We start from the raw sequence: 71389 nt of genomic DNA on the forward strand, positions 1-71389 counted from the left end.
CTCAGCTTAATCCATTTGTCCTAGTTAGCCAGCCAGTCTGTTAGCTAACCTGTTTCCCCTTTCCTTTTTTAATTTATCTTTTATCCATCTGCCCGCAGCCTGCAAGCGGAAGGAGCAGGAGCAGAGCAAGCTGGAGCGCAACCAGGGCCCGAAGCGCACCAGGCTGGTGTTCACGGACCTGCAGCGGCGCACGCTCCTGGCCATCTTCAGGGAGAACCACCGCCCGACCAAAGAGCTGCAGGTCACCATCTCCCAGCAGCTGGGCCTGGAGCTCTCCACTGTCAGCAACTTCTTCATGAACGCCCGCCGACGCAACCTCAACAAGTGGGCAGACGAGGGCCGTCCCTCCTCCACGGGTTCCTCGGGCTCCAGCGTTTCCTCCTCCGCAGTGTCCTGCAGCACGGCATGATGACGGACCGCCGAGGAGGTGTGGTGGGGAGGGCACTGAGGGAGCAAGGGGGCACATAGACTGGTCTAGGCAGAGATCAGCCGTAATAAATGTCCTCCTCGTTATCAGAAGGAGCGACGGAGCCAGCTATTATAGATGATTTTATGAAGATGAAGCATTTTCCCAAACCAAAGTTGATCGCTCCCTTGAAATAGAAGGGGGCGATACCCAGAGTGATATGACCGCAGGACGTGAGGTCCTGCTTGTACAGTCAAGGGTGCAAAGATGATTTGACTCAAAGAAGAGTCACACCCTTACATAGACACCATCTCATTGCATTATTTTGATTATCTAGATTAGAGATAATGAGGGTATTACAAATCAGGAGAAAGCATATTTTGGTGTACCTTCAAATCTATAGTCATCTCTCCAAACGTGACGAATCAAGAGGTGCCATTTGCTCACATCTGGAGAGCTCCATTGTGTATCTTCTTAATCAAAAGTGTTCACCATCATCCAAAGACGTTAACCCTCTCCCAGTGTTCTTACGGTCCTGTTTTTCCTCAAGAATCAAGGTGAAAGAGGAAGAAAAGGCATTTTTTTAACTTCCCATTTTCTTTCCGACGAACCTAATACCCCTTTCTTAGCATGTGTTTTCATGGTGATAGTTCCCAGGACTGTATGGCGTTGTTCCAAGTTCGGAGCCTGGAATCATCAGGAGGGTTCTGTAGCGTCCGTGACTCCCAGCTGTCAATCATTTACCATCAACAGGAGCCTTTCCTGTGTTTCGTGAAGATGGCCCCGCCTTGAATGAATCAGAGTTTTCGAGGGGGAACCGCAGTGCATCTCGCCGTACGCCAGGACAGAATCAATAAACACAAGCAGGCCGCAGAAACAGACTCGTCGGTGCAACTGTCTAGCTTTAAGACTCTCACTGAGCTTCCAAACGAAAGCTCCACAGCCATTTTCTGACTCCAAATCAAGCCAAAAAAAGAAAGAAAAATTAAAAACACAAAGGCGCCATGGGGAAGAGATACACCCGACACAATGTATAGTGACATTGTAGTATTTTTTTTCCACTCATTTCCAAACAACTGTACACACCTCTGCTCCATTATGAAATCTTTTTTTTACAGATGTCTAGAAAATGGAGGAATGTGATTCTTTCAGCCCTTTTTGTACAGATTTCAAGCACATCGCTCTATTTATAGAAACACGTTGGAAGTGCGGGGCAGTTTGTTTCAGCCCTGCTGACGTACAAGGTCATTTTTTTGGTCCACAAAGGAAAGGCTTTAACATGCCTCCTTATAGCCAATAGTTAAATCAAACCAAGAACGTTTCAAATGCAATTGCTGATCTGATCAATGTATTTATTACTGCATTTGTGTATTTATTGTTTTCTCTTTTTCTTTTCTCTCTATTTATTTGGTTATTTATTTATGCTATCTATATACTGTAAGTATTTATTTAACAATGCTCTGTATGTCTGTGTGAAACTGAAGACTTTTTCTGATGGGCACTTTTAGCTGTAGAATCCCATCGTAATACCAAAGATTAACATTGCCTCCCTGAATGTACGGCCTGAATCCCTAAACCCAGTACCTGATCCCAACCTGATCCCAACCCGATCCAGCCCGACGCACCCAGTGATGTTACGTATCTCTCTCTATCTTTAAGGCCTGGCCTTTGTTTTTGTTGTTTTGTAGAATAATGGGGATTTCTTTACTCTTGCAAATGTCTCTGCAGTCAGCTCTTAACGCCAAGGCCAAAGCTTGTTTGAATGTTGTGATAATATTTATTATTAATAATACTATGAATAATAACAATAATAATAATAACGATTATGATGTGGCATCCCATAGGTTCACAGGTTGCTTGTAAAGTTGTGTTCAGACCAACGCCATCTGGCGGAGTGTGTAAAGTGTCTGGGGACCCACTTAAAGCGCCGTCTGAAGGCTCCGTAGAGTGCGAGTCCTTCAGGGTCACATGCAAACATGCATACTGTGTGTCTGCCTGGGGAAATGCATGGTTGTGACCCCCCCCCCCCCATCTCCCTCTCTTGCCCCGTCCCCAGTGCAGTGCAGACACTCCTGTCTATGTCCAACTCAGTGTGATCTCACCATCCTCCACATGCCAAACTCTTCTGCCAGTTCTCTCAGTTCCAAGAGGATTTCTTAGGGTTCGTTCTGGACCTTTGGGGTTCTTAAGATGTGTTCCTCATCTTCTGGGGATCTTGGGTCTTTGTTCCATGGGCTCTGAAGGTCTTCCTTGGGTTGTTAAGGTATATTCCTCGTCTTCTGGGGATCTTGGGTTTATGTACCCAGGGTTCTGAAAGTTGCAGGATCTGATCCTGGCTTTTAGGGTCTTAGGGTTTGTCCCTGACCTTCTGGGGTTCTTCTGGGTCATTCCTCATCTTCCAAGGATCTCTGATTTTGTTGCAAGGCCTCTTGTAGGCTTTGTCCCTGACCTTTCTAAAGGCCTATGAGTTCATTCCTCATCTTGCAGGAATGCGTGATTTTGTTGCAAGGCTTCTGGGGTTTGTGGGTTTGTCCTGGGCCCTCTAAGACCATTGGGGTCCATTCTTGATCATAAAGGGTTCTTGGAGTTAGTTCCAGATTCTTGATGATTCTTAGGGTTCCCCCAGCAACTTGCACAGACACAAGCGATTTGATTTGCCAGCGTTTTGCAGTGTGGATGCCTAAATCAGGAGAAAATCACCGAAGATCTGATTTTCTGACCTGTGTTTAAATGCTGCCAAAGAGTGGCGAGGCTCACTTGGCCGTTTTCCACCCTCGTTCTCTCTATACTATATATATATCTCTTTTTCTCTCTCTTTCTCTGTCTTTAACGTTGGAAGGGGCGGATTGCCGGGGCCCCCTTCACAGCGTGCACTTGAAAGACGGGCGGTCATGAAAGAGGCCATCGACTTTTTCACGGACTTCAAAGGGGAGGCTTTTTTCATCCCGTCTCCTCTCTGGGTATCTGGTCTGGGGTCCGCTCTTGGCCAGACCTGTGGGCTTTAGGGGGCATTCAAAGGGGGCGGGGGGAGATCAGAGAGGAGGCTGAATCATCCAGAATGAGGATGGTGGTAGTGGTGTGTGTGTAGGAAAGGTGGGAGGGGGGTTGCTTGAGGAATAGGAGGTGTTGGAGTACTGGGGCATGGAGCTGAATTAAACTTTAATGAGCAACAATTGTAAGCATGCTGAGAGCGAAGGGGGGCGGTGGTGGGGGTGTGCGGTTGAGTCTGTACAGGGGGGAAAAATGAAAAAATAAAAGAGCTCAGAGGCTCCTCTGCCGACCCCTACTCTCTACAGTCATTGTATCAAAGCTGAGGTGACACCTTTCAGGTTTCTCTTTGTCTCTCTGACTGAGAGCCGAAAATGGAGACAGAGCTTTTTGTATTGAGCCACCTTCTGCTCCTGTCAAGCAGGGGAGCTCTTCCCTTTCTGTGGAGGGGAGGCAGGAAGGAGGGAGGGGGGAGTGGATCCAGTTGGCTGCTGCAGGTGTTCTGCATTGCCATCTTAGCCTGCGGCACCCCCTAGTGGCTTTTGTAGAAGCTTGACCCTGAAATAAGTGTGGCAGGCGAGGCCCATTGCAGAGCAATTCTGAGGAGTGGAAATAAGGAAACAGCAGAAGTGAAGGCTGAGATATACTTTCAGAATTAAAAAAAGGGGGAAAAAAAAGTCCACAAAAAATTGCATTTTTGATAATGTTGAAACCAAAAAAACAACCAAAGATTGATGGGTAACTGCTGAATCATTATGTATCATGGGTAGTTTTAGCAGTTCCCTATCAGAGCTACCGTAGCACTCAGAGGATTCAAAAAAGCACCAGTGGGATTCCGCGTGCTGAATATTTATGTTGCATAAAACAGTATTATGTTGAGCTGGAACTGAGAAACTGACATGAGGCAGTGTCTTCAGATGGAAGTCTTTTGACTCTGTAAACCCAGTGTCCCCCTGTCTGTCCCTGCCCTCTCCCCTGTGTGTACATGAAGACTTTACCCATCTACCTCAACTGTGTGAGATGTTGTGTGGCAAAGATATTCCTTAACCAAAGAATCCATCCTGTCAGGGTGTCTGTCTATCTATCTATCTTGTCTGTCCATCCGTCTCTTCTTCATGCCTTTTACTCCAAACCAAATGTGCTGGAATCAATCCATAACAGGAGCCGAACGAGGCCCCCGTCCAGCCAAAGCTTAAATCCAGTATGCTAGAGTGTCCCATTGATCCATGTTCTGTATATAAATAAAAATCATTCTCAAGACCAAAAAAGAAGGAGGTGACAATCCAAGCAAGGAGGATCTTGCTGTAATCAACGTTGCCTATTCCTTGTTTTCCGAAATCTAGAATCATGTGACTTGCTGTAACAGAAAAGCTCAAGAATCAAGCACTCATCCCAAAATAAAAAAGGTCGGAGGAGACAGAAGCTATTTTTCCACATTTGTAAGCCACCCCTCCCACCCCCGTTTTTTCCAAAATGTTTAGTGTAGTTCAAATACTGTTCGATCCCACTGTTGTAAGTAGGAATTAATGAAATCCATACAAAAAGCTTTAAACGAGGAAGAGCTGAGGGAAATATTATATTTGACTGAGTCTGAGTTTCCTCAGCTCGGACTCGACCCACCATGCTTTATCGTGCCATTCTTGTCCATGTGTTAGACTTACTAATGAATGTGGCTAACCAACCAAAGGCTTTAAAAAAAAGATACACAACACTTTAAACGTCAATCATGGTGGGACATTTTGTATCAACAACTAAAGAAAATCCCTTTGAATACCTCATGTGAAAATTGTTTGTTGTGATGTTGCACTAAAAAAATAAAAATGACTCATTTGTAACCCAACACTGTGCTCGGTTGACTTTGTTCTGACCTTGTTGGAGGTGTTAGCGAGGAAGCCATGTGGGTTTTAAAGGCCAACACTGACACCAATATTTCTTGAAAATGCTGTTATCCAGTACATAGACAGCTGTGAACTGTGCTCTTAAATTGGATTATTTTTCAACAAAAATGCAAGAATTACCCTCATGAACTCTGGTATTCACCCAAAGTTGTTTATTTGTCATGCAAAAAAGAATTTTCTCTACGAAAATATTGAAATCCTTGACATGCTTATATTTTTCTAATTTCTTCAACATCAAATGCAAATGTTCCAGATCCTGTGCTCAAGACTTTCTACCAATTTTTCCCAAATTCAGCCCGAAACATTTGGTATTTTGGGAGGGTTTTGGACGTCCACTATGATTTAAGATGAAGTTTTTAAGGTTTAAACAATGCTTATCCACACATCGTGGCTTTCTGATGATGGATCAATGGTGGAACTGGCAGCGTTTGAGAGATTAAAATAATTCAATATTTTACTCCTTCCAGGATCAAGAAGCCTTTAGCATTCAATCAATATACAGATTGACAGATATATATACCCATACCACTGTCATTCTCTGGTTTGCAGCTTTTACAGAAATAGGTCAAAATACGCATATTTACCCTCTTGTTGAGAAACCCTGTCGGCTTAAAATGAACTCATAGCCAGCAGCCAGTGAGCTGAGGGAACCTGGCTGCTCCAAAGGCACAGAACACCTCTGAAGCTGCACATAAACCATCTGTAAAACTACCATTTGTCTTTTTTTTACAGTGAGATGTTGATTAGTGAGCCTCAGAGCCCACTGCTTCCTGTATCAATGCTAACCTTAGCTAACTAGCAGCTGGCTGTAGCTTCACATTCAATGGGAGTGGTATCTATTCCTTTTAAGGACTCCAAGTGACTTTTTGGAAAAGTGACTCGATGTTTGAGGGTCAATAGAAAACAAAAACACCAAAAGGCTTTTCTTCTTGCTCAAGAGGAGGCTAATGGCCTGCAGGCCGCTCGTACAGGACACGCTATCACATCAGCATGTGCACAGGACAGAGATATTACCAGAGACACACGTATTGATTCTGGCGTTCCTTCTGTCGTGACATGTAGAAGCTAAATTGACCAACAAGCCAATTTCCCAACGAGTCAGTGGAATCCTTTCAGGCAGTTTTCATGGCAGATTGAACAGACTGACAAAGCTGAAGATGCTGTAAAATCAGATCTTCACCTTCATCGCATACACAGAACACAGATCTGATATTTACTGAAAGGCCGACATCGGATTGATCGAGAAGCTGATAAATCGATCCACACCTGGCATGTCTCACTGTGGCTGAGGCTCAGCGAGGACTACACCTGTCTCTTTATTATAGATTTAAACACACACACACACAGTCAAGACACAAACAAGCACACAGTCTTACACGATCAATGATGTAAAAACATAGTATTTAAAGATTTGCCATTTTGGCTTCCCTCATAAGGTGCATTAGAAGAAAACAGGTAGAAAAATGATGAAATCAAAGTGAAATTAAACTTTAAAAACAATGTATGTATAAAAAAGAGAAGAGGATTCATTTCAGTTCCCTCTGCAGCTACATGATGGGGTAGCAGCCGTACAGAGCGATGCCACACTGGTCGTTCTTGTTGCGTGCCATCCGGATGTAGCCCCCGTCTCCAAATGTGCTTCCCCAGCTGGAAAAATCAAATCAAATCACCAAATCATTCATCATCAGGAAACATCGTTACTAAGTGATAAGAGGATGAAGTCAATCGATCACTAGCACCTCATGCTAATAGTTTAGCATACACCATTTTCAGTGTAGCAGTTAGCTTTAGCCTGAAGGTGAGATTGAGGTGAATCATCAAAAGCTGGAGTAACTATTGTTTGAAATGACACATAGGACACATCATGAAGTCTTATACTTACTAGAAAAATAAAATGTCAGTACAGAGCAGCAAAAAGCTAACAGGAAGTAGCTGCAGCATTTCCCTACTTCTCTATGAAGTGAAGGAGGTGAGTGAAGGAAGATGGAACCCTCACAAACTAGTTCAAAACCTCCAAATGCTTCATTTTTGGGGCTAAGCAAGCAGAGATGTGAGTCTTCTATCATGTTCTGACTCCACCTGTCTGTATTTATATGGCTGACCCCACCCACCATTTCACAGCTGCATGCCCTCAGTCGTTAAGCGATATATAAAAAAAGTCCAAGTTAAGATTCCCTTAAAGTAAAGAAATTATTTTAAGAAGTAATTCTACTAAACAGCGTCCCTTTAAATGATTAAAAATCTGTTAAAAACATCTACTGACTTTAAAAACCGATTCATCTTAAAAGAAAAGCAGAGCAGCAGAGTCAATGATCCATCGTTAACACCTGGATGTTTCAGGTGTGTTACGCTGCCTCTCAGTTAAAGCCAGTCTCCCTGTTTTCTAACAAACAGAAGAAAATGATAAATACAGAAAGAGGAACGGGCATGATGGGTCAGCAGGAGAAGACTGGGAAGTTTTTTTTAATCAAGAAGTGATGAGAAATGAAAGTTCTTCTTCTCTATAACACACACATGCTTTCGTTTACTTCACTCAGCAAAACACCAAACCGTGAACAGCTGGCCTGTTGTGTGTTGACACAGTAGACCTTCTCGCAGAGCTCTGACTTCCCTGTTTCACTTCTGCTGTCGCTTCCGGGGCAGCACACAGGCGACCCACCCCACGAGCCCAGCATAGAAGTCTGTGTGACGGGGAGCTCAGGGAGGTGAGGGCAGTGATAAGGTCTCACCTGTTCTTTATCAGCCAGTAGTCTTGTCCGTTCAGCGTGCCGTAGCCCACAGCTAACACGCCATGGTTGACCTTCTGGGTGCAGCTCGAGTCATCATACACTCCTGAAAAAAGAGTCAAAATAACAACAAATTAATCTATATTGTGTTTCTTTTATCAGACACATTCAACTTTGGAATTTAGGGAATATTTTTTATCAATTTTATACACATACATATATATGGTGCACATCTATAATCAATCAATCAGCAACGTGTTCAGTTCCTTGTGTTGCAATAATTATTCTTGCAGGTTAGACATTCACTGTCCTGCCAGGAGTAACCTAATACCAGGCTGAAAAGCAGTGTTTTGCTGCCCTCTCTGGTTAAAACTCTCTCGCACCTTTAATGACACTCAGCAGTGATGTCACGGCGTCCTGGAGTACACCTGTGCATCACTGCAGCGAGGTGAGACAAACCACTGAAAGTCAGCAGAGACTCGATTTTCAGGGTGTGTCAAGAAGAGCTTTTTGTTTAAATAAATCCAAATATTTAACTCCTCCTGCAACCTTTTCGCAACCACTTGACGTCCTTCCCCGACCCTTCTCAGAAAATGTCTACATGTGCAGATTGCGCAGCTGATGATGTGTGACGCACCGCTTCTGTAGAAAGTGAATCTGGGCCGTGTGGCGTCAATCGCCACTGAAATGGGTCCGATGGTGGCGAGCGCCTCCTTCAGAGCCCCCTCGTTCCCCTCTGGCAGGAAGCTGTACTGGGAGCAGTTGGCGGCGCGGTACATGGGGTTGTAGTGACACTGTTGATCCTGAAGCAAGAGGACGAAGAGAGGATTTACACATAAACTGATGGTATTAAAGAAAGCACATAGTACGAAAAGCAGAAAGACATTTATTCTGTTTTTCTCGTGTTCATGACGTTGGCCCGAGGCACCTTAACCAGCCAATCAGGAGTGGCGTCCATGTATGATGAAGCTAACAGTTGATTTGTACACTTTGCCGCTCTCGGACGATGAGCCAGAGCGACTTTCAGACACACACTCCAGTCACTGCTCTTATTAAGAGAATATTTCACTTCACAGAAAGAGTTTTGATTTCTTTTGTGGGTGAATTAGAGCCACAACACCTCCACGAGGCTGGAGCAGTCTGTCAGATCCGCTCAGAACTGCCCTCCTCCTCCACACCAACGCCGACAACAGCGAACCAGATGAAGCCTGGAGGACAAACACGTTGTCCGCTCCGATTAATTTATTGTTGCTCCAAAGAGACATTAACAGCCGACCACAGACAAGTGAGGAGAGTGTTGCTGTCTGCAGCCCGAAGGGTTGGACTTAACTTCTTGTACACCCACATTGTTGTCTCAAGCAGGAATTTCTAAGTGCAAACCTGAGTTTGCACTGAATTTTCTATATGTTTCCACTTCAAAAACACTGTGTTTTAATGGTCTGGCAAACTGGGATAACAACGCTCAGTAAAAATCAGTTCCCTGTCCTCAACTTCCTGTTTTATTAGTGGGATGAAGCCCAAAAGAATCAGACCTTTCTGGGTTGTATTGACTCACAATGACCAATCACATTATGCACAACAGTCACTCTGAAGCAACATGACGTCATCTTATGCTGCAGCTGACAATGATTTTCCTGATGGATCAATCGACTGATAGTTTTCTCAATCATTTGTTCTTTAAATGTCAGCAAATAGTGACAAATGTCCATCACAAGTCCTGAGAAGGTGATGTCTTCAAATGTCTTTTTTTGTCGTTTTGTATGACCAACAGTTCCAAACTCAAAGTTTACTGAAGCCTGCACACGTGAACTTTGCCATTTTTGCTTAAAAAAATGGATGAAATGATTCATGGAACATATTGACCTGTGCATGATGTCTCAGATAAGCTAAAATCAGCTGATAATATTGGGCATGTGTTACTCAAACTTCAACCAAACAGACACATTGAATCCAATGTGGAACTTGGAAAAACAGGAAATTAAAATAAGGTATTTATAGCGTGCAACACAAAAATGATGTTATGGAAACAGCAAACAAAGTGCATTTAGTCAGAAGGTGTTAAAGTGGTCAGAAAACATCTACATTTCAATGACAACTGTGCAGAAGCTCCAGAGCAGCTGCTCAATTGTTTTATTTCCACAGAGGTCCTGACTGTCCACAATCCAGCAACACAGACTGAACTTCACATTTTCATCCGTTTACACCATCGAGTGCTAAAATACTGCGTGTGTTCAGCTCTGCCTCCTTAAATTAAAAGCTTTTACAACTTTTAAAAATGGATTCAGAGCATCTGACATCCTGCTCAGCCTTATTCTGGTCCTTTGTTTGAAAAGACCAAACATGTGAAGGATCACATCCCTGCTGCTCTCAAACACCTGTGAACACCTGCCAGTCGTTGCTCGTCAGCACCCTGCCGACACACCTGGAGCTGGTTGCTTCATCAGAGGAGGAGGATTTCTCTCTGTGGTGCTGTGACGTGGCTCGATTGATCAAACGTGTTCAAAAGAAATGAAATGGGGAACTGAGACCAGAGAATGAGCTTTTGCGTTATCGTTTCTTTGCAGGCTGAGAGATTATTTTAGCAAACGTCATGTGACAGAACACACACGTTTGTATGTTACAGATATATAAAAATGTATATACAGCATCACGGCTGACCTTTTGCTATTGTTTTAATGACTTTTCATTTTTTTTTTTTGCCCAGCTACAAGCTCAAAGTCATCAAATTCCTTTCCCACATGTCCTCCACAGACTCCCTCGAGTCCTGGTTTAATGGATTTTCCTTCTCCCTCCCTGTGATGCACGTTTGAGCAGCAGGATTAAACCAGTTACTCACCCGTCCTTTGTAGGGGTACGACGCGTCAGAGTCGATGCCCTGGTTGTCGATGACGTACTGGAAGGCGTTGGTCATGAAGCCGCCGTTGCAGCCGTGGTTGCCGTATTTGGATGAACAGTCCACCAGGTTTTGGGGGCTCAGGTCCACCAGCTTCCCCGTCTTCTTGGCTAACTGGCCCTCCAAGGCGCCTGCAGCACTGAAGGCCCAGCAGGAGCCACAAGAGCCCTGGATTCAAACGAGAGGTGTTACTGTGATCACATCCACGATGCAAAGATGCATTTATGAGCTTCAAAGTTCGATGAAACACTTCTTCACATTTCCATGTTTGGCAGCGCAACATGAGTCTGGAAAGACGGAGCAAGAGGAGGCCCGCGGAGTTGAAGAGGTTAAAGAACTCCACTGACTCTTTGGGAATTTTCCTTGTTTGTCAATTATATTTAACATGTTGCACCGAACAGAAGAAAGTCCAAAATCAATACATGTGTGTCTCTGGTTGAATGATGCTCATCTGCACAACACGAGTTTGTAATAAATTGAATATCAGTTTTTTTCTCAAAAGTCTTTTTCACTTCTTCACGCTGTAAATCAACTTCTGTGAAGAGTTTGAAAAGAGAGCATTTTAGAATACGACACTTGTCCTGTTACCGATGACAAGATCCCAAGACGTTAAGAGGTTTGACTTTTATTGCTTGTTATTTTATTGGAATTGTTTTGTAGATATACATGAAGACAAACACATGAATCAAGTGAAAGGTTGCATCAAAACATGTGCAATTAAAGTCCAGTGCATTCAAATAATGTGCATATAAACATACTGTACACATATGTTTGAGGGGTTTTATGTGTGTGTGTGTGTGTGTGTGTGTGTGCGCACGCGCGTGTGCTACACTATGTAGTGAGTTGAGTGTTAGCTTAGAAAAAGTGATTTTCAACATTCAGACACCAAAAACGAGCTCCTGTGAATAAGGAAGAGGCGGGCGGGATGAGGACAGAGTTGACTTCACCTCTGTGAGGCACCACGTTTCTGCTTTTCACCGGCAGCATCAGCATTAATCAGTCCTGCTGACCGTGCTCTGCTGCTGACTTACATGATGGAAACAGATTCAGTGTTTTCTAACCTGCATCTTGACGCTGGTGACACAGCCCTTCTCCCTCCAGTCCATGGTGTCCGGCACATCAGCGCCTGACGTCCCAGCAAAGGCAGATGGTGCCCTCTGGATGTCAGTGGGAGGACTGAGGGTGGCGAAGGACTGCTGGATCTCCTCTGGCGTCTATAAGGAAGTAGGTAGGAAACGAGCAGCACTGAGGTCAGTTTCAAAAGGCCTGTTTTCATTTAGCAGTACTGTAAATGAACCTTTTTAGACTGAAATCCATCATTTAATGCTGTAAATGTGTGAACTGTGGCTGTGGCTATTGATTAATCTGCCTATTATTGTCTTCAGTACTTAAAGAGGTGACATCTTCAAACGTGTTCTTGCATGTTTTTATTCATTTCGTGACAGCATTTGTCACATTTTTAGTTAAGCTGCATTAAACAACATCTTTTTTAACAATTTATCAAATAAAAGACTTCTAATAAATCAAACGTGCACTGAGGCCACACTGAATTATCAACATGTCTGCAGAGCGTTTTAGCGTCTTTCAGCTCATTGCTGTGGTTTCACAGGCCTGAACTTACTGCTCTCGTTAGCATCATTTCTGACTGCAGCTCTTGTAAACCGGCTTCCTGGCCGACACCAAAAGCCAATCAAATTTAGCAACTAGCTGGTGAAGAAAGGGGAACATGTAACACCTGAAGCGCCAGCAGCTGGAGACCAAACCAGAGCTGAAAGCAGAGTGAATACTGGACTTACATTCGTCGGGTGCACTACAAATCAATGCTAATGCAGCTAACAGGCAACAGTTTGCTAACACATTCACCATAATGACTTCTTAAGGTGGTAATACGTCAATAATATGTCAGTTTGAAGCTTGTTATGTTGTCCCCCAGTGGCCAAAAATCAATTAACGAAGGCTTAAATTCAGTTTTAATGTACTTGTTCTTTATCCTAGAATAAGAGTATTATAAAAATGATGAGTTCATGTATGATAATCCCTCCTGGGCAACAAGAACCTTGTAACAGGAAGAACAGGAAAAATAAACTTTTATGAGCACATTTAGTTGCCAAAGATAATGTTCCTGTCAGCTGACCAGATAAGACAGTTTCATCCCGCGCTGTACTTAACTATCAGCTTTCTTTCCTCTGAGCTGAGGTCAGTTTACTTTCACTTTAGGAATCAGCCATGTTCCTGGTGGCGTAAATAAAGATCAATAACCTGGTCTGAATGTTTCCAAAGAATCCCCGACACAGATTGAGGAGGTTCAGGTTAAAGTTAATATTCCAGCATGTAGTCAGAGGCCTTTAGTCGCTCATTAAGTTAGAAACAGAATGCACTGAAGGGCACCTGGCGAATGCATCCTTTATAATTTCAGCGAAGTCTCAAAGTCGTGAGCCACAAAGCTATAGATTCTCCAGCCAAGGACGGTTCAACCAGTGGAAGAGGCAAAGGGTGAAAAAATAAAGCTCTGAGCTCGGCGGCTAAATGTACTGATTTACATTCTGCACGAGGTGAAAGCAAACTCACTGTAATTCATCTGATTATCTGAAGCTTCTGATGAGTGTAGAGCTCTTTCTGACAGTTTAACAGTTGTTTCGCTGCCCGGCCACAACTTCACTGTTCAGATTCACTCACACTGCAGACAGAGACGCAGATATTTCAGCAAATAGACAACAAATAGAGCTAAACGAGAGAAAATTGGACTTAAATTCACCAGACGGACACGAGCACGACTCTAAAAGTGTGTGTGATGTCTGTGATGGGACTTGTTGTTCTCTTATTACACTGCCGACACTAAAAGATGACTTGATTAATCAAAACTCAGACACAGCTGGACTTACTAATCACTGGAAAGTGTGATTATCTGTGCGGAGCCGTTCTTCCACCAGCAGCCGAACATGCTGTTGCTAGTAGAAACCACTACTGGCATAGCAATTACTGTTTAACTGACATTGCACCTCCACGCACAGCGAGGGCAGAAGAGAAGTAAAAGGTTATCAGTCAAGAAACCGCCAACATCAATAAATAATGTTGATAGTCCAGTAATTAAAATACAGAGTCGAAAGAAATATAAAGCTTTATTCTTCTCCTTTTGACCTTAGGTTGTAGAAAAAGCAAAAAACTTTCCCTTTACTATCAAATCAGTCTATAAAATGTGTGTGTGTGAGAGAGTGTGTGACTGGACTGTGTGCCCAGCTATCTTAACTGGAAGGACTGGTGGCTAAACACACTGCAGGCCAGCCTTTCCAACTGGCTGCCACCTCTGCAGCAAATGTACCTTTACAGGACGACACCAGATGCTAACCGTCCACATGCTGTACCGCACACCGCTGTAACACGACCGGACCGTGTGACAGCGGCCAAATAATTTGAGCTGACCAGCAAATGCTAACGATGCCGAAGACAGTTTCTTAACGGAGGAAAGAGCACATTTCTGTGGGACTATTTTCAGATGGTGATTGAAACACGCACGGTGCTCCAGTGAGAATTAATGCAAACCTTGGTCCACATTTTTTAAGTTAACGCTGTCCCTTAATGTTTCGTATCTCCAAACAAATTTCCATCTAATTCAACTGCCGCGAACCTGCTGACAGAAAGCGAACACGGAGCCTTTGGGGCCTCTTGGGGGCCAGATGCCCGCAACCTTGTCAGTACTCCAGCATATATAAAAAAATATCCAAATATACTTCATTATAAGGACTAGCTGTTGAGCTTAAAAGTTCAAACTGGTCCATCAGTATCTAGTCTGTATCCTTCCACCATCATCAATACCCTGTTCATTAATGAATAAAACTGATAATCATAAATCAATAATAAAAAAACCCTTTTTTCCTTCAGTATAAAAGCGTCTCACCATGTCTCCCATGTGGTTCATGCTCAGTTCGTAGGTGTGAAGTCCCATCGAGGCCTCCAGGTTGTGCATGGTAATGAGCATCAGGTTCTTCTCCCACAATTCCCTGCGGCTCTCATCCTCCACCTGAAAACATACAGCGAGAGTGTAGAAGGTCAAATAGCGTATAAGTTAATGATAAATCTTACATATAGCTTTCGCAGCCACAAACAGAAAACTCCTCCATATTTACCTCCACCCTTTTCTATCACGTACCTCATTCCGGTACGTCTTCTTGTGCGTCTTCTTCCACAGATCCCAGTGGACGTCCAGCCTGCTGTCAAACATGGCCGCCGCCCTGACACACAGGGAGAAGAGCAGCAGGCTCCCCAACATCAGGCCTGTACACACACACACGGATATGGACCACATGAGAAGTCAGGATGTCGTCTGACCTTTGACGAGACGGCTGCTAGCAGCGAGACAACAGACCGCCGGGCAGAGATCAAGCCTCGAGTCAGAAACGTACGAATGGTTTTCACCTCATAAAAACCACAAACAGAGAATCAGCGTGTCAGATGCTGGAGGGCTGGTTGTGACAAAAGGTTCTCAGGTTGTGCTAAATTAAAATGTCAAAAGAAAAAGAGAAGACGAATCTCAACTTATTGTTTGTCCATTCAAGACTTTGACATTAAGGCATTTTGGACGGTCTTCATAAGCAAAATTCAACATTCACTCCAGCAGAAAACCAACGTTCGTTCTTGAGGTCTCACTTTAATGGACACATTAAATTACAGCTTCACGCAACAAAGTCACAGTAATTCCATTTATTTTATAATCTTTGAGGATGAATGCAATGCATTTCAAGGAACTGCACATGTTAGCTTTTCGGCTAAGTGGCACATTTGCAGAAATTTTAAGTAAACCAATAAATACTTCATTTTTTCAACTCGACCGTTTTGCGTGTCATTTGAGAGTAAAAACCTGCCGCCATTTTAAAAATGTAGATCTGCCAGTTTGATTTTGTAGGTAGTTGTTAAAAACTAGCTAGCTTACTTTCTTACTTTGCATATGCTAGTGTGGTTTAAACTTGCCAGGCTAAAACGCTACACTAACTTTAGTTATCTGCGAGGCTAACCAGCTACAGTAACAGTTGAGTGCTAGGCTAACCAGCTAACCTAAATAACTGAAGTTGTATATGTTTTTGTTAGTGGCAGCACCATCAGTTTTCAAAGTTGTTATCCTGTCTCATAACTTTTTACCTGAACTTCTTTTTCAGAATAACTTACATAACTCAACCACATATTAATTTTTGCACCCGGAGCACTTCTGCCTCTAAGAAATGCTTGAAAAACAAAAAGGAACAAAACTACAAGAGTATCGAGTGATGCTGCGGGAAGTGGTTTTCAGTGGGTTGCAGCTCTGAGTTGCCTCTGCCCGTTAGTTCGGTAAGAAACACATCGATTCGTTTCACACCTTTCAACTTTAGTTTTTACACCCACAATTAGGTTAAAGTTTGTCTTCTGTGTGTGTGCGTGTGTGTGTACAGCTACAGTTCAGCAGATGCAAATTAAATTAAAGATGAACAAACAAACAAACAAACAAAAATATCACCTGTAATTAAGATATTATTTTTATTTGCATTTGAATTTGCATTTAATTTACTTTTATGGTTAAACTTGGTCTTTTCGGTGCATTCTCAGTGAACCACAGGACTTTAACGGCGTGGGCCATTCTGTGCGTTGGTTGCGTGGGTTTGCTGCAGCTTCCTCCCACAGTCCAAAGACATGCAGGTTAATTGGTGTCTCTAAATTGCCTGTAGGTGTAACTGTGAGAGTGAACGCCTGTTTGTCTCTGTGTGTTTGCCCTGTAATGAACCGGTGACCTGTCCAGGTGTACCTCTCGCTCAGCGTCGGCTGGGATCGGCTCCAGCCCCGAGCAACCCTCCACACGATAAGCAGTTACAGATAATGAATGGATGGGAATAAAAGTTAATGATAAATATTGAAGAATATGACACAGTAGAAGATGTTGGCATCACACTGCCAGTTGTAAAATAAAATAACAGCCAGTTGTAAAACAGCCAATAGGGCACCAATGAGAGCAAACATGCACCAACGAAACTGCTGTAAAGGCACAAGGTTGCTTCTAAAAGATACAAGTACACATCTGCACTGATCCAATCCTCCACTGACGTGAAGTACTTCAGGGTACTGTGACTAAGTTAGGTCAGGTGAGATCATGAGCATCGAGCAGACGCTGGACTCAACCTGAACATTACATGATGTATCTCTAAATGTTTTCAGCAGAGGAAGAAGTTGAGTGTTTATCTCATAATACTGAATGCAAAGTTATTATTTTATAGATCAATACAGTTTTCACCAACCCAGAAGTCGTTATGGTTTGTGTTCGGGCGCCTCAAAGCGCTCAGCTACAGCTCGGTGAATGTTGGTGCAGTGTGGTTAGATTTAGCAGCTGGTTAAAAATCATAGTTTTAGTAAAATATACTTAAAAAATTGTGTTTTTCAACCTTGAATCTGGATCAGGTTCTTGAGCATTTCCTCCAGATTGTGTTTTGCTGATGAGTTGTATCTTAATGTCGTTCATTGATCAACTTTCTGATTGATCGTATTTTTTTTCAGTACAAATTTCTATTGACCAAATTAATAATTATCTTTTAATAGTTTCTGGAGTTTGAATAGTTTTGTCTGATGTATTTTTTGCCCAACACAGCTCAGTGATTATTCCACATGCTGTCGCTGTCCTCTGAAAACCTCATATCTTCAAAACTTTTCATCAGCCGGGAAAACTGACCTGTTTTCAGTTTTATGACAATGAATTTTCAGATAATTTAAATTTTCATTTTTCATTTAAGAAGTCAGATAATTCTGTCAACCCTTAACAGCATGTTTACAGGACTACAGGAAGCACTTCAGTCACATTTTTCAGTCGTCTGGCTGAACAAATCGCACCTTTAACACATAAACACAACGTAAAGTGTGTTTTTATGGTTTGAGTCCATAAATTACATTCAATGCTGTGTCTGAATGATGCTAAGCTGCTATTCTGCCAGCATCCTGCTCCTGCTAGTGTGAGGAAAACTTAATCCTTCAGCTTCTCTCATGTATTATCTATTTGCCATTTTTTGAGTATGCGTACGTATTGATAACGAGAAATGTGCTCATTAATATTCACTGATTTCAGCCACATCATCTGTCTTTGTGAAGCTCACAGGCCATCATGTCCAGCCCTGTTGACGCGGTCTCACAGCTTGTATTTGACGCTCTGGTTAGTGCTGGGGTTATTTTAGACTGTATTATACTGAAGGACGGTTACAAACACATCTTATACGTCTCAGACAACCTAACCGTGAGAATAAATGTTATGTTTCTTTACATTCAAAGGTTACATTTCTTTAGATTTAGACTTTTAATTGTGTGTTTATGTGATGTGTTTGAGGTCCTGTCAGGTTTAGGCACACAAACCACTCAGTTAGTGTTTGGGAAAGTTCATATTTTGACTTAAAATTCCCAGTTTGGTCGCCACAGAGCGTGGCTGTCACACCACCATCCTCCCTCATAGAGCATCACCTGCTGCATAAACACTCATTTGATTTGTATGAAACGTTCAAATTCAACGAGGTTTGCAGAAACGTACAATGTCGACGTCTTATTCTGGTCTGGACAGTGTGTTCAGTGTGTTCAAGATGTCTCAGCATCACTTCCACAAATTTCTATTGAACTGAACATAAATCCCCAAATGACGCAACTGTCACAAGACCAGAAGTGAAACTAAAGAAACAAGCGAACGCACCACAGCTGCCTGTCAGGAGTTATTGTTTTATCAAATAATTAAAAAAAGGCGTCGTTAAAACAGATTTAAACGGCCGGAAGTGATTCTGGTGCCAAAGAGAGACGAGCAGTATTAAATAATGATAAAAATTTGGCTTTGGTTCAGTTTGCAGATGTTCCAGCTTCACCTGATCAACCAGTTCAGAAATGATCTGAGAATAAAATCACGCTCCCGTGTCATCTGATACCTGTGCTCATTATCACCTGATACCTGTGATCAAACCTACAGGCCTGCCTTGAATACACCTCACTTATATGAACTTTGACTTTTCAGTGATTAACTGGAACAACAGCTGATGAGAAAATAGAAAACGGCTTTAACGGCTCACTTCAGGTAAACTAATCAGAAAACGGCAGAATCAGGTCTGTGTTCAATGTTTTAAAGCGTAAAATGTTGGCAAAGTATTTTTAAAAGCACTATAAAATGCTGAAACATGTAGACAGCTGTCTTCCTGTAGTGGCAGCTCAGCTCTCAGTCGCAGTCTTATTTTCCGTCTTTTATTATCTGCAGCCTGAACTCAAAACGAAACTAAAAGCACTGACGGACTTCAATAAACGAATTCACCTTTTTATCAACTTACTGTCGATAAGTTTGATGGAAGCTGTGAACGTGCTGATGGAAAGTGTTCACTCACCCTGAACTGTCGCACTCATCGTCGCTTTTTAGAGCCGCTGTGTTTTCCTGCCAGGTATTTATGAGGGAGGGTCACGTGACGTGTCGCTCCTCTTCCTCTTTCCAAACCTTGAACATGTTCGTCTGAAGCAATAGTGTGTACAGAGAAGTCAATGTGTGAGGAAATAAACGAGCCAAAGTCTTTTATTTAACTGTTTTCAGAGCCTGAAAGCCTCAAGACTGAAGCCGAGAATCATCATTAATTTACTAAGAATAGAAGAAGATGTGTTTTATCTTTTTTAGAGTCTAAACAAAGTAAAATTAAGTAAGAAATCAAATTTATACACATTATTCAATGAAGTCTAAAGTCCCACTAGCGTCTCCTAGAGGCTGTGACATGAATTACACATCACAATATGAAATTATTGGACGGAGCAAACTAGAAATGAAGTGTTTAACAGGATAAAATGATTCAAAATGAAAGGTCTGATAATTAAAGGTGCTTAAATACTTGTTAAATGTCGTGGCAGCAGACGCAGATTATGTGATATCCTGAGTGCAGAGCTGACAGTTTGTCCGGAGGGCAGAAAACATGGAGATGAGCAGCATTCCTCCACAGGGGAGAGTGAATATGTTCAGTAAATTTCATGGCAGGCTGCTTAATAAATTTCTATGTTTCTGGTGTGGAAGTGAAATTTTTGGTATGATGGTGCTGTAATAAGAAAGGTCGGGGAGGTCGCTCAAAATTTTAGGATTCGTCTCTGGGGAGCGTGACTGCAATCGTTCTGGAAATCCGGTCAGCCGTTGCAGGGATGTGCGGTTCTGGACCAAAGTGTGGGTCAACACACAGTTCTGACCTGTCACAGCGCGGCTGGATGAAAGGTCAGGAGGTCTCGGCTTTCATGGCCGTCTGCCAGATGCTGCTGAGGTCTGTGGACCAAAGTGCTGGATGGACGGCCGGATGAACTCGCTCTGCTGCCAGAGGAGCTTAAATCAATAAGAATCATATAAAATGCCAGATCTGTACATAAATGCACTGTGAATATGAACTTTCTCTGTATAACTGGTTACGGCCCCCGATAGTGTGTGTAATAATATATTTATACTAAATGCTGTATTTACACCACAGAGTGTCACAGTGATATGACAGCATGATACTGAAGCTACTGCATGATACCAAGATACAGAAAACATCAGCCCAGATGTCCCCCTGAGACAGAAAACTTTATTAGTTTTGAATATGTTGAACAAATGTTTTTAAGCTTTATATTATTATATTTGGTTCCAGTATTCAGTAACATTCAGTTTCACAGCGTGCTCAGCTCTTGAATGAATCCCTCCTCATCTCCGCTGAGTCAGTTCATGTGAAGCTCTGGGATTCATTTTGCATATCGTACACAAACTGTTTAAAAGTGCAGAGGTTTTGCAAAGTATTTCACGTGACTGTGGTCCAAGAGAAACATGACTGGAAACAATACAGCAGCGGTCAGCAAAGGATTCAAGTGTCAGCTTTGATCTTTTACAGACATCCTCATCTGCTTCTTATTCCTTTAAGATTAACTGTTTTAGCACCGAGGACAGACGTCTTAACTCCTGTTAGTCAGTGAGGACAAACAGGTTAAACCTCATTTTGAATCAGGAATGTGATCTGTTACGATCGACAGGCCAGAGTCTCATATTTATCTGTTAGTTACTTCCTGAGTTTATCAGGCGTCAGTGGTCAAACTGGGCCTCTCCTCAGTATTCAGGGGCTGCATTAGATGTCACAGGATTACATGAACGTGAAATTTATCTGCAGTAGATTTGTGAAAAGTCGTCTAAATGTTTTATTGTTAAGTATGAAAGGCAAGACTTCAGCTTTCCTCAGGGGGGCACAGAGGGCCAGACATGGGCCCGGGGCCACTATTTGAGTATCACTGTGATGTATCATACGTGCTGTATATCCTCAGGAATCAACTGATTCCTCTAAATGAGTCCTTGTTTGACAGAATTACAGCGCGTTGACAAACTGGACTCACCGCAGTATTTTTATGCTAAAGATCGAGAGAAAATACTTCATTACAAAATGTCGCTAAGTGCTAAACTTTACAGCAGTATCCCCCATTTCTTTGGTTTAGTACGAAGAATCCAAACGACGCATTCAACTTCAAAATTAAATCTTTATTTAATTTCTTAGAAAACATCAGTTTACAGTTTGATCATCAGAAAAGTGCGGAACAGAACAACAACAACAAAAGTCGACGTGATCAAGAGAAACACCATTTACGATTTTAGAGGAGCTGACTGCATCGACAGGAAAGGAAGAGCTCTCATTGGCCAGCAATGTTTCCTGACACTCGGAATTTACACCCTGTTAGTTTCCACACAAACTGTTCAAAGATTAAAGCTATGGACTGAAACCGTCGCCGACTACCTGCAGCATACTGCGACATGTTGGCCGTGCCTGGCGCACCGGCTCCAAACCAACCTGCGGTCTGGTTTAGCGTTATTTGCACCACGTCCTGGAGGCGCTCACACTGTTTCTGTATGGAGGAGACCACAGCAGGCGGCTGCTGGTTTGGAGATAAAACTGTAAAGAGTGAAGGCGTTCAAAGTGCTTCAAATAACTCAAGATGACCAAATGTCCTCAGACATTTTTAAAGACATCCATCAGACTCCATCTAGCCCTTTCGTCACTGGAAGAGGTTCTCTCCAAAAAAAAAAAAAAAACCTAAAGTCCAGGCTGCATTTCTTTGTATTTTATGGTAATTTAAAAACATGTTCGCTGCATAAACATAAAGTAGACTCTGTCATTTCTTGTAGTGGTCGCTGACATGCTGGAATGAACATTTTTGTTGGTAGTAGTCTAAGCAAAGCTCCTCCGTCCTCCCACGTCTTCCTCTGAGCCCCGCGCTCGTCTCCTCACATGATGGGGTAGCTGGCGAGGTTGGCGATGCCGCAGAGGTTGCCACGGTTACGTGCCATCAGGATGTAGCCGCCTTTGCCCCAGCCCTCGCCCCAGCTGTCAGGGAGAGAGAAAAGACGACGACAGAGGCGGAAGAAAGAGAGTTGTTGAGTCAAACAGTCTGTCAGGAGGCAAACAACCAGCCTTCTCGTTTTGGCGGCCTCGTGAGCACCTGCTGCCGTTCAGACAGGTGATGTGACCCACCTGTTCTTGACGATCCAGTACTTCTTCCCCTTCCCGCTCACTCCGTATCCCACTGCCAGCACGGCGTGATTGATGTCGTCTTTGTTGCAGTTGGGGTCGTAGTAAACACCTGGGAACATGATGGAAGAGCGTCAGAGTGATTCCAAACAGGCCTGAACGCTGTGACACGGAAATAAAACAAACTGTTCACCAGCAAAGAGGTGAACGTCGCTCCATCCTCTGTGAGCGACTGAGCCTTTCCAGGATGCTCCTTTCATACCCAATCATGATCCTCTCACCTGTTACCAATGAGCCTGTTTACCTGTGGAATGTTCCAAACAGGTGTTTTTGGAGCGTTCCACATCTTTCCCAGTCTGTGAAACGTGTTCGTATTCACAATAAGCAGATATTTACAAAAACCACCGAAGCTGATGAGGAAAAACATTGAATATATTGTCTTTGTGACTGTTTTCAGGTCAGTTTATGTCACAAAGGATCAGATCAGGTGATCACATTGTGTTTTATTCGTGTTTCACACAGCGAACATTTCACTGTTAAAGTCATTATCAGGTTAAAAATCTTTTTGGTGGTGTGTTCAGGGCAGGCCTGGATTTTTTCACGTTGTATTGATTCAGCTATCGTTTGCTGCCTTCACACCGTGTCAGAGCTGTATGAAATATGTCAGGGAGAAATGGAACGAGAGGGAGCAACAGCAGCGATCTGTTAGATGGAGAGCTGCAGGCGACAGGCTGCGACACCAAATCAGCTTCAGAAACTGCAACTTCAGAAATCAGAGTGCAAAAAGTCTCTGGAATCAGCATGTTTAACAGCCAGTTTTTTAAAATGTAGAATATAAACGCTCCACAAGTTACTAAAATCCTTCAAACCCCTGATTCAACAGTCAAGGTTTTAGATTTGACACAATGAGATCCGGGGTTCACTGACCTTTGCTGTAGAACTGGAAGCTGCTCAGGGTGGCGTCGATGCCCACAGACACCGGACCCACTTTGAACAGGGCGACAGCCAGCGCGTGCTCGTTGCCCACCGGGACCTCCTTGTAGCCTTTGCACTGGGCTGCCATGCCTGATGAATTGTAGCGGCACTCCTCGTCCTGCACACAACACGAAGGGGGAGTCTAATACCTGAAACATCTCTTTCCTGTTTTCTCTTCAGAGCAAACAAACTCAGGCTGAAAAAGCTGCTTTGTCTTACGCTGCATTAAATTGAATGTTTTGGAGGTTTTATCACAATGGAGTCTGATGTTTTAAACAGTCGATGGACAAACCATAAAGGAAAGAGTTATTCGTTGCAGCTGTGTGTGCTAACCCTGATGATTTTACTGTCACATGCACGCTTCATGTGACATGTCTGATCACAGCCTCGGTACATTCCTGGTGTACAAACCGTGTGCAGGCCGCAGCCTCTGATCATTAACATACCGTTCACTTCCTTCTCGAACTAAAGAGGAAGCTGTGTTTGCTTTGTGAGACAGTGACTTTCTGCCTCATCATTTCTGCTCAATCACCTCCATCCACTGACATGTTTGCTGCTTTCAGGGTCAAACAGAATAAAGCTTAGGATTCTTTTTTTCGTTGTGTGACATGTGATTGGCTGCCCAGTGAGGAACCACTGACCACTTGGTTTCAGTCTGTGTCTGCAGCCCTGCTGTTGTGGTAACCGGCTGATTTCTGGATTCTGGATTTATGCAAGACTGTGTTTAATGTCAGTATCAGTATCTCTCATGCTTACACACTGGAATCAGGGAAACGGCTGGCCTGGCTCCTGTTTTACACCTCGGTCTTTGTACCAGCTTAAACGAGGTTCTTTGTGTTAATTGGCAGAAGCTTTAAAGGTGCTGGTCGGCCGGTTTTGTTGCTTTTGGATAGCATCAAGTCTTTGGGGTGTGACTCCTGGTGCTAACAGTCAGGATTTTTGATCAAATTGTCTTTAAAAACCTGTTTCGCACACCCGGAGAGTACGATACTAAACGGCTGGAGGATAATTGATTACTCATTAGCAGGATGGTTCTACAGCTTCGGTTTGACGTGACAAACCTCCTTGAATATGTTTCCACTGGCCTGTTCTTGAAACATTCTGACGCATTAGAACGGGGGTCGCTGTGGTTTATGGCCACAGAACAGGATGTCACACCAGCACCAGAAAGGGAAGAAGCTTCGACACATGACAGGAAAAAAAAATGAAACGTGCAAAGATGTGGCAACCTCACTTCCTGTGGCCACTTCGCCTCCCAGGACACACGATGGTTTATGACTGAGAGCGAGGATTTGAACCACTGAGGAGAATGCACTTCGCCTCCTCACCTCTCCGATGTACGGGTACGCCTCCTCCGAGTCGATGCCTCCGTTTTCCTGCACGTACTTGAAGGCGTTGGTCATGTATCCTCCTCCGCAGCCGTCGTTCTCTTTGACGCAGTCCACCAGGTTCTGGGGACTGAGGTCCACCAGATTACCCGTCTTCTTGGCCAGCTGGCCCTCGAGGGCCCCGGCCGAGCTGAAGGCCCAACAGGAGCCACAGGAGCCCTGAGTGGATGAAGGAAAGGAGAGTGAGGGGTGTAGTTTGACTTTGGGCTAGAAGGTGCACATGGTTGGTTAGATGGTGTAAAAGAATAATTAATATGTAGATTCTCAGTAAAGCAGGTGATTATCTCAATCACAGAAAATCAGCAAATAGGACAAAAAAAAGGAAAAAAGCAATCTGAAGACGGTACGTTGTGAAAGATGTTTGATGAATGGAGGAAATAACTGGCGGATAAATGACTGATCAGAACAAATCTCAGCGCTTCATCAGCCTGAGGGAGTCAAACGTGTCTTCTGCTGTCTGTCCACTAGGAGGCAGACTTTGACAACGGTTCTGTCTGTCTCATCAAACAATGTCACTGCTCTGTCACACTGTGCGTGTGCAGAAATCTCAGATTAGTGACCCCCAGCCTGGGGCCAGGGCCCTCACACAGGGTCACAGGATAAACCTGAGGGGTCGTGAGAGGCTGAAGAGGACAGGAAGCTGTTGTCTTTTTTAGACTTTTCTGTAATATTTACATTTTCTCTCGTATAATATTGGATCATTTCACCCTCTGCACACAAACACGCTTTGGTTTGGTTACAACCAGCAGCCATAACAAACCAGCAATGACAGGTGACAAGCAGACATTCCCATTCCAGTTCCGTCCAGCACCTCTGGGATGACCTGGAACGTGGACTGTGAGTCAGACCTGATGACCAGCATCGGTGCTGGACCTCACTGATGCTCTTCAGCATCTGGTGGAAAACCTCAGGTTCACCTGTCGTGGTGCTCAGGTTTCCACAAACATTTAGCCACGTCGTGTCTTCAACGAACGTACATAAAAGCCAAAACAACCTGGTCTGAATCGATATTTCCAGTCTCAGTTAAGAGCGTCTGTTTGAGCTTCATAAAAAGGAGAACAGAGCTGCTGTGTTCAGTATTAATAAATATAAACTTATGGCTTTGAACACCTCTGCTGCTCCTCCTCAAGGAAAACAGGCCGACACTCTGCTGCTCTGAGCCGCTCCAATTAACGACTTTGTAAATGTGTAATCACGTCAGTCCCCCGGGGACCTTCTCAATGTGGCTTTGAGCTCTGCTATAACTGAAATTTGCCTCAGACAAACAAAACATCAAAATGCAGTTCAGTCATCATAAAAGGAGCTGGGGAGGAAGCTGTTAGTATGCAGAGAGTGCAGCCAGCCTGCTGCATAATTCATGAACAACAGGAAGCAGAGAGCAGCTCGAGTCCTGTTCGAGGCTGCAGTTTGATCTTCATCCACCAGAGGGCGACAACGGCCCCCACATAAACCGACTGCACTCACAGACGTTATTGTTATTGGTAGTAGTATTACTGGAAATTAATGTCTGATTCTGAAACCATCTGTTTGGGGCTTTTAAAGATAATTATGTTTAAACTACATTTAAGCCAGCTAAGTCACTTTTTTCAAAGAAGTTTTGATTATTATTTTTGTTTTTGATCAGAGTAAGAAATAAGACTGAATTTGTGGATTAATAGAAAGAATATCTGCTTTTAAATTTTTGGAAAAAACCAACAAAAATCTGTTTTTGTTTGCCAGAAACATTAACACTGGACCTCAGTGTCAATAAAACTAAACTAAAACAGACACTTTTTAATTAGCCAAACTAAACAACACATGAAGAATGAAGACCGAACATGAACTGTGCTTCAGTATCAGCTCAGATGTTCATTAGATAACATCAAATCACGCCGCTGCTCGTCTGCCTGTTGGCAGAAAGCACAGATGTCATATCTCAATCTATGCTCTTCCTGTTCTGCTCAAACCTTGTTTACATAAATAAGGCCGGGCCGTCCCATCCACTCCTAATGACTGATTACATTTCATAATCACAGCCATTCTTCAGTTTTAAAAGTCCATTAGCGGTGAGAAAGAGCCGTTTCCTCCGGCCGCTGACGTGGTCGCTCTCTAACCGTGTGGAGTGTGAGCGAAGGCTGGAAATGACGAGGGATGGAGGATGTTTTCATTCACTGGAAGCCTGTTTTCAACAATATTTGCCACATAATGAATGTGATTCAGCCTCTCTGAGGTGCTGCAGCTCTTTGGAGGAGGCCACCTCACCACTCACACATGCTGGAAGATGCTTTTCAAAACCTCGTATCTCCAGACAGAGTTATACAAAGTCTATGTTTTCCATCATGTTCAGGTATAAACACATAACATAGAAACTATTCTTCACATGTTTCTGATCTCATGTTTCAGCAGTTTGCTTTAATCGTGTTAAACACTTTGTTCCCAGCTGATGTCATTATTTTTGCGTCTGCCACGTTTCCCTCCAGAAATCAATGTTTTGTGTTTCCTTCCCAACAGTTTGCCTGAAAACAGCCTCGGGAACTTTTGCTCAGTTTTCCCCAAACCCTCAAATAAACACCATCACGTGCTGAAACACGACAGCGCTGCTCGCTTCTGTTTCACTTATGTCATAAATGATTGACGGGAACATGAGCACCAACAGGTTCTTCCACTTTTCTGCCCACAGATGAACTTTCATTGTAATTTCCTGGTGGGATTTCCTGCATGGCTGCATATTTGTGACTCCAAGTGTGCATTCACCCAATAAAGAAGTTTGTTTTCATCCGTGAAGCCTTTCCTCTTCGAAAACTACAACATGCTGTATGAATCACTTCTGATCATGCATTCATCTCACTGTATCGCACCTGTTTAAGTACAGCTTTGAGTGGCTCATGCTTCACCTCATCCAGGCTCATTTCTGCCCTCTGAGACCAGAATGAGTCCACTCCTCCCTCCAAGACAAGCCTGGACTTGTTCTTATGGAAGACGTTTTGACACGTCGCAGCTGAAAAGCATTGGTGCAAATAAAAGAAGAAGCATGGCACACTTCCATTTAGCTGCTTCACTTTCAGGAGAAAACACAAAAGTCATTTCATTTGGTATATTTTGGTTTTACGGAGAGAGGCTTTGAGGACGAGGACAAACTTTTCCCCAGAAAGCTGCTAAAGTAACCAAATCAGCCCTCATGAGCTGGATACACAGAAACAGGGATCGTTAACGGATGACCTCTGACCTGGTTCTTCACAGAAGTCACCATGCCCTTCTTGCGGTAGTCGACGTATTTGGGAAGCCCGGACACGTCGTCGTCCAGAGCCATGGTGAAGCTGCGCTCGTGCATCATCGGGATCTGCAGGCCGGTCATCTTCTCGGACACTTCCTCCGACGTCTGCACAAACACACACACAGTTGACTTTCACACCATGTTTCAGGTTGTGGGATGTTTCATTCAGGCTGCAGCAGCAGCAGGTTGAGCTTCTTCATCAAAAACAGAAGAAGTGAAGGGTTACAGGTTGTGCTGCACTGACAATACACGGGATGAAAGCTTCCTCGGTTCCTGGAATAATCTCGAGAGATAGAAATGTTTTGGGGCAGGAACAAGAGAAGAGAAGCAGAGGGGATTTATTTTTAGACTTAAGACAAGAAGAAGTAAAGGAAGATATGGCAGAGGGAGGATTTGATTCAGCAGGGTGACAGAGGATGAAAAGTATTTCATCAAGAGACGGCTTTAACACAGTTACTCCAAAGTGAAATGTCACTTTTCTGTACTGTACAAATGTCAAAAAAGTGACACCAGAAGTGCACAAAAGTGCACATGAAAAAGCTGCGAGGTTTACAAACAAAGGCAGAAAAGAAGAAGCAGGCGAGCAGCGTGCGGCGACCGAAAGAGGAAATGAAGAACGACTCCTGTGCTGTTTGCTGGCTGTCACAATGAAACTGCTGCTTAAACGACACACAGCAATTATTTTTAAAAACTCCTGCCATTTATTATTAATAGAGTCCCCCAGTGCTCTCATTACAGCTCAGTCTGCGAGCAGGAAGATCATTAACGGAAGAAATACAGACCATCTGTTAATGTCTTTCATTTCACTTAAGTGCTTCCAGTCAAAATGAAAATGGAAACACATCCTTCATTTCCCGCCACCTGTTCCTGCATAAACATCAAACTGGCACTTTATCCACGATCCGGATGTGCAAACATGTTCCTGTCACTAATAAATGAGCCGAGCGGCGGCGCGCTGCGATGGCGCACCTCGTTTCCCACCTCTGACGCACAGCTTGTTAAAGCCGGCGTCTCGATGCAGAAGCAGCCATCAGTCGTGACCCATGTTGACATACGTGTGACTGTCTGCAGCTGATTTAAGGGCAGCAAACCGCCATTTTGTTTCACCTCAATGAGCTGCAGCATTCATGAGTGGAGGGAAAAACAGAGCTGACAGGAGCTCAAAGGCAGAAGTGCAGAGGAAATGAATCTCTGACACTGAGACGCTGCTTTGAGCAGGTTTCGCTGCACACCTCATGACTTCCCTCTGGCCTCTCTGTCTTATAATGTGAGGCTCTGGTGGGGAAATGAAACGGGATTTTCAATGCTGAATGCACTTAGCAGACAAATCAATTAGCACTCGCTACATTTGCTAATGACAGCTGTATGTCAGCCTGTGCTCTGATGCACAGACTGTAGCTGGAAGTGGATCAAAGCTTATCGATTTCTGGACCTGCAACAATTAGTCGAATGACAGAAAACTAATACTATTTCATCAACAATCAAATCCTCATTTTAGTTATTCTTTAAGCAAAACTGCAAAACATTTTCTGGCTCCGGCTTCTCAAAAGTGAGGATTTGCTGCTTTTCTTTTTCATCCATTTGAAATACAGAGGAGCTACGAGGAGCTCGTCTCCCCTGAGACAGACACGAGCTTCCCAGAAAGCCTCATTTGACAAATTTCTGGTGCCATTTTTGTGTCAGTATGTATATTTTTCTGTAGAAATGGGCTCCTGAAATGAATAATAGCCTAGTAGCAAAGCACTTGTCAAGGTGTGTGTTTATTTGAGTATAACATCATTATGGGAAGCAACCTACTTCTGGTCTGTTTGACAAACTGTGCAAACCATCGTCTGCCCACTGTTGGCATTTTTATTCATCCTCAGCCAACGGCCATTAAAAACAATGAATAATTCCTCTGTTTTTTGTTGTCCCAGGCTAAATATTCTCCGAATAAACTGACATGTATTGAGTCGTGGACTGTTGGTCAGACAAAAGGAGACATTTGAAGACGTCACTTTGACGTCACATCAGCGAATCAATCGACAGTGAAAAGACTTGTTAGCTGCAGCTTGAATGTGTGATACAGAATCAGATCTTGAGGCATGTGAATGGCAGCGAGCTGGTGCCATGACAGCTGGTCAGATACGACAGCCGAGCACGCGGGACCGCCTCAGACTCACCATGTCGCCCAGGTGGTTCATCCCCAGCTCGTAGGAGTGCATGCCCAGCACTGCCTCCTGGTTGTGGGCTTCAATCATGCGCATGTTCTTCTCCCAGACGGCCCTGCGGATCTCCTCTTCACCCTGAGACAGACAAGTGCATGTGTCAGTGTGAGTCCAAACGCCACCAGACACCAGCCTTTTCTCTTCACCAGGCGCTGATGGGCTTCAGACGGAGGTCATAACATGCCACAGTCCACCTTTGGTATATTTCAGTCTTAACTTCCTGCACTGACACCTGACAGCTAAAAGAAATTAATCTGGGCAAATAGGGCAAATTTATGTTTTAATTAGCAAGGAAAGGAAGCTTGTCTGTGTTACAGCCCCATTTCATTAATTAGGCCAATTAAACCAGTGCATACGCATAATGATGTTCCCTTGTAGAGCGAATGCAGCAACATAACTGTCCAATGCAACTGTCATTTGTGTTAAAATATCCCTTTATCCTTCACTTTTAGAGTATCTGCATCTCATCACAGCTGTATCATCTGTTCATTCATATGCGAACTGTGGATGTCACAATATGGGAATAAGATACAGCCAATGCTCGGTCGCTTACCTAAAAAACAGCCGCGCTCCACTTAATATTCGTGGTCTTAACAACCATTAGCATAACTATAATCACCATTTCTATCTTGATATCCATTCCAGTAATGGAAAATGCAAATGATGCAAGGAGTCTTTGATTCTGTTGCGTTGATGTCAGTTCAAGGAGGGTTGAATCAGAGGAACTGTTGGAGGAATACTGATTAAAATCACTATGGGAGAGAGAGAGCTGCACTCTGTTCTGCTGACTACACGGGAATGTAAATAACACACCGCTAACGATCATATGCGCACACACACACATTCAAAGAAATACATGCATTTACATACAGATGCAGATAAAAGCACGCTGCGCACGCAGCGCTGCAGATAACCTGCACACGTGCATCTGAACACACACCGAGACGCAAACAAACACACTCCACAGCTGCAGCGTGGTGACCTCCAGCCGGAGGTGAAGAGCGGAGGGATAACAGATGCTCAGCCAGCGCTCAGGAAGTCAACTCATGGTCGACTCCGCTTTGACGCCAACTAAATTACATTTCCTTTCTCTGCCACAGCCAGAAATTACATAAACGATGACTGTGAATTTTAGCGACAGGGAAGTGAAAAGGGAGGAATTATAGAGCCGAAGGTGAGAGGAGTTTCCACTGCGGGAAATTTTTGACACCTGCTGACGGCTGTGTGCAATTCAGCTCAATATCAAACACGAGGGCTTCAGTTAGCCTCAGCTGAACGCTGAAGAGACGCTTCTGTCCGGGATTCAAATGGCTGCGTTTGGATGGTTAGTGGGAAATCCCGAATCAAAGACAACAAACAGTTTGCTGAAGTGGGCCTGCAGCTGTTTGGAAACCAACTTTTCTGAATTACTGGCTAATGATGAGACAGAAGAAGTCACTGTAAATTCTCATTGTGCCTGCCCTGCTTTACTTTTCATTCTCTGTTCTACGACTCCATCTGTCTTGTTTCTGCGGGCCAAAACAAGGAAGTGGAGCAACCAGTGCCGGCCTCACATCTAATGTTTTTCCACTCGTGATTGTCTCCTGCAGCTCTTACCGCACACGGCCAGTTTTGTGTCTGATAGAAGAAAAACATGATGTGTTTTAACATGTTTTAAAGATTCACAGTTAATGATATCTGATATCGCTCTGCTGGTGGTGCTGCAGGTGGAGCTTCATCTTCCTCACCGGACTCAAAGGAGAAAGAGCACTTTTTAAAAATAAAGATCTGTTTCGTTATGAATGGTTTGAGAGGCACAGGACACCTGATAGCTGACAGCAGATGTTGTGTAAATGTTGGCCTGACGGTTGTTTTCCGAGCTGACACATCTTCTTCTTTTTTAATTGATTGTTTGTGATGATCTAAGCTAAGCTGTAGCTGATCTCAGATAACACAGTCTATGAATAGAAGGCAGCCAGGTCGCCTATTGGAACATTGCAGAAGTAGAAATGAAGAAGCATCTCGTGCATTAATCATCTCTTCCGTGTGAATTTGCTGCGTTTGGTGTTTTTAAAGCTTTCTCACACAGACGACTTTTTGACCAGGAAACGTGTCGTACATCGAGGAAAAGGACCAATTAAACGTGACATTGTCATACCCGACTGTGCTGCTCTTACTGCACCTTTCTGCTCAGCCCTGTCTCCTAAAAATTACGGTTCTAACCTTGAAGCTTTCTACTGTTTGCTTCCCATCAGCTCCAGTCGCCTCCCTTAGACACTTCCTACAGTATGAGACACATTTCCAGGGAACATAATCCTGCCAGCAATTGTGCAATTACATACCTCAAAACCAACGGAGCAGTGAAAGGAAGTGGGCGAGGACACTTCAGATGTTCACGTCGGCACCAATAATCAGAAAAAAACTGTCTATATGCTGACGATGTGCGATCATCCACCAAAAATAAAAGTTTCTACACTTTAACAGTCTAAACATTTCAGTGGACTTGCAGCACAAAATCTTTTAAAGATTTAGTGAAATGGAAATGAGAGGTTTTGCAGGTGTTTTCAGGTAAAAGCAGAGATTTTCTGAGGCTGTCCTTAAATGACCTCCTCCATATCGATAAATATTCTGAAAACAAGACCCAGCAAACTCTGTCCTATCTGGACTAACTGCTCACTGGTTTTATCTTGTTGATCTCACATAAAATAAAGCCCCACACATACGAATAACATACAACACCGAACGCTGAACAATGAAACCATCCAGATGGAGATTTAGCATCGAAATCAAGTTACTTCTCCTCCTCTCCTCTGAGAAACATCTGCTCTGCTTAATGCGAACTAAACAGAGCTGAATAAACATCCACCAGACTGGCGACAGCAGAACCAGGCCAGCTGAACGGGAGGAGACACTGAACTGAGCGGCTGTTAAATTGAGTCAGCTGTGGACAGACAGTGAGTCAAACACGAAGACGTCCACAAGCTGAACAATTCACTCAAGCACAAAGACAGACGCAGATAAGCAGCCCAGTCACTGACGCTTCCAAGAAAAGCATCCTGATGAAGGACTCAGGAAGTCAACTGTTTTTCTCCGGAACTACTGAGGCTGCAGCTCTAATGAAAGTATGACACACATTCCAATTAATGCCACAGTAGCTCCGAGGGGTATTCAGCTGGTTACAGTCTGCAACCTCACCACTAGAAGCCACTAAATCCTCCACACTGGTCCTTTAATTCTCAATTCCTGTTCAGGAAATCTGCAGCTTCTGAGTTTTTGCATGCAAAGTCAGATGTGTCCGTCAGGATTTCTAAACTTTCTTCGAAGGACAGTTTGGTTTGTGCAAATCCGATCTTTAGTTCAGAACTGTGGTCTCTCAATAAGATATGAGGCTTCAACACAAAAGCACACAGATTCATCAAAGTATGCAGCTTATAAATGAATTAAAGTATTTTGTCTCTGACCTCTGACTCGTCCTTTTCACTGAGAAAAACACATCAAAAGAGATTTTAAGAAGAGGACTCATGGGAGTTTTACATAGTTGTGATGTTCAACAAACAGTCACAATAACATATATTCTCTGTTATATATTATGTACACATATATTTTTGTATAATGTCCTGAAACCTACTGCTTAACACGTCACAAAGAGCTTTTTTAAAGTGTTTGATTTTTCAGTTTAGGCAACAGAACGGCTGAACTGATCGTGGTTTAAGTGTAAATAGTCACTTGTATGCTTCGACCTCGCTGTCCTCTTATTCACAGTATGGAGGACTTTGTACTAAAAAGTCCAAACTCTCAGATGTGGGACACACTAGCAGACACTTACCAGGCCATTATATTCTTTCCTGTGTGTGACCTTCCACTCTTCCCAGTGGGCGTCCAGAGTGGCTTCATCCAGGTGGGCCAGGGCCGAGGCTGCCAGCAGCAACACGCAGACGCACTGCAACATCCTGCAAGAACAACATAGAAAACCTCATGTTTCAGGATCAGGCCTCAAAGACCTGCATCGAGGAGTTCAGCATGAGGGTCAGAGCGGCTGCTGTGAATCAAAGGATATGAAATGAAACGTCGCATCGTTTGGGTGTCTGCAGATCGGTTTCACTGGGTGTCCCTCGTGCTCCACAAGCAGCTTGTTAGTTTATATTTCCAAGGAAACCTTCCAACAGCTGAGGGGAAACTCTGCATCCTGTCCAGCAGCCAGTCACACAGAGCTGTGTCCACTGGAATCTAAGTCTGAGGAAAATACTGAGCGCATTTGTGTAGACACGATGGAATTTGAAGAAAATGGATGTCGCCTGCCAACACAACAGCTAAATAGGTTAACTTTGTGTTGCTGTGTTGGAAAAGTTTCCCTGCTCTCTCGTCAGGGATTCACTTTCAAAGCATTTTCAAGTCCAGACGTAAAATATTCACGAGTCTGATCTTTTCTCCACCTTTGCTTCCCTCTGCCTTCCTGCCATCTGTCATTCATCAGCTTTTTCTCTCTCCCTTTACTACATCCTGCTTCTCGTCTGCGTTTGTGTCCATTGTTTCCAGTAAAGGCCGTCGACCTGTTAAGCAGAACTGAACTAAAAGGCAGAAAACAAACTGTTTCTTTGGCTTTGAGGCTGTGTGAGCTGAGCTGCTGTGCATTGTCTGCTTCCTACACACATTGATTACATCCTGCATGTCTTCACCCTTGAGTGGTTTGATGGAAATGTCGTGATTTAAATATCAGGGTTTCGTGATCTATGCAAATCATTTACCGTTAATCTGACAAATATGTGCTCTGCGCTGCATGGCTCGTAACAATCCTCCTCCTGGTAGAGTCCTTATGTTTTAAAGATGAATTCATGTTGCACATAAAGCATCAATATTTCATACTAAATGTTTTTGTATGGCTCTTATTGTATTTCTCCATGAGTTCGCCACATTAACTCTGCTCAGCTCACAGTTAAGGCTGCAGCTCTGACTTCCAAAACTTTTTCCATTAAGGTGTCGAGGTCAAACTTACTGTCTAATCCTAATCCTATTAAGATGAAATACTTTGGCAAAAAACATGTATGAATTTATGAGAGCCTAAATTCAAGGGGAGGAAATCTTAAGAGTCAAACTTGAAGGCTTTGCTGAGAATTCAGTGCCTGCAGTGACGTGAATTCTGTCTGGTTTTTGTGCAGTTTTGCTCGGTTATGTGCAAACTGGTTCACCTTTAGTGCAAAACATTTGTGTTAGTCAAGTTAAATCCCTGTAGACTGATCTTCAGTCGCTGTAAAACCAGCCCCGTTCAACAGAAGGAGTTCGCAAAACTGAAAGTAAAACTCTGCACCAGGAAGAATAAAGCAGTAAACTTTACCTTAAGTCCGAAAGTCAAAGAGTTTGGTGAAGTTTTCTGGGTCTGACTCCGACTTCAGCTGCTGTCAAAGTGGGTCAGTGTGTGAGTTTATATCTGTTCAGTTTAAGGAAGTACAATGGGAGCTTAGGGTCTGGGGAGGAGTTTCTTTTTTTTCCAGGCAGGGGAATTACATGTGGTTTCACTCAAATAGCAGAGATCTGAAAAGCAGATGATGTCAGGTGTCGGGTTACACCGGCACCTCTGGAAGCTTCACGGCGGATGGCAGTGAACTCAGCACTCTGCTGCATTCTGGGCCACGGCTTGAAAAATGAAGAAGGCTCTTGGATTTTTAATAAAAATGCCATCTTGGACGTGGATTATTTATCCGATCATTGTAAAATATGAACATGTGCTTAGTTCTTGGCTGTACAAGAATCAATATGACATGAAGGAGGAAGGGCTCGACTTTAACTCTGAAGTGCACCCGAGTCTGCTTTCAAGTCAATGATCAATCATTTTGAATAATTATTTTGTGTTTAATGACCTTGGCAACATGTTTTGCACGTCATCTCGAGACTCGGGGGCCTCTGAAAAGCGATGATCATGGCTGGGACATGCATGCTGCAGCCATGGTTGGTCTGTTCCTAAATGCGGTGCACATTTTGTCCAAATGGTGAAGATGTTTTCTTATTTTGTTTGTATTTTTGTCAGCTGCAGTGCGTTAAGCTCTCAGCATCCAAGTCATTTCAAACTTATTCAGTATTAAACTAAGACCATGATCTTTCCTAAGCATGACCAAATCACATGAGCTCCGAACATAAAAAACTGAGCGCGCTTTAGCTGCTCCAAGCAGATATTGTATTGCAAGTTCAGATATAACAGGAAAACAAGTGAAATCCATTGTTATGGAATCACATCACAGTGTGTCGCCCTGTCAGTGGAGCCCATCCTCACCCAAAAAAGCTAGCTCGACTAAGCCAGCAGGTTTTTACGAGCCATGTTTGTGTTTATTGTTGGCAGCGAACTCTAGAAGCTGCAGTAATTTGTTATGTTTGTTGCCTAAACACAAGCAAACTGCCAACGTTAACGACGTGAGGATGAAAGTCTGCAGGCTTGTCGCTCTTCAGCGGTGAAACGTGTCACTTGTGATGGTTAGTTTCAGGTTTTGCTTCACCCAGGTGTGAAAAGAAAATGTCTCCTGCATAAAAGACTCATTCATGCACCTCCTCCCTACGTGGACTTTCTCACCCGCTACACAACATTTGACCTTTGCTCCCATCTTAATCGCCTCCTGATGGTCCTTCACCTTGATACACAGGTGTACTTTTCAGGCCCAGACGAGACAAAACATGACACTGACTCGTCGTCCTCTCTTGAAACAGCGGATCTTAACATAATTTCTGAAATGATGCCACATGTAACAAACAAGAGAAACAGTTTTAGGCTCGTATAAAACACCAATGATGTGCATGAACTGAAAACAGAGCAGAGAACGGTCATCAAACACATTGTGGACTGTGAGCCCTGGAGTGGAAAGACTGATGTACATGGACAAAGGAGGACACCAGTGTCTTTCCATCACAGAACGGATGATTTTGGAGAAAAGGTGACATTACAATTATGGATTTCAGCATTAACATAATTGAAAAACTTCATTAGTAACAGAAGGTTGACGGTCAAACATGCTGCAGATTATAGTTTCCAACAGTAATAGTACATGAACATGAAAAATCAGAGCTCAGCACGAGCATTAACTCACTCGAATGAATTTCCCACATCAGAGCCAAAATAGATGTTTAGCATATCTATTTTCTGTCTGGTGTTTGATGGATACGTACTTCCTCATGCACTTAGTCAACAGCCTAATGTGTCATGTCTGTGTGTATATATGAACATACCGTGTGACTCCTATAGTCACACAGCAGTCTAGCGTATGTAGTCATTTTTCTAAATATAAGAACATCCCGTGTAACTCATATGTCCAATGAGACATGGCTGTGTTGCAGCAGGTTACTCATACATGTAATGAGGTCTGAATAACAGGATTCAGTGGGACTGCAGCGAGTGTTGGCGCTGGTTACAGTTTTACCAGAGCTGCTGCTGCAAGTACTACAAGAGCTGGTCAACAGTATGACGTGTTTTCATCGAGGCTGACCTCTGTGTTGGTTCTATGGCAGAATTCAGTCAAATCAAAATGATTCGTTTTTTTGTATTATTGTGAGAATTCATGTTTTCTACATTTTATAGTTGGATCTGTGACGAAATCCAGAAGCTTTGCTCCATGCAAAGTAGAATTCTGAAGTTCAGCTGAAGCACAGACAGTAGAAACAGATGGAGCTTCAGGTTTAAAGTCAGTGCAGAAAAGCCTTAAACCTGCATTCTACTGACCAGCAGGGGGCGACTCCACTGACTTCTCACCTGATTTATCACCTCAGTGAACAGCTGATGTTCTCAAGAGTAATTTTTTCAATACAGCATGAGGCTCATTTTATAAATCATGGTCCCATTCAGAGTAAATTCGATGATAAAGAGTTTGCTTTAAGACATCGCTGCCATGGAGTATCCTCTGGTTCTCAGTCACACCCAATCAGGACAGAGGTGTAGCAAGGCTTCATTAAGTCAGAAAAATGACTCATTAAGTGCCAGTAACACAGCAAAATATTGCGGACATTAGTGACCATTAGTCACAACGGATCAAATAAGGCTGTGTGGTAAAACCAAGGATGCGCTTAAAACTTTTAACTTTTAATTTATAACAGCGAATTTATGTTATTTCACTTTTCTAATGTAGGCAGTACGGCCGTAAACGTCCACCACATGGGTGTAATGAGCATTTTTGCCTCTTGGGGGCAGTGCTTTAACCTTTCAGTCTAATTCTATTTCACCCAAATGTTTAGTAGAAATTTGTTGCAGGTGTAGATCGACTGACACAAAAACCTTATTGACAGTAAAATACAGTCAGTGGCTTTAAAAACCAGAACTGATGAGACCTTCATAGAAACGCTGTTCAGTGAGCAGCTTCAGCAGCCTCTCAAGGTCAAAAGCAACGCGCGGCGCTGTGCTCAGATCTGCGCTGTGCGTTAAGTGCAGCACAGGCCTGGCCTCTCATCACTGACAGCTCACTATCTATCTGATCGATGGCTGCTTTTCTTTTTTTTTTTTTTCGGAGAGTCTGCTCACTGGATTTCACAAGGCAGCAGAGTGTTTTTAAAGATCCTTTAAGAATCTCCCTCCAGGTTCCTCTACGGCCACTTTAGATAATGAGACTTATGGACGATAGTGTCTCCAGTCATCCGCTATCCAGCACCCAAACCCCCTCAGCACCAATGAGCAGGCAGCGGGTCATGACCTGTGTGTAAATGTATGTGTGTGTTAGCTTGATGAAAGGGGGAATGACTGCGGGCGGTGATAGATTTATAACCCAATATTCCTTACTAAGGTGGTTACCAAGCGGTCGATGGCGCTATTTTTATCTGCTGTGTTAGAAAACCTATTAATATATCTATATAGGCTGACGTTAGAGTGTGTTTCTATAATCCAAATGCTGTGATGTGAGCAGCGGCAGCCATTATCTTAATGTTGTGATTGATTTTTTCTCTTCCACTCGGGCTCTTCGCCGTGTGCTCTGGAAAGCAATGTGAGGCTCAGTTTGACAGTAAATTCCTGTTTTCTTCTCTTTTTGAGGCCACATCTGTTTCCCGTTTGGACACATACTATCAAAAACCACCACAAAACTGGAAACTGCTCAGCTCCCAGCATCCCCTGCTCCTGTCATATGATCAACCCACTGACTCAGCCCGTCACAAGACTTCTTGCTATTACAGAGGCGAGTTGGCTCTGTAATAGCAAGAGGTAATCTTACATCACATTGGAGGGCCACTGCAGGGAAAACAGAACGACATCCCATTTTCTATATGCATCCCCGATCCATATGAGTCCCTCAGGGACAGATTACGTAACTCTAATGCCGTTCCCTGTTGAAATGAATTGAGTTTAAGCACTCGGAAACATCGGTCAGAGACTTCGTCCACTGCCAATCCACCGAGAGAGCTGGAGAGGCTTTAAATCCTGATCTGAACTGTGTGCACTTTTCACTGACCAGTTCAGAGATTAGTGAGCAGACACCAAAGAGGTTTTAAAGGCTTGTTTTGATTCCAGCAGATTAGACTGTGTTGTCTTTTTTCATCGCGAGCTCAGATTGTTTGTCGAGGGAAAAATCAGGAGGAGTTTTCCTCCTCGTTCTGAACATGATGGTAAAAATAAAACAGGCTGCGGGTGAGAGGAAAAGTCCCGTTAAACAAAAAGGCAGCAGTAAGTTTAAAGAATGATTTTGGTAATAAACATTTGTGCAGACACTTTGTCATTCTTGTCTTTTGTGTTCATGAGTTTAATGAATCAATACTGCCCACTCCTGGAGGGAAGCAAGCCTAAACTGCTGCTTTCAATGTATTGATTGGTCATCAGGGTAAACTCTATGCAACCAACATAAAGTCCTAAATAAAATAATGTGTATAAGAGTATTTTCTTTTCAACAGCTTTACTTTAAAGGACCACTTCAGCATTTTGGGAAAAAGCTGGAACCTCATTACACCTCACCAAGAAATGATAACACTCAAACATGATCCAACAGTTAGAATGAATGAGCTTCAGAGGTGATTTTAGGCAGATCTTTCTTTAACAGACAAACATGAGAACATCTAACTCTCACCAAGAAAAAATGTGGAGTGATTGCTTTAAAAATTCAGATAAACTACAAATATTTCAACGATTACATGTCAGAGATGGAACAAATGGCCCCATGTCCTCTGAAAACCACTGGATGCTCTCACCGCCTCTCATTCTTAAAATACTGTCTGCAATGTTACGTAAAAAATATTTATCGTCGCCATCATTGTTATCATTATTGGAGTTTTGATGTTATTTGACAGTGTGCAGACACACAGGAAGCAGAGACAAGTGTTTGACATGCAGCAAAGGTCCTGTGGCTGGAAATAAAACAGGCCGTCCTCACCAGAACAAAACCTGGAGGCCGACCTTGCAAATTAGGACCCATATTTATGTTTACTGTTCGGCAATGACATCTGTGGACCAAAGGAGGAAGTCAGGTGATGTAGCATAAAGAGCAAGAAGGTGTGTGGATGAAGCTGAAAGTGTGGGTGAAGGTGGGGTGGGTGGATGGGTCAAACAAACACAGGACCTTCGTCGCCACCAACATGGCTGGAAATGTCCCGACCTCTCATTAAAAATACCAAATACCCCTCGACGAGTCGTTTGCTGCTTGGCATCTTCTCCCCTCCACCTGCTGGTGAGATACTCAGCTCATATACATGTGCTATTAAACTGAGCTACATCACTGATATCTATTGTAGAAATGTAGTTATGATACACGGTTTGCAGAAACGTGCAGAGTCAGCGTTTTATTCTGGGACTGGGCTGGGGATGGGTTGTGACCAGGCAGCAGATGGCAGATCGGGACGGCTTGGAAGAGTCGGGTCCCTCAAGCAAGAGACTCGGCAGCTCCAGAGGAGGTCGAGATGTCAGATTTAAGCTGCTTGGATTAACAAAACAAAACAAAACAAAAATCTTTCTGACCTCGGACTCTTCAACTGCAGCGTCTAACCACTTTAAGCACATCTTCAATACACAAATCTGATTATTTCTGAAAGGAACTGTTTGTTCTGTGACCGGCTCAGATGAGAGCACCAGACAGAAAAAAGCTTTTTAAATTATTGTATTCATCCAAACAGATTAGATCCAATTCAAGCCATTTGATTCCAAATGGAAACTGTGCACCAAAAAGATCATTTCATATCTGCGTCTGGTAGAAAATGAAGTACTTTTTAATACTGGAGGACTTTATAGCTCTGTCAGAACATTCAGACACAGTGAGATCAGTGCAGCTGCCAGGTGAGTCAAGGTGCAACCAAGAGAAAGTGGAAGATGAGGAGGCATCACTGCTGTTCACAGGAAACTGTATTTCGATAATCTGGGTTAAGAAGGTTAAGAGAACTTCACCAGAATGTAAAATGAGGCTGAACAAACCCGGCTGCGTTCAGTGGGTCATTACAGGCAGGTGAATTAGCCTGGAGGAGATCCACGAGTCCTCCTGACCGAACAAACAACAGAATCCAGGCAGAGACAAGAACAAGGACATGCAACAGACAACACACCAACACACACAACACACACGTCTGAATCACAGGTTCATCCACGCAGATTTGGCCTTGGATGCTAATTTGGATTAAGGTTAGGAGGTCAGATGGATTTATGCAAATTAACCAAGGGGAAAGTTACTGTGGTTGAGGTAAATGCTTCATTTGCTTCATCAGTAACACTGAATCAAATTACTCAGTGTGTTTTTTTAATGTACTGAAGTCATGGCAGCTCCACATTTTAGCATTTTAACCTCTTTCAGCTCATTGTTTGGCATATTTGATCGATTTAATCAACACCTTTTCCATCATCAGCGGCTGTTTTCAGAAAAAAAGCTCCAATTAGTCCCCAGAAGTTAAAGGAAAGTGAATGCGGGGCTCAAATTCAAATAAATGCGAACTTTGCTTCGTGTCCACTGGACGTGTAAATAGCAACTCCCCATGAAATCACCCGATTTCACGTCCGAAACCCTTCCCTATTTACTATAAAGTGCACTATAATAACCTGCTGCCACTCTATTTGAGTCTAAATGTATCCTCTGTATTGTGCTTTCAGTATTCAGACACACAGCAGAATGAAAAAAGTGTTGTTCATGGCACGTGTTCGACTGTCTGAACAGTTTAATGTGTCGTACTTCATGGACACAAAAATCACTGTTGTGCGACTTCATGTGATGATGCAAAACGATGATGACTGCTTGGTGTCAAAAATGGAAATTTACTGCTCACTATTGAATTTCCATTTATTTTTCCTGCGCCCTCACGGCCAAAACTGCATTCATGCAGCTTTAAGGTTAAAGCAAAGACTCAAGTCAAGGCTTCAGTCATTTATTGCAGTAATGTGCATTTTAATTTGGCGGTGATGCTCTGCTGATGTGGCGCTCTGAAAACAAGCCTGAGCGAGCTGGACAGACTGTCCCTGAGATCGCAACCCTGCCTGGCAGACCATGGCATACACAACATTTACTGAACATGAGCACATGTTAATAACATTCAAATCCGTGTATGACTAAATGCTAATACAAGAGGAGGCAGGGGAGGTGGAGGAGGGAGACAACAGTGGAGGAGCAAAGATGCAGAGCTTGTTGTGGAAGCAGCAGCAGAAGGGAGAAACAGGCCGAGGACATCTGTGATTGGAGGGTGCACATGTATGGAACATGTGGCTATAAAATCACTTCTGTGCCACAGTGGACTCCGATCTGTGTGTTTCTTTTTCTGTTATTCAGTTATAGAGTAAAATATTTCAGCAATCACTGGCCACCATCATGTTTGAATGAAGCTTGGATACTCCATTAGCTTCCCAATAGCACTGCATGCTAACTCATTTAGCCTGCTTGGAATCGAATCTTTAAATTCACTGATATCTGTACAAACTGAAGATATGTTGGTCGTGACCATGGTGTCGGACTGACTGATTGACAGACCGGCTGACGTGCACTGCAGGATGGTGCAGTGTGGCAGAGAAGGAAAAAACAAAATACAAGCAAAATCCAAGAAACAGGGACACGGTGCAGGAGGTTTAAGGTGTGAGCATTGATCAGAGGACTGTCGTCCTCTTTACAATTCACGCTTCAGGAGGTCACTGTATCCAAGCTGTACATCCAATATGTTTCCCTTCATCTACGCCATTAATCAGTGTCTCCTTCCTTTCTGGGTTCGCCTCATGCCAAAATGAAAAACACTTGCGAGTGATTTATCTTCTTAAAGAGGATGGCGGCTATCAGTCCGCTGGTTGTGGCATTATTTACAACTTTCACACCCGTAAAATAAACTGCACAAGCAGCCGATCACCTCAAAGACGGAGCAGTAATTCATAGTTCTCTGAGTCAATAATCCAGTCAGATCAAGCATGAAAAAGTGTTTTGTGCATAGAAAGAGAAAACGGATATTTAGTTTATAGTTTCCAGATAAATGGGAGGAATCCATTCAAGTCTGTCTTAAATATTTTTTTACTCGCAATCTGTCAGCGTGGGTGTTGTTCTAATATAGAGCTTGCCGTGGATCCGTGCCTAAAAGATGCCAATTTTTTTTCCAGTGATGCCTCTGGACTCCTGTTTGTTGAGTTTATTTCAGCTCCGTACGACTGCATTTGTTCCTGCACTAATATTCTTCAGTACATCACCGGTTTATGAGCAGCGTGCATAAGCTTTTTCCATGTTGTGCTTCATTTGAAGAGGTCTTTATCGGAACACCTGACTGCACATGAAGCGCATGCAGGGGGGAATCGGTTCGTATCTGAAGTCTGCGTATGTCCAGACCTCTTTCATCAAATAGTAACACCCACAAATGACATTTCAAGATGTTCTTCACACCTCTTTAAAATTCACTTCATTTCTGTTTGCCTTTTTCAGACCTGAAAAACAAATAAAAAATGTATTCCTGTAGCAGGATTTCTCAGGTTTCTCTGCCCAGTGCCCCATAAGCACTTATGCAGCTCTCCCCACTAATGAAGCAGAAACAGCTGTACTTCCAGTCCACACCAGCACATCCTGTTTATCTTGCCTGCACTCTTGTGGCTAAAAAAGTGCACAGCCAATACTCCAAAGTTTATACTGATACTTCAGATACTTTAGAGGTGTGGAAAGGATACTTGAGCTTTGCAGTTTTTACTGAGAAATTCACTCCATATGTGTATGTTTTTATATGTTTGTTGTGAAAGGGAACCCTGCGACACCAGCTTCGACCTGTGGGAACAGTCAGCTGGTGATTGGTTCATTTTTAACAGGTGGAACGAACTAATTGAAGCCATGATCATAGAAATACTTCAGGAATACTGCAGGCAGCAGTGTGTCTCTATGATCCTCTCACTCTTCCATGTTGCTACCCGTCATTTTGGTCATTTTGCTAACAAAGGCGATGGCATCCCCCCTCCAGTCCCCTCAGATCGCCTGCTGGGAAAAGTCACCTGTCAGGCAGGTGTGACACACATGTGGACGACCAATCACTGCAGGTATTTTACTCAATGACAGCAAACGAAAACGTAATCATGTGCTCAGAAGTGAAGCGTGACTATGAGGACGAAATCCAACTCCGACGTGTGTGTGCGGTGTCTTTGTCACGTGCCGATGGGGAAATCATCAACGAATGTGGTCAGAAACTGGGAGCAAAACAAAGTCATTCATGGTTCCTGGCATCTAATCGTTTTATATGCTGCTGTGCATCTGTGCCGTCCGCCGATGCACACATGTGCTGTGATGTTTGAGGGATTAGTATTTATTCTGAGCAGAGAGAGAAAACCCCTCATATCACGCACACTGAGAGGAAAGCTCGATTCACAAACACAAGCTGTCGGCACACATTCATAATTTTTCCGATGGTTGATCTGTCACGTGCTGATCCGTCTCCAAGTTCGCGCTTGAGGGATTAGTCGTCCACATCAGATTTGTGCTGCAGTGCCTCAGCGCAAATCTGAGTGCCTGTCCTTTAATTCATATTTTTAGAGGAGAGTTAGGCAAAAACCGCTGACACTGGAAAATTAAATGAGCTCAAGGCTTGTAGCTTAAGGGGCACTCTCTTTATAGTGGTGCCAACATTTTAACCCTACAGAATACTTGAGCGCTCAGCATTAACTTGACTCTCATTAGAGGACGCGACAGCTGAGACCTCTGCGTGGATTTAAAGTCTAAACGGTCTATTTGTGCTTGTGTGCTTTGGCCTGTGGACTAGCATTAGTGTGACCTTTCAAACCAGTTGCTAGTCCATCATGGCTTCCATTCATAAAGACAGAGATTTACATCGGCGGGTTTATGGAGGTTTAATTTGTCAGAAGCTTCGAGGCTTCAGGGAAGAGTCGCGCTGGAAAATGCTCAATAGAAAAACAATAAAAGGGGATTAAAAACACTGCTGCCAACCTTTATGATGGAACTTCTGCAACAGCAGTGTGGTCTCACTCACAATGCGCTAGTTGTTGATTATCTAAGTACATGATGAAGTCGTGCTGAGCAGCAAGTTGAATTCTGTATTTTCCTCAGTTTAATTTCCCCAAAATAGCCTCAGTTATAACAAAGATGCTCCCATTATGCAATCTCTGCAGCTAACATTTCTTCCTCATCATCATCTTGGTTTGAGGGAGGGGGCTGACGGTTGTTTGTTTTCTCTCTCTCTCTTCTCATGACAAAAACACATCACAGGATGAGCCGGATCTGCTGAAGGAAAACAATCCCGACATAATATGCATGGTTATAAGAACAGGGCCAGCCTGTGGACGGCAGCAGGATGACCAGATGTCACTGGCAGCCATTACAAAAGGATGAGCACTTGAGAAGCCTGCTTTCCTCCCACCTCCCCCCTCAAGCACTTCCTGTTGGCTCCCTGCGCTGAGGTGCATGCTGGGCAGAAGCCAGTGTTGCTTTGCTGATTCAGACATTAAATTAAATATCGTATCAGCCAGTCAGCACTGCAGCAGAGTTTTCCCACACTTCAATGGACACAGTGGGCCGAGCCACCTGAAGGAAGTTTCCTGGCGTGAACAAATGTCCAGAGAAGACCTGGAGCGCTTGTACTTTTTGACTTTGCAATGGCTTTATATTTACAATCCTGAATTCAAAGGCAAATAAAAAATGGCTGCCTCCACAACATTGTGTCACTCCCAGCTCGTTAAATACAGCAGCTTGGTCAGTGGCTCTATGCTTCAATAGGCCTATGCTTCCTCTCGCCTCAGTTTGCACATGCAGGACTCCAAGATCAAGTTAGCAATAATAAATATGCAACATCTGGTTAGCAATGTCCACATAGACTTTGAAAAATGAGCTTGCTGAAAGCAATGATAAACTATATTTGACTCACCGGGATTGGAAACAAGCTGTCCTCCAAACCAAGACTGCATTGATTGCATTCATTACTTTATGTGAATATGTCTATGGGGTCTTAAACATATTACAGATGCAATGAAATATATACACACACACACACACACACACACACACATATATATATATATATATCAACAGAACAGCAGAACACAGCTGAAAAATGAAGCATAGCACAAGTTCAGGCAAAGAGCTTTAGTTGATCTCATATCAGCTGATAGTCATCAGGTCTTCTTTGCATGCTTCACATTCATTGGTTCATTCAGACGCTGTTTGTGTTACAACATCCAGTCATATTCATGCAGGTGTACAGTGCAGAGAGTGATACCTGACACTGCTTTTTTTTTTTTTTTTCCTCCAGAGCCGTTTCCACCAAACATAACTGTCGAACCACCATTTACACCCCAAACAATTAGCTGTAGGAGGCTAAAAACTGGCTCATATATTGATCAATATTGACAAACGCAGCTTTAAATGTCAACACCAGATATGATAAATGACAGGCTAAAGATTGTATTGTCTGCCCATTAAAAACAGAGCATTGGCTTATTTTCATGTTATTGCAGAGTCATGGGTTTGAATCCCTTTCCCCTTCGAACTGACTCATCATTCCCTGGTTTGTATCAGCAGATCAAGCAGAAATGAAACTGAAAGTCTTTTGTTTTCCGCACACATACGCACAAAAACTCAAGCAGAAAGGAAAACAGAAGAGGGCACTCGGAGGTAACCAACCCGCAAATTATTTTCCTCACATGCATATGGACACGATGGACGTCAGCTGCTTATTCCTGTCCAGCAAAGCGACCACATGCTGTTGAGAATCTGGTCACGTTTCCGCCTAATCGTGCAGAAGCTGCTCGCATCAAAATGACACAAATTTAACGGATCGAGGATTGAAGCAAATTAGGTACACAGGTACGTTTCAATGCCACGGAACTGATGTACAGTTTACAAACTGATATTTACAATGTGCTTTTCCTCATCATGCCGCTGTGGTGTGAATACATAAAGAGCTCTCTGTTGGCCAATCACTTGTTTTTCTTTGTCAGTGCTGCTGTTAGTTTTAGGATGTCAGGAGCTCCTCCCAGGGGCCAAAGGTCAGGCTTTGCGATTTCTCCCTCCTAATTGGCTCCAGTTTCTCATTGTTCATTTCAGGCAGTGCTACCTCAAATATATTCCAACGAGATCTAATTTAACAGTGCTGTGTGCTGACTCCAACTTAACAACCTTTTACACCTTCCTGCGCATCAACTGTGGCCTCCCTCCTCTGGTCCACTTTCTGCCTGGCAGATGCTCCACGTTCTGCTTCAGGGAGAAGAGGAAGCACAAGGCTGCCCCGCTCTAATAAGAGAACCACGGGCGAATGGATGAGGATTAATTAAAATTGAATGTGAGGTTGAGCCCCAATCCAGTATCGCCTACTGGGAGCCAAAAAGCTGAACTCAAAGCATCCTGAAAATCTGCTTACGGTCTGAGAAAACAATTTCAGCATTGCAAGGAAAATCCCTGATTGCATATACTTTTTCAACAACCACTGAGTGGGTGCTTAATCAAAACCTTTGCTGGGGTTGTTGTTCAGGTAAGAATCTGTTGCAGGTGTGTGTTTACCCTGACAGGTGTTTGGTTCAATCCCAAATGTTTCAAACTTCAGCACAGATAAATCAATAGGAATAAAGCCCAAATCCCAGCTGGTGGACCCAAGAGGCTGCTTATGAAATAGTTTTTTCAACTCCATAATATCAAAGTGTTGAATGGAAGTGACTATTTTTAGTGCCTAACCAGTAATGACTACAAACCCAAAGGTCCAGAGCTAAAGGACAAGTCATAGTGTCCAATGTGCTGCACACTGGATAAGGTTCATCCCCTTGGGAGCAATTAGTGTCAGGACAACAAGGTCAGGTCAGAAACATGATGGACCGTCATCTGGGGACTACGAGCATCCAATGCAGATTTGTCTGCATGCTGTCCACCAAAATTGACGTGTACATGCCTCCGCAAGGGCTGTTGGCCCTGTGGGAGTTGTGGAAGTGGGTGCTGTGCACAAATCTACAGCATCCGCTCAGGGAAGCTGCTTTTGAGGTCGATGAAAGCAGGAAAAGCCTCACGCGGCGTCTCTTTGTTTAATCTCTCGCAGTGGCTGCAATTGTATCGCATGCGTTGGTGTTTTCTCCTTTTGTCCTTGTTCTTCTTCTCTTTGAGAATAGTTGGCTGTTTCGTTGGCGATGTGTTTTTGAGCGAGGTGGAAGGGGAGGTGATTGGTTCCACAGACCAAGGAGCCAATCATCAACAAGGAGCCAGCCACTACCACCACATCACCACAGTTTTTCATATTTTGAGAGGCGTGTGGGTGCGGTATAACAACATCAGGTTAATTCCGCCTTTGCTGCAAAGAGAGAAGATTCACTTTTCACTCGTCCACAAGCGGTTGATTGTCAGGAAGCATAAATATCCTGCAGGTCATTTTAGGTGTTTGAACTGACTGCTGCTGAAATTTCTCCAGTGAGGAGAGTCTCCGAAGATAAAAACAGCTTTTAGGAGCATGAAAAGTTTTGAACACGACTGGTCTTTTATGAGGTGGATTTAGTTTAAATTCTGTCCAGCTCCACGGGCAGCCCCGGCTCTGGATGTCTGCTCTCACCTCGGTCTCTCTTTGGCTTTTTTAGGTGTGCTCGTCTGTTCCTGCCGCTCATGAATGAAGCTCTGACAGGCACACATGCTTAAATCCAGAGGGAAGGTCTCTTTGGATGGGTGACTTTGCATTTTATGCTGGGATGCATTCACTGTGAAAATGTTTCTGCACCCGTTTGCAACAGTTGAATGCTTGAATAGCTCAGCATATTTTGGCGACGGCCTTGGAGGTGTGTTTGCTCCCATTAGGGAGCGGTGCACTGATGTTTAAAAACACCACGGTGCACCAGAAGGCCTCGAATGAAAATGAAGCATTTTAAAAGTTTTTAAAAACCCTTCATTATGTTGTGTGAGATGTGTGTGTGTGTTCATTCAGCTGTTTAGTGGAGACCAGCACAGTGCTTTGCAGCAGCAAGTGATTCTTACAAAGGGCAAGTCTGCAGAGATAATTTCATGTAGTGTGTGTGCTCATGCTTCTGTTCTTGTAGGATTGGTTATATTCCTTGAGTGTAGGGACATTTTTGGACAGGGAGGGCATTGAGGACCGCTTGAGGCTTCAGACTTGGCTTTAGGATACAGGTTGGACTTAGTTTTAGCATTAAAGGCAGACCAAGTGCTTGTTGGATCATCAAACTGTATCTGAAATCCTTTTCAGTGTTAAAGTGGCTGCATCTGATCATGACTTCCAGAGAGTGACAATTCAACAATCATTCCATCTTATTCAGCCACTGGCCAGATGTGAAGGGGTGACGAGGTACGCAGGACTTGAACTTTACTCTCAGGCTCTTTTTTTTTATTGTTTACACTTGGGCTGTACCTGACTGGTACAGAGTACTGAGTCGACTTCAGGCATCGCTGCCTTTGTTCATCATCTGTGGTGTGAAAACTTTCCACTTTTCCACACAGTCAAGGAAATAAAAAGTGTGTCCTGGTCAGACTTAAGTAATGAAATCCCAGCGCACCATGGGGCGCCTCTCCTGCCGCCTGTCAGCCGACGAGTTAATCACACTGAACAGAAGTCGAGGTTGTAGCAGAGTCTGATTGAAAAGCAGTTTAGTTGACTTCGCTAACACTCAGCTCTGCTCTGAGAGCGTCGGAGCAGCGAAGCGAAGCGAGCCGTGCTGCTCTCCGCTGTGATGCCCTCTATTTCCATCACCCTGTCTGTTTCCATCACAGGTGGTTTTATAGCTGTAATCTTGAGACATGACTCTGTTTGAAAAAGCACTTGTCTTACTCTGTGTACAAACTAAAAAAAAGGGATTCAACTTCCAAAATGGGCGTCGACTCAGGGGTCTCTCCGCTGTTGATTCGGATCATCAACATTTAGGTGGCAGCCAAAATGTTCACACAACTACTTCTGTCACATCTCGTGTAACACACAGATATCTTGAACGAGAGGCTGAAAGCATGTTCTGTTACTCCTTTCTGTGCACACTGTGCTGTCTAACCCATCTCTATGATTGCTTCCAGCGCAGCCATTCAGAACAGAACACTTTGGCTGTTAGACTTGGTCAGAGAACACTGTGTACCGACGAGTCCTCACAAGTCCAGCATGTACAAATGTGTGTTTGTGTGCCTGCAACGTGAGGTCCATGTTAAGCAGGTGAGTTTTCAGCCCGCAGTCGGGAGCGTCTGTGCTGTTCTGACAAGAGAGAAAAGGTCAGTCCGCCAGGTGAAGCTCGACTACACGCCGATGAGGGAGTCACTTTGTTTGGAACGATTGTTTTACTGGATTCAGACCTGCGCTGATAAACAACAGCCGCACAGTGTTTTCAGTTTGAGGAAGCGATAGCTGTCTGTTTGAGCACGATGATCCGGCTTTAAAAGGATAATTCCCTCACAAGATGACTGACCTGGACTGAGTTGAACTGAACTCAGCAGTATGATGGATTGTCACCACGTCCATTAAGGCCTTAAAACCAAGAATCTCAGTCTTCTTTTTTTTTTTTCAGGTTGCATTTTCAAGCCTTGTTAGTAAGCACAGGTTGTATGAGTGTGTTTGAACGTTAGTGTTTATCTGCACGTATGTGTGAGGGGGGGGGGGGGGTATTCCTCACTACTACTACAGAGTCGGAGCCTACTCATCTTTATCGTATCCAGCTGTTGTTCAATCCGGAGATTTGGCTGACCCACGCGTATCTGCCCATCTCTCCCTCCAAGCTGTGATAGTAATGTACCGTCCTGGAAACATGCCAGCACTCACTCAGTGTGGCGGATAAAAAAAAATCACAAATCCCCTCAGAGCTGACAGCTTGGGGATTTTGCCACCCATATTATTATTATTTGCACATCTCCGGCACCCTGGATGTGTTCTAACAGTTACTTTGTTGACAAAAAGCTGCTTTTATGTGCGTCAGCCTGTTGGGATTGCAAGTGGCTTCATAATGAAGCACTTCTCCATTGTTTTTCTGTACTTACTAACAGCAGTGAAAGAATAACTCTATCTTACAGCCATCTTCGATGTATTTTAGGCAAATAAAAGCAACACGGTATAATGGATAAATCTGCTTTATTGCACTTGAGTCTTATTTTCATTCCTACTGGCCGTGATAAGTGTGCGCTCAGCAAAGTATCTCCTGAGATCTGGAGAGACTGAAGTTGTATTAAAAAGAAGTAGGACGGGGCAAGAAGCAGGAGCTGTCGAATGATCAAGCAGGCTGTAAATGCTGCGAGATTTTAGCAATTAAGTTGGTGAGTACAGCGTCACTGGGGACAGACTGTAAAACCAAAGCTGCACATGCGAAAACATCATTTTTCATATGCAAAGTCCTGCTTTCAAATTCTCATTAATGAACGGTATGAAAGCATTAGTTGTGAAATGTAGTTAAAGATGCATTCCCTGAAGTTCCGGAAAGTGCCCCCAAATCCGAAAATTACTCCTCAGCTCACAGAAATTTGGGGATTTGTCATACTGTATTAAAAGCTCTATTGGTAGAGACAGAATATAATATTGATAATTATGTTTTTATTAGTGTAAAATCACCTCACATTAACAGAAGGAGCAGGTCCTCTTCAATAGAGTCCACCGTGTTGCACATCTGTGTTTCTACAGCGGCCCAGCATGGACAAAGGTGGTTCTAGAGAGCATTTTTCATGCTTTTTGTGTTTTTAGTAGCCAGTGTGGTTCTCGTAGTGTGTCAGTGTCAGACATATCATTACATACACTGTAACTATGAAATGGAAATCATTCTAAAATGTACTTTAAACTTTAGACATTAGCATAGTTCAGGTGATCCTTCAAGGGGTTTCAGAGCACGACATTTCAATAAGACGTGAAGCTCTAATGCTCACTGTAAAGCCGTTACACACCCAAACCTAAGACAGATAAAAGTCAGTCGACCACCAAATTTCACAAGAAACATACATTTCATGACACGGAAATCCATCCAGACATTTCATCAAGCTGCTGGTGGTAACAGAGGAAAAGTCAGAGAATTCAGCCTCTGGGTATCATGAATGTCTGCACCTGATGTCAAGGTCTACACTGAGGTGGTGGATCAACCGAGAGTCAGACCAGCACTGACACCCTGAGCCACACCGCTAGCATCCACACGGCTAAAGAAACCACGCGGAGAGCTTTAGTGTTCGTTGCTTTACAGTAAAGACTCGTAGGCTACAGATGCTGTTCAGTCTAGGAAGCAATAAACTGAACTGTAACGTCTTTAAAAGTTGCCAGAGGATTATGGGAACATTATTTTTTTTCCTACTGTGTCATCACTAACATGCAAAGGGTTCTATAAGCTGCTGGTCGAACTGCTGCCAGCTGGGGCGACTTTGATAATGCACTAAACTTTATGAACCAATCCTGAAGCCAAAATTTACATGCAAACCCTCCTGATTTGCAAAGTGAAGTAACTTATCGCTGGAGCCAAGAAAGTGTAGTTTCCCATTTGAAAACTGAAAGAAATCATGCAAAGTGCAAAAGTACAGCATTTACGGCTCATGATTGTCAAGAGGTCATATTATTAATATTATTTGATCTGTTTTACTCTGAAAAGCGGCCTCCTGTTGGGAGAATGTCCTCTGACTGTCACGCAATTTGATAACAAAACTAGTGGGGATGTTTAAAAGGAACAGCAGGCTCTGACGGGAGTCACCCTTTTTAATCTTTCATTAGCACATATAGTGAAAAGGGAGCTCTGGTAACGAAAGTAAAGACGTAATTCGTGCTTCACTACTCGTTACACTGGGATTTAGGGCATTACGGCCCGACACATGGTCCGCATCCAGCTTTAAATCCGTGTGACTTTTGTTCCAGCTGAGCGGAGGGATGGAGATGCGGAGGACGCAGCATCAGCAGATCCGCGGTCAGAGCGCAGCAGCTTCTCCTCAGCATCACCGCGCGCAGCAAGACGCGCAGACACCGTCGACCTAAATTATTTTAGTAGCGCAATTATCCGAAAACTCCCCGAGGTCTTCGGCAGTCGGAAAGGGAAATTAATGAAGAAGGAGGGCGAGGTAAATTACGCGACTCTGCTGTGACAGATGTTGGAAAAGTCTGGTTGATTTGAGGCAGAGGAGGAAGAGGAGGAAGAGGGAAAGTGTCCTGGACGGAGATGAGCGCGTTTTTCCGCTGGACGGACGTTTCATCAGTGGAAGCTTTAAAGGCTGCGATGTTTCCTTCACCGAAAGCTTCAGCTGGTGAGTTCAAGTTTCTCTGCGGCTCCATTCACGGTTTCGGACACTTTTTTCAAATAAATAAATAAAAACCTCGGACTACTTTTGAGGTTGTGATCTGTTTAGTTGAACCTGACAACGGCTGAAATACTCCTGCATCACTTCTGTAATACCCGGTTATTTATAGCCCGGACTGACTTCTGCCTCATGGGATGTTTATAGGTGTCATGTTGATTTCTGTAACATGTCACGGTGGTTTGTAGAGTGTGTCCATGGTAGCCCACCTAATAACGACTTTATCCTGACTTTACGGCATTCATTAGACCTCATTTATTAGTGCGGAACCAGCAGGCTATAATAATCCTCAAACGTCCCTGTTGGTTTAAGTGTGCCAGCGTCTGTGCGCGTGTCTGCGCAGGCGTTCAACTCACGCTTTTTACATTTAAATAGTTTTATTATCACATCATTTATTTTTCCAATCACCCAAAATGAAGATAGCACGAGACTTTCCCTCGATGTCCACTAACAAAGGAAGTCTTTAGAACGAGTCGTCAAGCTGTTGGTGACTGTTATTTATTTGGTGTCTTGTCTGAAGCTCAGTTTCCTGTTTATTTGTTATTGGCTGATTCTGTTATTTTTCCTGTCTTGGTGGTTTTTCTTCACCCGGATAAGGTCAACGATAAGGATTCCGACCTATTTTGCTGTTCTTGTTTCAGTGTTTTCTGTCAGTGCTGTCAAGTCTCTGCGGTGAGAAATCCCATTATAAAAAAGCCCATGACACTAGAATAAATTAGAAACTTGTATTGTGTCCGGTACAGTGGTGAGTTTAATGCTGACCTATATTCATATCTTTATTCCCTGGGTTATTTTTTGGGGTTTTTTTTTTTCACAGTCGTGTCTAGAAAGGTAATGTGTTTTGTTACTTCTTCACTGTTGAGGCTGGCTGCTTTGCTGTTTGTGTAAATCTGTCTTTCTGTTGATGTTGTGCTTGTGGAGTTTCACTCTGTCCATGTGAACAGTAATCCTCAGAAGAGTTTGTTCCATAAACCTAAAAAGGGCCACAGCAGACTGTGTTTTAACTGCGTTTCAGCAGGATTACAGACGGCAGTAACTGCAGCCTCATTTCCCCTCTGGGCCGGTCTGAGGCTGTGTGTTTTATTTTGTCTTTTAAATCAAGGTGCTTCGCTCTCACAGCGACTCAGATCAACCTGTTTGTCGAAAACTTCTCCTCCGGTTAGGTTTGACTGCCACCTCACCTGCAGTCTGATATAAGCCAGGATCAGCATTTCAGTGAGGGCGCAGAGGTGAAGTCAGACCAGCAGCAGCCTCTCCGTCCTCTCCTCGTGTCATAATGGGGACACACATCACATCGGTTGCAATGTGGCTCCGGAGGAGCAGATCACCATCAAGGGAGAACCAAGGATTTGACGCTTGGGATTCTGCCAAATGGGCAATTTAATCAGAGGGCATTTTATGCACAGGAAGTATGTCAGTCTCCTTGTTAGGGAATGATTTATCTGGACTGTTATATTGGGCAGCTGCTCCAGACCTCAATTGATTGCCGCAGGCAAAGAAGTATATGACAAGTCTTTAACTAGTTCCTTTGCTTTGCCTTCATGGACTCAGTGGTAGAAATATACAGTCAGGCACTGAAGTTCTTAATGTCCTATGCAGTTTAATCTGTCCTACACTGGTTTGTTGGTGAGTGATCTGCATTGTTCTGGCACTCTGACTTCTATGATATCTTACAAGAAGCAAATGTCTAAGACTTTTTCGAACATTAAGTAGTTCAATTATGATGGCAGTCCCTGAATTTGGGCACTGTAACAAACCCAAGATGCATAACTTTAAGGTTTTCGGTCAGGTTTGTGAGTTAGGTTGGGTGGAATGATTTGGGAGAAGCTTTGGTTGTGGTTTCACTTTGTCATATTCATTGAAAAGGGCTCTGGTTGAGTCCAGAGGATGTAGCTGTCCTACAGCTGGGGGTCAGTATCTCAGTTTGCACTTTGAGTTTATTCGTTTATTTTTGCTTCACAAAAACAAATCTTTGTCTCATCTGTGTCTTCGAGATGACCTTGGTGTTCCGAAGCTTTCAGTCACGTCACATGATCTTCCTCAGAGGGTTTTGGTTTAGTTTTCTGGGATTGTCAGGAACCCTCAGCTAGAAAGGAAAGCCACAATATGTGAATGTGTTTTTCAAGATTGAAAAGCCCTCAAGCTTCATATTTGTTTTCTAATTTGGGCAATTTTAATTTCATACTACTCCCACAACGAATGTCTCACTCAAACGCAGACTAACTGCCGTCTCACCATAAGGCAACCTCGGTATTGGAAACCCATTTACTCCTTTAAGAAAATAAATCAGAAAACAAAATCTTTAAAAAGAAACAGCCTCAACAGGAAGTAGCAATTATTCATTTTCATCCAAAGTGCTTCAAAGCGAATCTCTCGTTAAATATCCAGTGTCCGGCCTGCCGTGAAGAGCGAACTTTCTGAATAACTCTTCAAGCTAAAATGTATTCCAGATTATAAGATAAAGCAATTGGCCATCAGCGACTGCAGCTTGATAATAGTGTTTTAAAAATATCTGTCTCCAAAAAGCCATATGCTGCTAGTACACCATGTCACTGCAGCTTTGATTTCTTTCCAACTGCAGCACCTTAATACCAGGCTTAGCCAAAGATGTTGGCAAGCTGTCTGGGAAGAAGATGCATCTGAGCCTGGAACAATGCGTCCACGCACACATCTACCCACCACATTTTCAGTCTTAACGGCTGTAAGATGACAGTCATGTTCAGCACCTCTCTTGTTTTTTGGATAAATGTCTTAGTTCTCACATCAAGTCTGTCTTCAGTTGCCTTTTCTTTTGAGGGTCTGCACATGAAAACATCTATCCAGGGCAGAATCTGTGCTGCACACATGCACAATTCAGGCCACAGTCTTTTTGTAGATGAATAAAAAGATCAGATGTTTACCAGTGGAGATATGTGGTCTGGGCATGAATGAAGAGCTGAATGCCAGTGGCCCGGGGCTCGAGTCAGCAGCAGCCTTTCACCTTGAAAAAAAAGAAATCTTTACATTAGAGGGTTTCTTTGATGCTGCATGTTTTCTTTCATGCCATATTCCCCTTTCCAAGATGTGTGTGTCCTTTCCAGTTTGATTATATTCATCAGTTTTCACTGTATGAGCTTCCAGTCTCACGTTGATTCAACCTTTTTTATTATTGTTTATTTTTTCAATAGCTTCAATTATCATAGGTGTTGATATCTGCTAACTATCCACCTGAAGAGAGGTGAAAGAGTAACATGACTCTGAATCCTTCCGTTACCACATGCATGAACAAAACACAACAGATCTGATCATCAATCTTCAGCTAAGTTGAAATTTTCCACATTTGTTTTTAATATTCATGCCATGTTTGCTGAGCGTCGTGGTTTTAGTCCAGAGGCAACAAGGCAGGGGACCCAAATGCAGACACAGCAAGGCAAGAGCAGACTGGATTCAAAGAACTTCACTGGAACCAAAGGCTTACAGGCCGGCAACTTTAAGGCAGGAAGCATGTCACACTGTCAGACCACAGTCAGAAACACAAAGGCCACGACAGTTTACAGAAAAGGGACACAAAACTGAGGCTGGAAGGCTACAGCAAGGAGGCAACACAGAAGATCTGGCCACTAAATACACTGGTGGTTAATGAGGGAACAAGGAACAGGTGTGGCAGGGAGGAAGTGGGTCGGGTGATTGGTAAGGAGCAGGAAACTCTGGGAGCATCTGGTGGACAGGTTGGGAATGACAATCTGTGGAAACATGGAGGCGGTAGAGGAACAGTAAGATCACGCTTGCTGAGAATCCATCTGGCCAGACTTCACGACCGGAGAGTATTTCTTCATTGAAGGAAGCGAAACGAACGGTCCTACGATACATATGGTTTGTTGAAGTTAGAAGGTGATTGACAGATTCTTCATCCGATCACCTGCCAGTTATTTCTAAAAGCTCCTGAACTTCTCCAAACAGTTTCCAAGGACGACTTCCCAGATGGCTGTGTGTTACAAACCATCTGCCGCGGCAGGTTAAGTCCAGTTTGCCTCCCGTAGAAGAGCTTAGGGATGTTTTTGTCTGCTTGTCCCAGAGATTGCCTTTGTCTTTTATTTCTGCAGGGATGTTGTTTTCCCTTATCTTTGGCTTTAGCTGACGAGGATTGATTTCCTTTAGGTGGCGCTCTTCCTGGGGCCCATCTGTCAAACCATTGTCCACTGAGTCATCGGGGTACAAGGCAAGGTTATTTATACCTTTCAAACACAGAGGTAATTGCTTCACAAAGCGCTTCACATTAGGTGAAGAAATGCATTAGAACAACACTTAGAAGCACAATAAAAGGGGTCAGTATGCTTCAAACGGAGTGCATGTCGAGTCATCGAACAGCATCTGAACCCTACACCCTCCATACCTTTCCAGTGTCAGAACCGTGGGCGCACTATCCGACAACGCTGACAATAATATTCACTTAGAAACAGTCAGTCTGACGGGTACATTAGGCCGGGAATACGGGAGTGTGAAAGTAAGGTTTGAACCGCTGTCAACCGAGACAGACTGTACGGAAGTGCATCTTTATCCTCATTGCTATGATTCATTTCGTCATGGCTACAAAGACACGCAGCGTCTTTGAAGAGACCGAGGAAGGTAGTGAGACGCTATGACAGCAGGCTTTTTGCCGCTTTGCCTTTAGATCTAGTTGGACGACATTAAGTAAGAACTAGTCCCTCTCAAACCCGACAGTTCAGCAGAGGAAAAGGATGAAATTTATATCTATACCTCTCCTATTGACAGTGTCTTCTGTGGGAACTGATGTGCAACATGTGCATCTTAAAGAGTGAAAGCAGTGGTTGTTCAAAGACACTTGCTGAGCGATGGACACGTCAGTAGCTGCCGGGAATCGAGTCTGTGACCTGCCAGTTACAGGAAGCCTCCAATCCCCTCCCACACATGTACAACAGTGGCACCCTCTTTTCCCTTTGCACCCCTCCGGCTGGCTCAGGCTCAGCTGGAGACCGGGTTCGATTGTGGCTCGGCCCCGTCAGATTAGCATGCGGGCTGGTGAGTGTGCCAAAGAGGAAAAGCTCCACCTGCACACTAGTGAGGGGAGATTATGGAGCTGATCGCTCTTCTTTGAAATGTTACAATAGTGATTTCTTTCTGCTTCTGATGTCAAGCTTACCTCATTTCCTCTTAACCTGCAGAGCTGAAAACTCGCAGAGCCATGAAAAGCCCCTGCAGCGACAGCTCTCTGTGACACCACTTGTAGTTTTTGGTGGAAAAATTCGATTTGGAGACATTTGAGTTTTTGTGACGGAGGCTCTTGGATTGAAGTGCAAAGTAAGCCTAAAGTAACGAAGGACATTTACCCGAGTATTGTACTTCAGCACGAGTTTTTTTTAATTTCTGGCACTTTGTACTTGTTCTTCTTGTTCTCTCTTGTCTTCCTATTGAACTCCTTCTTGTTTTTCATATTTAGCCTCATTGCCTTTTCGTTCTATTTCTCATTGATGTTTTCATTCCCTCGTTTTTCTACCTTCGCGCCATTGTTCCTCCTGTTTCTCCCCTTTGCTTTCTTTCGGTCTTCCTTTACTTACTGCCTCTCCCCTTGTCTCATAATTGTTATTGTCCCTCCTTGTTTGACTCCATTTTCATTTCACTGCTTTCTCTTTTGTTTCTGTCAATGATCTGAAAAATGAACTCCACCCTTCTGCTCCATGTATCTTCTCTTTTGTCACTTTTACCACTATAGATTGTGAAAATTAGCTTTTTTCTACTGAGGTAAGCCTTTTCTGACTGTGCTGAGGGACTCTGAGTTTTCCTCGACAATGGAAACATGGGGCCACATGTTGGATATCTCTCAACACTAACAGCCTCCTGTCCCACATTTTATGAGGAGCTGATTGCAGTTGAAGCCTACAGTCAGTATGTACGCTGCTCTGATGCAGTTTGATCAGTGTTTGACCCGTTCCAGGTTCAGAGCCCTCTGTCTCCCATCATTCAGCTCCTCTTTAATGCGTGACCTCCCCTCATCCCTCTGATGTACGTCGATGGATCCGTCGCTGTTAGCTGAGACGACCTAATTTGTCACATCACATAGGCGCTGCACTGAGACTAATTCCCTTCCCTCATTTATTTGTGCTATTATTAATATTGCAGACGGCGCACTTTGCGTGACGTCGCACAGAGTCTTAACTCTCTCCTCGTCAGAATGAGGAATTACAGCAGAGTGCTTTACCCGACACACAGTCTGGAACAAGACCGATGCGAGCGAGTCTGTCAGGGTGACCCACTTCCACCACACGTTACATGGGTGTAAATACTCAAACACATCCATACTTAATGTGTCTGTCCCTCTCTGTCTTTGTCTTTGTATGATTAACATGTCCAGCTTTCACAGGCAAACGATCACTTTTCTCGTTATAACCATGCTTCACAGTGGCCTTTCGTGTAAATACATCTGGGTTTCTACATTGCACTGACAGACCGTTAAATAAACCAGGAAGACTGTTTTAGCTTTACAGGATATCTCATTACAGGTAAAATCAATGCAAGCAACATTAAAATACACACAGCAACAGGTAACAACAACAAAAGAAAAGAGAAAAACACCCACAGTTCAAGAGAAACTGACAAACTTTACATCTGCCTCCCACAAACAAACCACAAACACACATTTAACCCATCGACAGAGAAAACAGGAAGGAGTGTGGATACTGACAGACCTCATGTCATCAGGCAGTTTGTTCTTCAGTGCAAACTTCACCATTTCAGGACAGACTCCATGAGAACCAGCACAATCCATAACATTCAGATGAAACAAATCAGTTTCAATGTGTAGGCACAGAGGCAAACAATTAATATAATCCCATTTGTCACAGACACAAGCTCGCACACACTTTCCTTTATCTCTTCCCCCACATGCCAATTTCAGCTGTGCAGCCAGGCAAACACACCCTTCCTTGGCGATATTAGTATTCACGGGTCTTTATTTCTCTCTCAGCCTTTTGAAAACACAAACAGCAAATGAAAAACGACTGCTTGACTGCCACACGGTCTGCAAAATATTCTGCAATGAGCACCAATATTACACAACAACAGCTGCTCAATTTCCACCTGTCCACCTCTGTGTCATTCACCTAATTTAATAATCAAGCTAAAACTATCTTTAAATGCGACTGTAGGATCATCTTGGTCTATATAACTCATTGTACCAGTAATTAAAAATATATAAAGATGTTTAAACAATATTTAAAAAACTAAAATCAATGCTCAGTTTCTTCCACCATTTGTTTTATGAGACAAAACTGTTTTCAACTTTCAAATGAGATTTTGTTTTAAAAACTGTGTGTTCATCATTGATTATTGTAATATTAGTATTAATCAAATCTGAAACTAACCAGCTGTGTTAATCATATAAATGACACTACATATGTTCAGTGTATCATCATCTAATCTGCAGCTGAAGAACTGTTAAGAAATACTAACTGTAGTCACTGATTCTGCAGCTTTTGTGCACATTTTTCACATTTTCAAAAGAGGATAAAACCATTTTTGGACACATTTTGCCTGAACCTCGAGACTCTGAGGAGGCATTTCCACTGGCAACGCTTGACTGACAACTGAGAGCTGGCATTGCTAGTTGACGTTGTCATATCCGGTGGTCTTCTGCTAACTGACAGGTGTCACACTGGATTTCCTACAAGCACACCTGTCAACACTGGGATTTGAAAATAAGGGAAATTTCCCGGCGCTCTGCCCTGGGCTGTTCCACCATCCACATACCCCTTACATTTAGACAAGGCTATGCACAGTCTTAAAATCACCACTCAGCAACCACCTGCTTTAAAACATCAGAGCAACTAGGATCATGTTAACTAGTTCCTACATGAAGTGACTACAGTTAGTTAGAGTCAGATACCTGGTTGAAAATGAAACGCTGTGAACATCCCTGCATTATATAGAGGAAAACCACAGAAGGGACGATAAAATCAGCACTTATTTGGGTAGTAATTGAAGGATTTGTACACATTACGCTTCAGTTCTGATTTTGAGAGAAGCTACTGGACAGTGAGACACATGTTTGAAGAGGGTGATTGAGAAAACGGATGGCAGAGATCGTCTAAATCCAGTCATTGATGGAGCATGTTTCCGTGCCTCTTGGGCGCCAATATACTTGGCAGATTTGTCACTTTTCCTTCAGTGCGATACACTAAAATCCATGTTGCATATTTTATAAAAATCATGACTTTGATCGACGTTACTCTTCATTAGCCTCCTCCCGTCTGCTGAGATGCAAACTTTTAGCTTTTTAGCTAGCTACTCTCGCCTGCTAACATTAGCACTGATTTCCACTCGATGCTACTTTCTGTTCATGATATTTCAACACCTGCTGACTCACTGGCAGCTCTGCACTCTCACTTCTGTGTTCGTCCTGCATTGTAGAAAAGAGGGAGGCCATCTAGCATTAGCTGTCTGTGTGGATCTAGATGTGGGGATATCATGATATTGAGCCTGTGCTGTTACTCTCAGACCCCTCCTGTGTAGAGGGACGGGTTTTCCATGTCCGCTCCCTTGCATTTTTAACATTTTGTTGAATATAGATGCAGCTCCCGACATGGTCTTGTTTACAAGCCCTTTCCCCAACAAACCCAAGGGGGGAAGACCGAGGGACTTTTGTTTCCAGCTATGCACCCGACAGCTGTTCTGCCAGCAAACCTTTTAATATTTGCTGCTTGCATGCAGGAGGTCTCAGGGGCCGTCACACTGCAGCAGGTGCCAGAAGCTCATAAAAAAAAAGAGACACACACACACCAACTCCACCACACATTCAAACACACTTTCAACAATTTGAGCACACACACGCAGGCAGAAAACACACCAAAGTGCAAAGACGCGAGCTCACGGTCCGTGATCCTCGCGCTGTTGTTCTGTTCCAGTCGCTTTAATTGGGGATTTGAGCCAGGCTCTTGTCTTTCTCACTGTGACGAGATAAAAATAGCTCTTTGACAAGTGTCAGAAAACCCAGCCGGGATCAGAGCGTGCATTCTCTGTCAGATGGGCTGGTTGGCTTCATGCTCAGGACCTCCAGGAAACAAAGACCACAGCCCTGAGGCTCATGTTAGGTCATGTTCCTGTTTCATGCACCTGTTGCAAAGGAAGTTTTTGCCTAAAATATAAAGTAATTACACCCCGTCTGTCACAGTTTTTCACATTTTGCTGCAGGTCCCCAAGTAACAAGCAGAGATTGAGCGTTGAGGAATGGCAGATAAGGCAACACTTAAAAGAGCCGAGTTCAGAGAGAGAGAGAGAGTTTTCAAAGCTAATGAAGCCTTAATGTAGGCGAAGGAAGAGTTCAAGTCAATAGAGAATCATTGCTTCTTCTTTGCTTCTGGCCTTGTTACCGCAGGATAATGATGTGTGTCTCTGTTCACTGTCGCACTTTGTTGAATATGATCCGGAGCAGAAATGCTCGTGTTAGCAGTTTGATTTTAAGTGTTCATCTCATTCACCAGAGTTAGAGTTGGAGCCGCCTCTATTGTCTCCCGTGGGGGAAATCTTTCTGGGCATCGAGAGAGCAAAGTGACGTAGCACACGTTTACAGTCAAACTACAGTATCACGCTCAGATCTACACACTGTGCACACCCACAATACTGGAGATGCCCAACACCAACATGTTCTGTCAGAGCTGAGCTGCTGAGACGAGCATGAAATCAGAAAATGCTAAAAACACTTTGGTGACCATCCTCCACAATAAAAAGACTGTTTTTTAACTGCACTAGTAGTTTGAATAACATAATCATCATCATCGTAACCATCAGGGGAACATAAAGTGAGGGCGGAGAGCTAAGTAATGACTAAATCTGCAGCTGTGCTCAGCCGGTGAAGAAAGTCCTAATTTTAACACGGTGGCAACTGTCCACAGATTGATGTAAGGCGATAAGAGCTGAGAGACTCGATGAGTTTTGCCCGATGACAGAGGAGAGAGGGAAAACACAGCGAGGAAGTTGAGAATTAAGCGATAGTGGGAGTTCACCCAAAAGACTCTGGACTCTGCCAAAGGATTGTCTGGAGAGAGGTTACAGTCGATTGGCTTTGATATTGTTTGCACTTTGGCATCGGGGTGGTTTATTCGGTAAGAGTTGGCTCCTGCTTGGCTTCAGGAGAGCGGATGTTTCTGAGTAATGCAAAAAGGCTTTTTCAGGAACATCAAATGGCAGCTTCATGTTGGTCAGTCAGGCTTTTATCCGGCCAGACTGTAAGCAAATCCAAGAGACGACCAGATGAGCAGACTTCCCTCAGAAACCAAACAACATTATTATAAAACTGAATTAAACAGAAATCATTAATGGACTTCTCCGAAATGACTGTTGTTGAACGAAAGACGTGACAGTGACTGAGTCATTTTGGAGCTGAAAATTAAAAAAATAAACTCCACAGTCTCACAACAGGCTGTGCAGATTAACACACAGCTATCGTTTCATCAATCATGTGAAGGACATCACGACCATCAGTGTCTTCGTTATGAAAAGCTAAGCTTCCATCTCCAGCGAATGATTCTACATCAGCCAGGCATTGTGACATCACACAGTAAATAAATATATCAGCAATTAGTTGTTATTAAAGGACAGCTTGCAACTCTTTCTCACAAAATTCTGCAGACATTCTGGTCTTATTTCTCTCTAATTCTGGACTTATTCAGAATTTATGAGCGTGACTCATATTTGGGAACTACAGATGAAAGACTAGCGGGACTTTCCTGGTGACAGACTTCTGCTGTCTCACTCCTTAAAAACATCAAGGTTGTAAAAATAGCTTGCTGCTCATTTGACAAGAAGCAGTTCTGTACTATATTCCTGAAGGTATCGCAGGTTTGAGGTGTTTTGACCGCTGCAGCAACAGTCCTTTAGGCGAACGCTGTCTGCTCTAATCTGAAACTGCATCATTAATAGAAACGGCCGGTGACTGTGTGTAATAGAAAATAGTTAGCGTAATTAACACTGTAACGTGACACTCATGTGACTACGCTCCACGCAGGGTGAGAAATACACGTCCGAGCTACACATGCATTTATTCTCCCACTTTCTAATTTGACGGACGGGGTCAGTCCTGGCCGTGACTCCGGGGTCGCGACCTTTGGCTGGACTGTAGCTTTATGATGTGTGCAGAGACGCAGAGGAGGAGCGAGCCTGACTCCTGATTGGCTGGAAGGGCTCAGCAACTGACAGCCCACCCGCCTGAGATATCACACACCTGCCAGTCTATGTCTCTCACAAGGTGGCCTGGTTCGGGGGGGATCAGCACATTTAAATCGTGAGCCCCATGAATTACACAGTGACGGGACACTGATACGAGTTCATGACGACTAAAAGCCAATTTTTATTGGCAATAATCAATTTGTTTACATTAGAATGTTTGCATCCAAGGAAGAGGGAGGCTGGAAAACTGTCCTGGGACAACAACACTCATCCACCATCCCAGATGAATCATATTTTAAAGTAAATCATGTAGTTCTTTTGGGCACAGGAAAGTCCTCACTAAAACATCAAAGATGGACAGATGAAAGTTAGAATATAATACAGATTGTTTTACCAGAGCTGTAATCAAGAAAACGTCCCCCTGATCGATGGTACGGCCAGTATTTAATAAAGTACCAGTATTGGTGTCTGCTCCCTGATTTATCGGTCTAATGGGAGTCCTGGGAGTCTAAGAGCACGAGTGTTGGGTTGAGAGTCAGCGCTCCCAGCCAGCCAGTATAAGAGCTGTTTGCACGAGGAGCAGGGATGAGACAGACTGTGCAGCTCTGGGACTGTCGACACCTCTGCCACTCAGAGGAGATCGAGGCTGCAGAGAGGGCGAGTCCACACTGTGTGATGAAGACAGCGAGAGGCTGCCGCAGGTTAGACCCACTCTGGCATTTGGATTGTCTTTGCTGTATTTTTGAAGTATTATAGATAATATAACTGCCTGTTATGAGACATGACTTTGTCCTATTTGGCTTTATGTTTTGGGCTTTGACTTTTCTGTGCAGCTGTGGGACATCATACCAGGTACAGCATTAAGATTTAGAGTTGATTTTTAAGCTCAGTTACCTTTGATGCACGTACTGTAGCTGGTCTCAGCAGTAGCTGTTGGAGAGGGAGATACATAATTTACATCACATAGTGCCAGACAGTGGCAGAATAATTTAATTATGTAATGTCATTTCAGCGGGTCTGTTTTTGGACCACTTTCCTCAAAAGTGTGCAGGATGCTTCTACTCTTTAATCAGTATTATCATCTATTACGTTATTGTTTATCTTAAAATGTCTTTTCATCTGTTTCTTGATGTTTGTGAGTTTGGATCAGACACATTTTTCTAGTGTTGACTCATTTTGGCAACTCTTTTCATCTTATCTAAACCTGAATCATAATTTTTTTCCTGCATTATTTAAACTTATTGCTTAATTTAAGTATTTCACTCTAAACTCTATATGTGGAAAATTGCTACTGTAGTTGAAATTCATTCATAACTGGAATTATTTTGCACAATATGTTTTCCATTCATGTCAGCAGTTAGACCATGTTTTTTCATTTGGGGATTTTTTTACATTAATTTCTCACTTTGAAACAAAGATCTTAAGTAAAGTAATTAATATTGTTAAATAAAAGGACTCTTGGAAACTTTGGAAAATATCTTGTGAACTTTGTTTCTGTACTCAGTGTTGTAACTGTAAAACGCGCACTGTACAAAAATACAAATAAAGTTAAAAGTGAAGTCGGGTCATCAAGATGATTCGGGTAAAATAAAAATCCTTAAAGAGCACGAAACTTCAGGACGAGCCACGGGTCAGTCATACATGCTGTGGGTCTTGTTTATAAACCGTAGACCTACTGTCTTAGTCCCGATTCATCCACATTTTGAGATACTTGTGATTATTTTTAATGTACTTTTGATTATTATGTTTATAAAGTGGTTTTATTCAGAAAACCTACATCGCCCTCAGACGGTTGCTGGCTCTGGCTACAGTTGGCGTGTCTGAATCCAGATGCCTGGCCCAGAGGGCAAAGCTCTCATCCCACTGAAGCCTCATCTGCTCTGTGAGAGATGTCGCTCATGAGCCGGGCGCACTAATACTTTAAAAACCAAAAAAATAGGGCAGATCATATGTGGACACTTCCACGGGTGTTAAGCACTGTTAATGGTACTTTTCCCAGTCTTTGGGAGGATGAAATGTCCTGAGTAAAAAGTGAGATGTATTCTTTGATAATCAGTTAAGTAGGGATTTTGTTGTCTGTGGTACAGAGATGTAGGCCGGTCTTATCAGCTGCGACATCTGCTTCACACTGGGAACACTCTGCTACCCAAAATGTGCACTTTTTGTTGTTCTCGCCAGCATATCAAATGACAAGTGCAAAAACAAATAAAAAATACCACGGGAGCACCAGAAGTTCATTGTGGGACATCGTCAGCAGTGGAAATAGTGTCCCCGTGCTGTTCCTGGTCTTCATCGTACATCCGAGGACTTTTAGGGTCGACACTGAACTCAGATAACAAGCTCAAAACTCAACAATCAAAAACTTCATTTAAGATCCACATCGGTACCCTGGTTACTCTTCTCCACGAGACCATCTGGTCCAGAATGAATAATTTAAAACCAGAGACCGAAGTGCATAAAGTTGTATTTGTAGCTGGTCTTTAATGCATTTGATTTGTCCTGGTCTTTGGACATGAGCATCATCTTTGTCTCATTGTTTCTGTCATTTTGTTAACGCTTGTTTTTCGGTGTCTCTGCTCTGTCCAGGATACTCCAAAGGGCATGTTATTGACAGGACCACATCTCTGCAGAGGACTTAACTCAAGTCTGATTACAACTTGACTGCCACTGGTTATGAAAATCTGCACTCTGAGACTGAATCGGTATGTCTTCACAGAAATTTAAACTAACTTTTGCTTTCTGCGTGAGATCTAAAACTATATTTCATATTAAAACATGACTTTAAACTGTTGTACATACATTTCTGCGTTAATTCAAAACCATCAGAGCTAATGTCTTTCTGTCTGCGTCTCTTCTCAGGCTGGGGGTAAGATGTTTGTGGAGTCAGTCGTCCGATGGGGGGCGTGGAGCATCCTGCTTCAGCTTGGACTGTGTGTATCAGCAGGAAGCTGTCCTCCACGCTGTGTGTGCCGACCTGAGGCCAAAGAAGTGATCTGCTCTGGCAAACATTTGAACTCAGTACCGGAGGGCTTTTCCAGCGATGCCAGGCGTTTGGATTTATCCCACAATAAGATTAAGACTGTGGGGCGCCGCCAGTTCTCTGGCCTCCTGCAACTTCAAGAGTTGGATCTCAGTGATAATATAATCTCCATGATTGAGGTGGAGGCTTTCCAGGGCCTACAGAATCTCAGGACGCTTCGGATTAAGAATAACCGTCTCAAGATCATCCCGGTCGGGGTGTTTTCTGGCCTGTCAAGTCTGCGCTTTCTGGATTTGAGCCAGAATGAGATTCTGGTCTTTCTGGACTATACCTTCAAAGAAATGGTGAACCTGCAAACGCTGGAAGCCGAGGAGAATGACTTGGTCTTCATCTCCCAGCGGGCTTTCTTTGGTCTGCAGAATCTGCAGGAGCTCAACATAGACCGCAGCAACCTGACCTCTGTTCCCTCCGAGGCACTGTCCCAGCTTCAGAGCCTAACACGTCTTCGCATGCTACGTCTTAGCATTTCTACACTGCCCAACAATGCTTTCCGACGACTCCACCGTCTGCGTAGCCTCCTGATTGCAAACTGGCCAGCACTGGACACTTTGGCTAGCAACAGCCTGATCGGTCTTAATTTGACCTCGCTTGTAATCAGCAGCTGCAACCTAAGTGTTATTCCTTACTCAGCACTTCGTCACCTGGTGTATTTACGCTTCCTGGACCTGTCCTACAACCCTATCACCGTTATCCAAGGTAATATGCTCGGGGACCTCCTGAGACTCCAGGAGTTACACCTAGCAGGGGGGAGCCTGCTACGAATAGAGCCGGGGGCCTTCAGGGGGCTGGCCTACTTTCGCATGCTTAATGTGACATCCAATCAGCTCACGACTTTGGAGGAGAGTGTCTTCCACTCTGTGGGGAACCTTCAGGTGTTGCGGTTGGATGGGAATCCCCTAGCATGTGACTGCCGGCTCATCTGGGTGGTCCGCCGCCGATTGCGCTTGAACTTTGACGGACACCAGCCCACTTGTTCATCTCCCGATGCTGTGAGACAGCGTGAATTCAGAGACTTCTCGGAGAAGGAGCTCCCGAGACTGTTTACCTGCCGCCCTGCCCGTATCATGGACCGTAGGCCGCAGGAGGCAAGAGTAGAGGAAGGCACTACGGTTCTCTTCTCCTGTAAGGCCGATGGGGATCCATCCCCATCCATCACCTGGATCTCATCCCATAAGAATGTTGTTTCTCCAACAGGACGAATCAGAGTTTTGCTCAATGGCACCCTAGAAGTGCGTTTTGCTCAAGTCCAAGACAGTGGCACATATCAATGCCTGGCAGGCAACGCAGCTGGCAATGACAGCCTGACTGTCGGTCTGTATGTGAAGGGGCTCCCTCGTAACAGAACCATCCCCTTATTCCAAGAGGAGGGCTGGGCAGAGCCTTCAAGTCCCCAAGCTGCCAACTCCTCAGCTCAAATGGCCAAGCCATACCCGTTTGATGCAAAGACCCTGATCATCGCCACCACCATGGGCTTCCTGTCTTTCCTCAGCTCGGTGGCCATCTGTTTTGTCTTCATGTTCTTCTGGAGCCAGAGCAAAGGCCAGATCAAGCACACGGCAACTATTGACTTTGTTCCTCGGTCTTCCATGGGTGGTGGAGGCGATGGAGGTGACGGTGGCAGGTTCACCATGAAACTTATTTAAAAAGCCAAGGAAAAGGTGAAAGGGGTCTTCATATTGACTGTGAGTTCTGGGACACTCAAGGACAGAGACTTCTTGTCAAAGACCCCTTTTAAAGACAATCAGAGCCAGTTTGTTGGGCTTTTGCTACCCCTCTTCTGATTTTAGAGTGGAAAGTTACATCTCGGCACCCACTTTGCTGTGTTATCTAACTGATGAATATATAATGACCCCGGAATAGAAAGATGTTAACAGATTGTAGGCAGAGCTGTCTCATGGTTGATGTGCATTTTTTAACAGCTTTTACTTTGAATAAGCAAACGACCACTTACCTAGCACAGGACTAATTTTTTATGTAGCATGTAGTTATAAAATAGTTGTGATTTTCACAGATTTTGGGATTAACACATAAAGACAGATCGAGCTTCACACATTTATCAAAGCTTTCTGCATTGTCAAAACATATCAGGTGCTTGTTTAGTCATCCACGTTGTACAAGTGTTCTCAGCTTTATGTCTTCACTTGCCAATACAAGCCAAGTAAACATTTGCCCTGTTGACCCTCCAGTTGCTATTTCTGCTTCCTCACAGAGGATCATGTCAGAGACTGCCAATTTAGCATTGGCTGTAAGACTTTAACATGTGAATATGTGACTACAAAGCTTTTGATACTTGCAATAAATATATGGAATAGATTAGCCAAATAATTTTGATTCTCAACTTTATGGTCAAATTGTGGACATTTTGGAGCTTTGCAGTATGCTGCATTGGAGACGTGCTTTCCATTATGGACACTGCTTACTTTAAATGATCATGTAGCAGTGCACAGAGACTGATAACAGACCATAATGTACATAGGAATGTGTCCTTTCCCATTTCATACTCAAGACAAGTTTTTCAGGTCCAAATTGGACCACTTTTTCTTTTGTAACATTTAATTTTATCATGTAATTACATTAGATGACTCTTGATTTCTCCTTTTTATATTCAAGAAACCATTTTTTTTTTTTTTTTTTTTTTTACCCACACAAAACACTGAAAAATATGTGCCTCAGTAACATTCTCACCATCGACACGGAGAATGCTCACCATTGTTATCTTGTAAATATTTAGGTCAAGGGCGTTTGTGAGTGCTGGGTTTATTCTATCATTTTATCTAGTTCTGGGGATTAATGTCACTCAAATATGCCACTGTAGTGTATAAACGTAGCTGTGTAGATGCACTACGCACAAAGCAATGCTTTACTATGTCAGGAAAAGAGGATGTAAATGATCCACACATACAGCACGGACAGGTTTGTTTATCTGCTCTCTTGTTCATAGATGATTTTCTTTTTCATTTCTCTTTATTAAATGCCTGTATTTAAACCTGCCTTGTGTGTATGGATTGCCTTGAATCGTTAGATGGAAAATATTTTTGGATTGGTATCAAATGCGGCGAAAAAAAAACTGATCCAATCATCTTAAAACCAATCTCTCAGCGGATCTTCATCTGAAACGAGTCCATTGTTGGGAAATTGGCAAGAGAAGGACACATTTTCTTGCATAACCAAAGCACTTAATCTCTGCGCAGTGAGTCCATTGTGAGGACTTTCTGTTCAATTTGAGACAAAAAGTGGCCTTGTTGCCCCTTTGTAAGACAACAAAGCTTCAGCTGGCAGTCAGCCACACAAATCAACGTTTGTCTTCCTGTTTCACCCAGAGAAGACGGAGGATTATGCGTGCAGAGGAATGCCGTTGTGCCCGTATGAATGAATCTCTTTAGACATTTACAGACATTTCCTGTCTCC

General features: G+C 43.5%; 4 protein-coding genes across 5 annotated transcripts in view; 2 read left to right on the forward strand and 2 right to left on the reverse strand.

The window, feature by feature from the left end:
* Positions 1 to 1374, forward strand: part of onecutl (one cut domain, family member, like) — a 10076-nt gene extending 8702 nt beyond the window's left edge. The window contains exon 3 of the mRNA XM_076736314.1: positions 99 to 1374. Coding sequence (XP_076592429.1) covers positions 99 to 409 — 311 coding nt within the window. The 3' untranslated portion in view covers positions 410 to 1374. The remainder of the gene's footprint in view (positions 1 to 98) is intronic.
* Positions 1375 to 5429: 4055 nt separating this feature from the next.
* LOC143324632 (cathepsin S-like) lies at positions 5430 to 19337 on the reverse strand. The gene is made up of 8 exons (XM_076737308.1): positions 19269 to 19337; positions 15059 to 15183; positions 14807 to 14929; positions 11973 to 12125; positions 10855 to 11079; positions 8656 to 8821; positions 8022 to 8124; positions 5430 to 6939 (listed from the first exon to the last, which is right to left on the reverse strand). The coding sequence occupies exons 1-8, from the start codon at positions 19285 to 19287 to the stop codon at positions 6840 to 6842; spliced, it is 1014 nt and encodes a 337-aa protein (XP_076593423.1). The 5' UTR covers positions 19288 to 19337; the 3' UTR covers positions 5430 to 6839.
* Positions 19338 to 21391: 2054 nt separating this feature from the next.
* Positions 21392 to 35620, reverse strand: ctsk (cathepsin K). Its single transcript, XM_076737596.1, has 8 exons — positions 35526 to 35620; positions 34020 to 34143; positions 30170 to 30292; positions 27960 to 28112; positions 24695 to 24913; positions 23319 to 23484; positions 22395 to 22503; positions 21392 to 22247 (listed from the first exon to the last, which is right to left on the reverse strand). Exons 2-8 carry the CDS (start codon positions 34140 to 34142, stop codon positions 22148 to 22150), a joined length of 993 nt encoding a protein of 330 aa, XP_076593711.1. The 5' UTR covers position 34143; positions 35526 to 35620; the 3' UTR covers positions 21392 to 22147.
* A 17732-nt stretch (positions 35621 to 53352) lies between these two features.
* On the forward strand, positions 53353 to 70972 carry lingo4b (leucine rich repeat and Ig domain containing 4b). 2 transcript variants are annotated; one of them, XM_076736382.1, is made up of 3 exons: positions 53353 to 53733; positions 67528 to 67643; positions 67801 to 70972. In XM_076736382.1, exon 3 carries the CDS (start codon positions 67813 to 67815, stop codon positions 69622 to 69624), a length of 1812 nt encoding a protein of 603 aa, XP_076592497.1. In that variant the 5' UTR covers positions 53353 to 53733; positions 67528 to 67643; positions 67801 to 67812; the 3' UTR covers positions 69625 to 70972. The 2 variants fall into 2 exon arrangements, with proteins under 2 accessions (XP_076592497.1, XP_076592496.1); XM_076736381.1 differs by lacking the exon at positions 53353 to 53733 and adding an exon at positions 65529 to 65642.
* The last annotated feature ends 417 nt before the right edge of the window (positions 70973 to 71389 follow it).

The sequence above is a fragment of the Chaetodon auriga genome, chromosome 8 (assembly GCF_051107435.1).
Source record: "Chaetodon auriga isolate fChaAug3 chromosome 8, fChaAug3.hap1, whole genome shotgun sequence".
In the NCBI taxonomy this organism is placed as follows: Eukaryota; Metazoa; Chordata; class Actinopteri; order Chaetodontiformes; family Chaetodontidae; genus Chaetodon; species Chaetodon auriga.

Coding starts and splice junctions, on each gene's coding strand:
- lingo4b (XM_076736382.1), top strand. CDS start 67,813: ATGTTTGTGGAGTCAGTCGTCCGATGGGGGGCGTGGAGCATCCTGCTT.
- ctsk (XM_076737596.1), bottom strand. CDS start 34,142: ATGTTGCAGTGCGTCTGCGTGTTGCTGCTGGCAGCCTCGGCCCTGGCC. Junction 24,914..27,959: donor TGACTTCTGTGAAGAACCAG/GTCAGAGGTCAT, acceptor TCATCCACTCAG/GGCTCCTGTGGCTCCTGTTG. Junction 22,248..22,394: donor TACTGGATCGTCAAGAACAG/GTGGGTCACATC, acceptor TCTCCCTGACAG/CTGGGGCGAGGGCTGGGGCA.
- LOC143324632 (XM_076737308.1), bottom strand. Junction 11,080..11,972: donor TCACCAGCGTCAAGATGCAG/GTTAGAAAACAC, acceptor GTTTGAATCCAG/GGCTCTTGTGGCTCCTGCTG. Junction 8,125..8,655: donor ATTCACTTTCTACAGAAGCG/GTGCGTCACACA, acceptor CTCTTTTTTCAG/GAGTGTATGATGACTCGAGC.